This window comes from Triplophysa rosa, linkage group LG2, assembly GCF_024868665.1.
Source record: "Triplophysa rosa linkage group LG2, Trosa_1v2, whole genome shotgun sequence".
NCBI classification, from domain to species: Eukaryota; Metazoa; Chordata; class Actinopteri; order Cypriniformes; family Nemacheilidae; genus Triplophysa; species Triplophysa rosa.
In genome coordinates, this window is record NC_079891.1 from 23,573,504 (window position 1) to 23,628,770 (window position 55,267).

At 39.8% G+C, this 55,267-nt stretch overlaps 1 protein-coding gene across 1 annotated transcript; it reads left to right on the forward strand.

Moving 5' to 3' along the window:
- Positions 1-2,112: 2,112 nt before the first annotated feature.
- Positions 2,113-50,605, forward strand: LOC130550613 (sphingosine-1-phosphate transporter SPNS2-like). Its single transcript, XM_057328115.1, has 5 exons — positions 2,113-2,566; positions 21,150-21,215; positions 39,842-39,978; positions 45,160-45,311; positions 50,391-50,605. The coding sequence occupies exons 1-5, from the start codon at positions 2,335-2,337 to the stop codon at positions 50,584-50,586; spliced, it is 783 nt and encodes a 260-aa protein (XP_057184098.1). The 5' UTR covers positions 2,113-2,334; the 3' UTR covers positions 50,587-50,605.
- The last annotated feature ends 4,662 nt before the right edge of the window (positions 50,606-55,267 follow it).

The window sequence follows — 55,267 nt, forward strand, 5'->3', positions numbered from 1 at the left end:
GAGGGACAGGAGTTGCAGAGGCTTCCTTTAGTGATAATAAATGTTGCGAAGTACAAAAACAAAATTTAAATACACATTCCCAAAACACAACCTATGTTCTCCACTGTGTGTGTTCCTTTTATTTATCAGTCTAAGCATATGCATACTGATAGTCTATGAAGCACAAAACCAAGCCAAGAAGGAGCTCAGGATGTGACAAAGGCAAACTTAGGAATTCAGTTGAAAAATTGACCCATAAGACAAGGTTTTCTTGTCCAGGGTCACAATTTAGCAATAGGTAGCTGAATTTGTTTGAACTGTGACAAGGATGAGTCACAAACAATTAGGTCTATGGAATATGCGCAGCAATGAAAATGGAAAATAATTTATCATAAATAAAATGATTGAACAAATGAATTAATTTAATGTTTTTTTTCTAAACTTACTCTCCAGTTGTCTAATTTTGTTAAAGGATAAAGATTGACAATACAACTCAACAACAAACATTTTAGGAACTTTCATTAATAAGAATTTATGTTAAAACGCACTGTATAAAGAGGAATCATATGTGACCCTGCCTTTGAAAACCCAGTTATTTAAACAGTCATTTGACTGTTTTCTATATAAAATAATCATCAATTAACATAATGTAGAGATCATTCTGTGCAGATATATATATTTTTTATATTTTCAGTATTGACTGAATAAAGACATGTCAACGATTGAAATCATAGTGAAATTAATGGCTAAAATCAAACTCAGAATTAAATTTTGAGACTTCGTTTTCACAGACAGGGTCACACTGAAAATCTTTCAGCCTTCTCTCACAAGGCAGATTATGCACTTCCCTAAAATATTTTTCTGCGCTGGAGATAAATCTTAACTAAACCCCCTCCGTTTTGACATTTCCTGCTGCGCAAAAGGATCCTTGGGACCCTTGGGAAAACTGTTCATTTGAGAGATGGATAACTGTTGTAAGGGCGGTTTGATGTCCGTCTTCATTTGACAATGCGTTACGAATGGCGCGCTGTCAAATACAAGTGATTATCGCATTAACAAGGAAGAGGAAAGGAGGGGAAAACTAAGATAATGGCGTGATTTGATGTGATCTGCGCTAATTGATGGGTTTCGGTCTGAATCGAACCATAGGCGACGAATACAACCATAAAGAATTAAACCAGAATAGATTCAGGAAATAATTCAAGAATAAAACACTTAGAACCGCAAAAATAGGTCATTTAATCAAAGATGATCGAGCGTCATTTGTCAGGTCAATATAGGCTATCTCTTCTCACGCTGCGTCAGTGAATGCAGTGTAATATCACTACTGTCTTGTTGATGTGGAACTGTGTTTTATTATTAGAAATATATTCGCTGGGTAGGATTTTAGATTGTGATAATGAGCTGTCCAGAGTGCTGAAGACGACGTGTCGCTTTCAGATTGAATAAAATAGTTTCTATGACTTAAGTCTAATGTTAACTAATATTACCCATACAAAACATTTACCAATTTACAAACTTCTTAATTCGTATAATACAAATCTACAATCTGAACATTATAGCAATTAGGATTATTTTTGGGATTATGTCACTCACGTAATTTAAATTTCTTTAAACAACAGTGCAAGTATGAAAGTATGAGACCCTGGCTTCTGTAACGAACCGTATTTTGCATCTCAAATATTTTATGAATACATTTTCTAATAAGTATTTAGTACTTTTTTATTCACAAATGTCAATTTCCTTTCATTTTTATGCTTTCAGAATCACTGCTATATTTATTTTATATTTTTGACACCTGCTACACTTCATTTTTCCTCCTATGTACGCTACCTGAAAAAGGAACGATATTAAAGCCTATACGTTTCCCCTCTGGTCACGCGCTTTCTCTTTATTCACACATAAACAGAGCAGCGTGCTCGACAATTTACACTGCGTTCCTCCAGTACATTGAACTCTACCTTACAACAAAACCTAACACAGACAAAGCCGCCTTTCGCACAAGCGCCGTGGGTGCGTCCTGACTCCTGAATTTTGGTGACATTCCACTGTTTCACACAGATTACCGTTGCCCTTCTCCGCACTAGCCCGCGGGAGGCGGGGTTTAGCGTGCAGCGCCACGCCTCCTCCTCGTACACACTTCGGAGTGAGAGAAAAGCTCTTCCCGAGTCCTGTCACTGGACAGACATGTACCCAGCGCAAGAAGCAATAATTAAATCAATGATTTTTCTCTTCAGCGACTAGCACTTGTTTTTCAAGCCCGTTTAGAGGTGCTACGTTTTTTCGCCCGCAGCCGTTTTTTATCCGCGTTTAGAAATCGTTCAAACGTTTGCGCTGGATCTGTCGTGCCAGAAGATGTGCGTGGAGAGCGATGGATGTGAGATCGAGGGGTGCAGCAGTTCGGATGAGGTGCACACGCTGTCTGGAAGCATGAGCCCGACCCTTAAATCCAGCCCGGACCTGCATCCTTGCAGACCCGGACAGAAATTTCGTGCCGCATTACTTCGATGCCGGTCTCCGTTCGTTGCCGCCGGTATTCTGAGTTTTGGGAATGTGCTCAATTACATGGATAGATACACCGTAGCAGGTAAGATCAGTGTTTTGTTGGTCTAAAGAGGTTCGTTTTGACACAGAAGAATGGTGACACACTGTGTGTAATGCTTTGGGTTGTTTAATGTTTTACTTTCAGTTGGCCCGGAAAAAACACATTTTAATTATTAACAGAAGTCAAGTAATCATCTGAACATCTCTCTGCACACATGCTGAATTTGACTGAATTGGTTTAAAGATCGAGGTTTCGGGTCTTAGGCTATTTGATTTAATCAAACTATAAACGGTAAGGGTCCGTTGTTCCAACATGGTATTGATTTCAATTGTGACTGATCTTAGATCAATCCAAGCTGACCATGGTGTGACAATAAAAATAGCCTTTAACGAAAAGCGTCTATTTATGACATATGGCAGTGATTCAGTATCATTTCAGTAATGAGCCTTATTTCAAATGAATGAAAAAATGACCACCATCAATGCGCACACAATCTCCACAAAACAATGCATACTTATTTTACAATTCACAATGTAACTGACAATATTATCGCCTGCCATAACGTAGGCTACTTATGAACCTTTTTGATGAACGTAATAATGATGGACCGTGCATATAGCATAAGAGAAGACAGACCTAATTTCAAACACTTGCGTCTTCTTTGCTCTACCCGAGAATATCATAGTCCAAAGTAATTTAGAGCAAACATCTCGAGGGACACATTTTATATCCGAGATTTTATTATTAGTAACCTTACTAGCTGCTCTCTTACACTAGAAGCAAGATGCCCTTGGAAGTTATTCAGAAATAAAGGCAGAGCGCGGTTTCCATAGAAACTAGAAAGATTTAATCAGCTAGTTTTTATCGAGTTAAATTTAGCATCACGAATAAATGTGGATTAATTGGTTTATTAAATGGGTACTCGAAGTCAAATGAAGAATTAGCCAGTGGTGATCTGAAGTGACATGTCAGATGGCATAGTTGCAATTTTCATGAATAACTAATGATAAGCAATTAGAGATTTGGGACAAAGCACGAGCGCGCTGCTGGCTATGGATTTAGGAAATGCTAGCAGTACCACACTGTCTGTATGGTATACCACACAGCACACATCTATAGTCTTTAAATATATATTTCCACATACATCTTAAAGTGATTTCACAAATTGTGTCACTGTGTTGAGCCATGCTAACATCTGACTCTGCTCTGCTGTATCTGCATTTGACAGTCTGTTCAGCGCGTTCACCGTAGCGCGCACTTCACAGACAATTTGACAGCGCTCAAACTCGCCTCTACAGCATGTGCTTAATTGTGATTTGTGTAGCAATTACACTGTAAAGCCCTGGAAACCTCCATTCAGTGACTTTTTGGCAAAGTCTGCTCTGAAACTTAAACATTACGCACAGCGACAAAGCTGCGTTAGTTCGTGCGCACGTAACGCAGCCTACGTAAAACGTCAGTCAATAAAACGGAATAAAATTGCAAAGAAACACGTGAAAAAACAGGATGGTGGACTGTTACTGAAGAGTTTACATTTCATTCTGAAAAGGACGTGTTTACTTGGGCCATTGAATCTTATCAGGGCATCTCGTTCCACTCAAAAAAATATCCTGACAAGATGGATTTGCCATCCTCTTTCAGATATAAAATGTCAAGTACTGTTGAAAGCTTCCACCCGTTTGTACACTCAATTTTCTATATGGTAGAGAAAAAACGTCCTGTTACACAACCTCTCGTGCGCAGGCAGTGATAGCCTCTGAATCCATCTCGTTTAAACAGTTTTGTTGAAATAAATAGATATGATATAGCTAATATAAGCGAGTGTGATTAAGGACTGCAGGTAGATTGCAGCAAAAAGTGTTTTTGTCCGTTGCCAAATTAGATTGCATATTAGAGAGTGTAGAGGGGCTCTCCTCTGCGCCTCATGCATTATACATGAGAAGGGTGCGTGTGAGTATGAAGCCCCCTTCATGGTTAAGAAGGAAATAACAGAGCTGACGCAGCCGTCCTGCAGTGGTGGTGAGCAGCAGTCTTTAGTGAGAGAGAGAGAGAGAGAGAAAGACAGTTCAGACGTTTCTACTGCAGTCCGACACATGCATCATGGTAATGGAGTTCATCAGCGGTGTGGGTGAGGAAGAGACGGCCTGTGCGTGGTTTCTGAGCTAGCGTGTGTGAGGTTGTGTTATGGCTAAAATAGGGGTTAAGCTATAATTTAGAAGTAATTCTTGATGCCATGGTGTCTTATGGTTTGCAGTGATGCAGTGAAAAGGATGGGAAATTGGCTGGAAATTGATCAAATGTTGTCTAGCATGCCAAAATGAGGTCATCGTTTTGGATATTGTGATTTTATGTGGTACACATAACAAAATGAAAATGCACATCAAGGCACTGCATGTGAATAAAATGTTATTGTTTACATTACATCCGTTACATCTAGTAACAAAGACTAAAGGTCTGATACAGACAGCATGTGAAAACACTTTATTGGAGTTTGTTTTTTGCTATTTCAGTCAAATCCACAAACTGCCAATTTAACTTTTTACAAGCCGTTCCAGGCTGTGGTTGACTTAAAAACCCTTTGCATCAAATTCTCATAACTGCTCTCAAAAAGTGTATAAATTTAAAGTTTAGTCTCACAAAAACTGTTTTGTTTAGAGTGTGTCAGTCTTGTAAAATCAGTCAATATTTAACCAAAAGATATTTATAGCTGTAAAAGAGAACAGCTCTAATTTAGCTTTTTTCACTGCAACGCTGAACAAAACTGGTGAGTAAACAGTTTTTAGAATAAAGGGGAGACAATACTTCATGAGAAAGAAGGAAGCGTAAAATGAACGAGAACTAGACAGTAAACTTTATTAATATATACTGTATATGAGTTGGGGAAAAAGCTCTTGCTCATATTATAATTTGTGTCAAATATAGATCCTCTATACTAAGAATATGTGTGCAGTTGTGTGTGTGTAACATTGTCGCAGCTCAATTGTTGTGTACGTGGTGGCCTGACTGTCGCATAGTTGCTCAAAATACCTGCCTTTCCAGAGTCCCTTGTGCATTTTTCCTTCTTTATAATCATGGGCTGATTTACCTTCCCCTTGCCCTCCTATTTCCATTCCAGTTGGCCTATTTTAGCTTCCAACTATGTTTTTTTCTTTCTGTCTCCATCTCTGCCTCCAGTGGGACTGCGCGATCAGATTGATGGGACTGAGGTTGTGAACTATTTAGTTTGATTAAATTCGTGGTTTGGCTGTGATGGCACATAATCAGGGAGGCTGGCTGGCAACAGTCCCTCCACCAGACAGACTGAGCTCAACGCTAGATTATAGTTAAAACAGGGATTAGGAAATGCAGGGAACACCACAGGGATGGACAGACGGATGCCACTTAACATTATTTAATCTAAAGTCTTCTGTTTCCTCCTCGGTTGAGCCTGACGCCTGATGCAATGAAGGCAGTTTGATTTGTAATCTGGATTATGAGGTGCAGCAGACTCTAAAGGTTTATGTATTTTCTTTTGAAGGTATTTGAGGATGTTTAATCTCAGACAGGGGGTTAATTTAGTACGATGGGTAATCCACCATTTTGAGGAACTCCCTGAGGGAAGTAGGCATGTCTGCACCTTTAGATGCAGTTCATGAAGGGAATTACTTTGTTACAGTACTGTATACGTTGCTGCATTGCTCCACTACACTAGACGGCCCAGTCTAGCTGGCTCAGCTCTAGTTCTGCTTGGACACACTCTCCGGCAATCCCCTCTGTGAGAAACGCACGCAAGCATGCACGCACACACACACGCACGCACGCACGCACGCACGCACGCACGCACGCACGCGCACACGCACACACACACACACTTTCAGTTGTACCCCTTGTAGTGTGAGCTGAAGGTGTGATAAGGGCTATCAGCAGCACCACAGTGTGCCGTGCAGTGTGATGTCAGCACCAGTAGCACATGGGATGTACATAATTGTAATGACACTACACAAATGCATTAGCTACATTGTTTTTCTGCAAACAAACAGGGTAAATGATCATTTAGATCCAATATGATAAAATTGTTTTTACTCATATATTGTAATTATTAGTTATGTCTTCATGGTCTTTTATAAAGAGTAGATGTTTATTTATTAGTTAAGATCAGCAGATTCTGTAGCCATCTTTAAGAACCGTCTGAAAACACATCTCTTCTGTCAACACCTGACTGATCAGTTCTGACTTCTATCTCTTTTCTACTCTTTCAAAAAATAAAAACACCTTAGCTCTGTATATACTGTGATAGGCTACATGACACCAATTTTCTTTTATTGCACTTATGCTTTTTGTTGTCCTTATGTTGTTCCAATTGCTTCCATTGTTTCCCTCATCTGTAAGTCGCTTTGGATAAAAGCGTCTTCTAAATGTAAATGTAAATGTATTTGCCCGATTTAATTGTAAGCAGATAATGTTAATTAAAAATGCAACATAAAATCTAAATAAATATTATTCAACATGGCCGAATCAATCTGACTGTAAAGTCATTTGTAAAGGTTCTATCGTGTAGATGTGCATGCTGATACTATATATCACACCTACAAAAGATTGGCTGCCCGTATCGAACTGGAACTTTAAAGGCTCCCACAGTCACTTGAGGTTTGCCGTCTCTCTCTTCTACTTTCACTCATTTTACTACACTCGGTTAAAGCACTCTTGAAAACAAACATATGAAAGTAATGGAAAAACTCTCAGTAATTGAGTTTATGAGCTTGTCTCGCTCGTCTGAAGCCCTCATGCAGAACAAACGGCTCACATTTCTCCCTCAGTTATTCCCAAATGCAACTGTAATTGTTCCTTATAGCTACAGTATAGAGCGCCGCTGTATTTTACAACTGGTGTCTCTTGAAATGTAGATCCATAAAATTTGCATTAAAGGACAATTACAAGTTTGGCTCTGAACGCTGGAGGGTATTGATGTAGGCACAGATGATTTAATATTCCTCATAATTTTGCAGCAATATGCAATACTGGGCTGCTTTAAAGCAGCAATCCGCGATCATTTTGGGGTGAAAATAATCAGAAATCATTTTATTGAGTAAATACATACAGATCAGTGTTCAAAACGATTGTCTTATCTTACCCTGATTCACAACGTTAAGCTCATAATAATGATTTATAATTTGCGTTGTCGGGTCGCCCCATGCAGAAAATTTGAATTTGGGGGAGTACCTCTTTGCATCATTACATCACGTCCGAAAACACAAAGGAGAGGAACCGGCTAGTTTATCTCATGTGTGTGGATGGCGCTGCAGCAGCACCCTATGGGTGACAGAGTGTTGTTCATTCTTATAACAGTCGCTTGGAATTTAAATCATCAGCTAGATGGCTGTGTTTAAAAGCGATCGTCTGGGGAATGTCATGTAAACATCTTAATTTATTAAGTTCTGACGCTGATTACATCTGTTAATGACAAAGTAACCTTGCGCTCTGGAGAGCTAAAGTGACAGCTTCGTGCTAGAGCAAAAGCTAATATCGACGGGGATTTTGAAAGTTGGCTCCGACATCTGAAAGGATTGCATTAACAGGTAGGTAAGACGTCACTATCGTGATTTATTTTTTTAAAAGTCTTTGTTTCACGTATAGTCAAAACAAAAGCGGCAGATATGGTATGTGTTCAGATGACATGTTTCAGATATATTCCTTGCAGGACGTAAAGTAGGCGGTATTTTCCATGTCATTTACAGTTTTTGTCTACATCAGGCGCGGCGTGATATCAAACGCTACAATTGATTCTATATTAGTGATGGTTTTAAATAAAGTTTTATCAACAAAGTTCGAGAGGAACACGTCAGATAATCAGCCTAATCTACCACAGGTGATACTCATTCAGTAACCATCCAATGAGGGGTTTAAATGCACAATCTCTTAGGCTGCGTCCGAAATCGCCTACCTCTGTACTATATAGTAGGCGAAAATGAGTATGAGTCATGAATAGTATGTCCGAAACCTCAGTATGCAAAAAACAGTAGGCGAGAAATACCCGGATGGTCTACTACTTCCGCCGAGGTTCGTGAGTGTGGATCGGATGGACACTTCTCAATCCCATGATGCCATGGGAGCTGAGCAACGGTCAAATTTCAAAAGTAAATCAAATAAATATAGCGGAAAACTTTAATGCGGCCGTCCGTTTTTAACGTAAGTGACAATAAATCAATTTCTCCTGACTAAATTATGTTTTTATCAACTCTAACGTGTAGGTTGTTGTTAATACGTCATAAGTCAAAGAGCATACGGGTCACATGACCATAAACATGGCGGACGCAGTATGTCCGAAATGTATTCATACTACTCCCACTCATACTATATAGAACGTACTGTTTTGACGGCCGATAGGTAGGTACTTATTCAAATTCATTACGTACTGTCACAGTATGCGATTTCGGACGCAGCCTCAAACCGAGGGAAAACTCTGGGTTCGGGCCTAATCCCGGACTCGGAGCCCTCCCCTCGGTCAGCTCACAAAACACGCATATCTTTCTCTATCTATTATATGTATGAGTGTGAACTCGTGAAACGTGTATCTGGTATAGACACGGTCACGTTACTTTCACGTTGATGTACATATGTGCTCTGATGGGGTGTGAGCAGTCAGTCATTTAGCACCGAGCTCGAATTCATCTGCACAGTGCAGCAGTGCCAAAGCTTAACCCACGTAAAGAAAATAACTCTGCATATAACTGACATGTTTCAAACTGAGATGGCGACAAAGAGGCCAAAGTTAAGGACTGCAGCTTTACTGTTTATGGTGTTTGCTTTAACTGTGCAAAAATAATACATTTCTCATTTATAAATATATCTGTGTCTCAGTACATCCATTACTTTATGCTCGAAGAGCCATTTCCGTGACAGCCAGTGCTTCCCCAAACACAGCTTGACTTCTTAAGCCTGACCTAGCTCTAAACCTTGCGCAAGAACGTGAGAGAGGGAGTCCAAAATGCTTCTAACCTTCCCGAGTCATTTATTTTCATTCATCTGCCTCAGCTGTTTCCTCACGAAGAGCACGCAACCGTGATCACCTATCTGACCTCAACAATAAGGTCAGCATATTAATATATATTATATATAGGCACAAGTGGCGCTCAGAATGAGAAATCTTTGTCAGGAGAAACCGTTTACTCAATAGACCGGCGTCTTAAAATAAACTCTGACACGATAGCGTCCACTAACAGCCTTTGAGAACCAGGATGCGATTCGTCTGGTTTATTTAAACGGGCTTGTCTTTCTTTGGGTTGCTCTTTTGGCCCATCTGATGTTCATTTAACGTAGCGTGAGCGACGGCTGTCGCGCTTGTTTAAATTGCGTTGACCCTGCTAATTTAATTGGTGGCCCGCTTTTAGCTCATAGCATGTCCAAACAGATACACCGTATGTGTGTGTACAGTATACGGGGGTGTTTGTCTGTTTGGAAAAAGGATTTGCGGTGATTGTAAGCCTCAACATGTGTCTTTTTGATAGAGTGTAGCTCATCAGGGATTAAGGGCGGAGAGTTTGACAGGCTCCTGGAGAAGAAGGTATGGCGGGGGGTTGAGGGGGTGTGCCTGAGGGGCAGTGCACCTGTGAGATCTGAAGTCTCAGGTATGTTTTAGATCGAGTCCATTTTCACAACACTTACGAATATCAGTGTGGGAGATCTTCCAGGCTTGACCTCTGATCCCGTAATGCCTGCAAGTGGCCAAATAGAGCTCAGGTCTGTACAGAACGTCAACAGTTGTACATTTTTGCACTACTGATGTATGATGTTGTGGATGAAGGATGGAGTTTAGAACCGCAATGTTTCCTCTGATTTTTTTTGGAATAGGCGCATAACATATCTGCTGAGGTAGGTTTGGTTAACGAAATAAAAATAACATGGAGAAATACAATTAATTTGAGTAGCTTTTATATTATATTTATTGAGCTAAATATGTAAAGGGGAAAAAAGATTATCATCTAAATATCTACATAAGCCTTCTTGTTTCTCTTTAAATAGTCTCTGCAAACAAATCTACAAGAAAGGCCAATGAACCTAACTACTCTAAGCTCGCCTTTGTCTTTAAAGTAGCCTTGGAAGCGTTCCACATTGCCAGGGCAAATATTTAACCTGGACTTCACTGGCCGTCTGTGTTTACAGAGTCTTTATTAAGAAGAAAAATATGTAATTTTCCCTCAATTCAAAAGTGACTGTGTAAATAAATAGGTGCACAGACCTTTTTGTGTTTTGTGATATGTGTATTAATAAGGGGGTCAAAGGACCGATCTACTGAAATATCATGCCTGCAGTGAAACTGATCTGTATGTGTTATCATCACACCACTGCTTGCAATTAAACAGCGATGAAGCTGTATGTGAATTTCTATGTCATTTTGTCATTGTGTGTCTTTATATACTTGGCAACAAAATGGTTTCGTTAGGCAAACCAACCCATTACATGTCATTTTCAAATCCATGGGAAATTTAGCTGTGTCATTTTGGTTATTTTGCTACGATCAGATGCTATCTTAGAGCCTCTCTTACACCTTGGGATAAACAAGCACATATCAACTTCCTGATTTTTTCAATTCCAGTAAATCTCCTCACCTGCTGAAAGCCAAGCACAAAACAGGATGTACTGTACTGTACGTGTAATCACAAAACCATACTCAAATGCATTCAAGGCACCCAGTTAATTGAAAAGCGGAGAACATCAGAACTGGATTTAAATGCAGGTATCTATGCGAGTTTACATTGCATTATTATCTACATTCACGTTAATGCAATTGGCAGTCACTTTCATCCAAAGCGACTTGCAGAACACAATGCATTCAACATTCAACAGCCAACAACCTGCAAAGTCAACCAATAAATTACAGAAAAAGTCAATTACACAGTCTGTATTTCTGCTAACCACCTAAACAAAACATCGAAATTCAGTGAAAATAAATGTATACTGTATATAGCAATACAGCATGCGACAGTTCAGGCCGACATAAATCTAATGATGTTTCATGGGCCCGTCCATCCCTGGCTGTGTGAAAAATACTTTGTTTCCTTTGAGGATTAACTGTGCATACTTTGCAAGTTACCCACAATAGTTCTAGTTCTTAGGCCACACCAAAACATTATAATCGTCTCGAACTAACGCCTGAAATACCTGCGTGCGTCTCCACCTCACCGCTGTGGAATGTGGAGGTAGAACTGGAATTCCTGCCAGTGTTTTGTTTCCCACAGTTTACCTCACCGCCGATCTAAAGTTAGCAGTTATTCTCAGCCCACGCCACAAAAGCTTTAATCAATACAAAATCAATACTGGAACCCCCGCAAAGCATCTAAATACAAACGGGCCAAAATCCCCCCCCCACCCCCCATGTGCTCTTCTATGGCAGAGGTTGTTTTCAAATGCTTGGAGAAAAAAATGTGAATCCAAGACATCACTCCTGGACTGTTCCGCACTGCACTACAACACCAGCAAGAAATGAGATTAATCTCTAATTCATGAAGGTGAAAGTGAGATGGATTACCGCGCCGGAGGGTCTCAGATGTTCTCTATAGAAATTTTGTGTGAGTGGATGAAAACAGTGCTTTGCATAGAAAGAAAATAGATGTAATGAGATTGGAAAAAGCGATCAGGACATATGTGCGTGCTCGTGTGGGCGTGTCTGTGTATTGATTGGACGGAACAGAGGTTTATTCCACTGCAGTCAATTACACAGACTATAGGAGCCCCTAAATACAAGCCACATGTGGTTCTCCTATAGATATTCATTTCAAGTTGTGGTATTGAAATCCATGTGTTCATCAGCACCGCCTTCGCTACTGATTGCTGAGAATCATGTGGGATATGATGGTAGTTTTTATTTCAGTTTGTAGTACCGCACAAATAAACAGTGGGAATTAGGGTTGCACTGCAGTAGGCGGAAAACAGTGTCTCGCTACAGGAGTCCACTGAGAGATCAAACAGCAGAACTAAGCCATCCTGAGTAAAGAGAGATGGATGACATTTCCATCCATATAGCACTTTAGTGTCATTATTACTGTTCTCTGTAAGGTCCTGTGGGGTTATGAATGTCCTGTCTCTTCTGTAAGAGGACTCATCTGAAATAGAGAGCTCTATGCAGCTAAACTGGATGAAGAATTTTTAGCATGTGGCACAGGGTCATATCTTCTTTAGTATAGCTATAACAGGTTTGTATGTCATAAACGCTCTACCCAATTTAACTTGAGCATTTTTCTCTCTCTTCCCCAGCTCTTGGTTGTTGTTGCTTCTCAAGAACGTCTGAAATTGTGCTCAGACAATTGTGCCAGATATGAGAATCTGCCCTCAAAAATCTGATTTTATTACAACCTCAAATATTGTCCGTCTGATTTTTTCAAAACAAAATTATTGTAGTTATTCTATGGGCATGCAACTCTTACTAGAACTATTAAAATTTAAGAAATAACTTCACTGAGCAATGAAAGAGCAATAAAATGTTCTACTAGGAGAAATCCAAGAAGTCGTACAGTCTAAAAAAATCCGTAAAAATAGGGCACAATATACTGTATTAATATGAAGGAATTTTTTGTATTCATTTTTACAGTTGTTTTACCTGTATTTTACATTTTGCCCTGCATTAAATTGCATTTTATCATTAACGGAAATGTCCATAAAATAAAGGAAAATGTACTGGTAATTCTCTGCCAGTACTTTATCCATTTTGTACAGGATTTCTTTTTTACAGTGTAGATTTTTTATGTATTTTTGAAATATGGCCAAAAAAAACGTGAAAGGTCTGCAAATTGACTTCGTCATTTTTACAGTTTATTTTTGAAATACGGTCAATAACTGTAAAAGAAAAACAGGGTAAACTATTTATTATATATCCCAATAAAAACGATTATTTGAAAGTATATTTCTGTCTCTCCAGCTGACAGAAAATTTCTGTTTTACAGATTAGTTAATGCACACAAACTTAAAAACAAATGCAGACAATGATTTACAAAAGAAGTCAAATTATAAAAAATTGATATAAGGATATTGCCCAATTAATGTAGCTTTACTGTAGGTTGTCGAATATTAAAAGCAGTAATTAAAAGAGTTAATCAAGCACTTTCATTCAAGACTTAATTATTCTGTGAATCAGGCGCTGTTGACCCCCCTGGGTGAGACCCACCCCACTCCCGCACAGCTGTTAGAGAACAAAGACAAGACGAAGGAAATAAGAAAGAAGAGGTATACCGAATAAAAAAATGCTCAAAATCTCATTATCGTAATTGCAGTAATCCCTTTCTATGTTACATAAAAAAATCAAGGATAACAAATTCTCATCTGGTAGTGGTCTCTAGAATATAAACCAGTGAATATAAACCGGTTAATGTTTGTGAGTCATCATCAAATATGGTTGCTGTTGAGATTATCGCTAAGGAATCTTAAACGCTACCAAACAGATGTTAAGAAGGATAGTGGATAAGGGAGGGATGGTTGTTAACAGTAGCACTGAACCAGCAGGATGGATGTCAAGGTTAGCATCAGAACAGGCTGACCGGGCAGCTGTAATTGCACTTCGCTGTCTGTCAGTGGACCGCTGGACTGTTTTATATCTTCTGCTCCATGTGGTCAGCAGCTCACTTAATTGAAGCCTTTGTGAATGTGTGGGTGTCTTGGAAATGCCCACTATACAGTAAACTATATAACTGTATACTGCTATAAATATTTAGTGTTCTTGCACATATGTGACCCACACTGTATGCATGTGCCTCAATGGCATAGCCTTGCTTGCCATAGGAAAGGTTTAAATTAGAGCTCTACTGTCTTTTTGTATCACTAGATCTACAGTATATGTCTACTATACGACCATTAAAGCATGGAACTCACTCACCATATACATTTCAGCAGCACTGACCAAGACATTCAGTATCTGGGGGATCAGGGGGTCTGAAGATCTTTGCTGTGCACCAGTGCATTCCCATCACTCTACAGCTACTGTATACGTCCACACTGGCTCACAATTCTCTGATCATTTATTGATGATGTATACTACAGTGTGCTGTTCCTGCATAGTACCTCAGGAAAAGTAAAAAACCTCTCTCTCCTTTCATTTTATAATGGAATATTTGCAAGCAGGTGATGTGGTTTAGTCTAGCTGCCTTTTGGGGATAAAACCCTGCAGTGCACACGACACACAACTCCTTATTTACACAAATCCTTAAAGGGATAGTTCTCCCAAAAATGAAAATTGAGAAACCAAACAGTTCTGGGGCACTATTGACTACCATAGTAGATTTTTCCTACTATAGTAGTCAATAGTGCCCCAGAACTGTTTGGTTACAAATATTTTTCCAAATATCTTCTTTGTGTGTTCAGCAGAACAACAAAACTGATACATGCTTGGAACAACTTGAAGGTGAGTAAATCATGACAGAATTTTAATTTTTGGGTGAACTATCCCTTTAAGACAAGTATTTAGGCCCACTGGGATCAAATGTGTGTGGGGTTATTGAATTTTCCTCATCTGAACGCAGCATAAACACACTACACATATATGCGACCATTCTGACGGTGAACTAAAGGGATAGTTCACTCAAAAATTGTATTCTGTCATTATTTATTCACCCTTATGTGGTACAACACCTGTATATGACTCTTTCTTCTGTAAAAAAATAAGATATTTTGAGAAATGTCTGGTTTTGTGTCCATATAATGGAAGCCAATGGGGGCCAATGTTGTTCGGTTACCATCATTCTTCAAAATATCTTCGTTTGTGTTCTGCAAATGTAAGAAAGTCATACAGGTTCAAAATGACATGAGGATGAGTAAATGATGAAAGATTTTCATTTTTGTGTCAACTGTCCCTTTAAATCAGATTATACTCGCATGTTCTTCACATACCCCTCAAAACCAGTCTCAGGTCAGCAGAACAGTGAACCAAAAAATTGTTGGTGACAAGCTGCGCTGACAGGACGAGGCAGACATGAGGAAAAAGCTTAAAGGGAATTCCTCAACACCCACAAACGCCCGCACAAACACACCCCCGGTCCACTGACATCTGCATTGTATTTATACTGGCTGTGCGGTGGTTTTAAGCCCCAATAGAAAGGCGGCCCTTGCTTGTGGTCCAGGCCAGCGGGAGACCTACGGACCCGACGGTCGGGAGCCCGCCGAAAACAGACATGCATACTTGTGGTCAGCTCTTACCCTGCCTCTGCACTCCTGAAGGCTTCGCTCATTGTAAAAGAACAAGACGATTCAGATGTGGAGAGGGTTAACAGTGGAAACTCGCACGCTTTTTCCCACCTTCTGTGTGCGCACACATCATTTCTCCGAGCTGAGCTGTTGTTATATTGATCGCTGTGACACCTCATGAAGAATCACCCCTAGCTGTGAAGCACTGAAGAAAAAGAGAAGGGGATGGGAAAGGAGGAAAAGAAAACAGGAGGAAGGGCAGCAGTGGTTTAATGTAACCAGCGGTTTGGTAGAATCCAAAGAATGAGGGAGAAAACGGCATGACATGGAGCAGAAAGGAAACGTCCTCTTACCGCAGAGAGTAGCATTACACAGGATATGGAAATGAACGTTTGTACTGCAGTCTGACCTACCGCACACGCGGGACCGAATTTACAGTTACCCCAAAATCTGCATTTTATTAATTTCACGTAATCCAGTTTAACCAGGCGCTGAACCGTGTTGAAATAATGTTACGCGTTGAGTATTTACATTGTCACTGTCATTGTTTTGATGTAAACATGGCGCTTTATTCACAAAATGTGCAGAAAAAATTAACATTATGCAGTTAACTGGCAGAAAGTAGGCAGTAAATGGAATTCCATTTACAAGAAATTTTGTGTACATGGTTTATGGATCACAGCTGCGATAAATGATCAAAAGAGCATTATCATTTTATATAAAGCATGCTTTCAGCGTACAGTAGTGAACTACCATGTTAAAGGAATAGTTCACACAAAAATATATTTTTTGTCATTATTTATTCACCCTCATGTCATTCACAACGTGTATATAACTCTTTCTTCTGTGGAACACAAAAGAAGATATTTTGAGAAATGTATTAGTGATTTTGTGTCCATATGATGAAAATCCATGGTGTTCTGCAGAAGAAACAAAGTCATACAGGTTTGGAATGACACTAGGATATGAGTCAATGATGAACCAATTTTCATTTTGGGGTGAACTATCCCTCTCAAGAAATGACCCAGGTGAATTGCGTTCAGATCTGCATGTTTCCTTGTGAATCTGGTGTAAAGCGGACAGCTTGTGCAAACAAATTCACAAAATTGTGAATCCCCCTTGCAGTCACCATCATATTTTTCCTCCGTTCCCGCGCCTTTCCTCTCACCTCTCCCTCTCTTCTCAGTTACAGTATTTAGGGTGGCCAGCCTCTGTTGCTATGCCTTTATCCTAACCTACTTCTCCGGCCCTGAAATAGCACCGGGGGGTTGCTCAGGTCTGTCAGCCCTCTTTTGGGGATTGGAAAATGAGGTCTGTCCTACCACTCGATGATTCTCATTTTCATTCCGTCTCCCCAGACGACTAGACGGTCCTCTGGGTTTATAGCAACATATCTGCGTTCAAATATAATAACAGGGCGTGTGTGTGAGCGTGCACCGTGTGCTAGCGTTAATGCATTATTCCCACCTTAACACCCTTGCGTCTGGATGGTGAGAAAAATGTTGCCATTGTCTGAGCGTCTGAGAGATGAATATGTGATGTTTGCGTTTGAGAAACCATTTGACCTTATTGGAATCTTAGACTGACAACCCTTTCCTGTTTGAGAGAATGGATGGTTTACACATAGTATAGGTGCCTTGTCAGTTGTCGCACATGTAAAAACATGCAACAATGCATCTTCATTTTACCTCAACTAAAGCCAAACTCGAACCTATTTGGTCTCTCTTGGCAAAAATATCTCATTACAACACAAACTCAGAGCACTCTCGAACCGAACAAGCACTTAAACTGACAACATTGCTTCCACTTGTGCTCGCTTATCAGATCAGATCATAAACACGGGTCTAAACAATGTCAGTCTAAGATAGCATCACGCCTTGTGTAAATCAAATGCAGGAGGGCTGCTGCATTTAAGCTTCCAGGATCCATTAAACAGCTTCACTGAAACCTCAGCAGAATCCCTCTGAGAGTTTAAATAGCACTAGACACATTAACAGAACTGATTTGCTCATCTTGACCCTCCGAGCTTCCTTCAAACACGCTATACGCTCACCCCATCGGTCAATGTCCAATGGGACTCCTGGGAAAGGCATTATAGCGAAAGCATTATTGCATCCACATACCGAAAGGCATCATTCATATTCGCCGCGAGAGTCTCGATATTAGCATATCGCCAGTTCAGAGCACCAATCAGCTGATGAGATGGAGACCCACATGAACGGGTCAATGTTACATTAGCATTTAGGATAATGAAAGTAGTGTTCTTGAAAACAAAGGCCACTATCTCATCAGTTTGTGTTGCTGTTTTACTATTGTGATCTTTGAGCATGTGTATTTCTATTGCATTTACGTTTACATTTATGCATTTGGCAGACGCTTTTATCCAAAGCGACTTACATTGCATTATCCTATACATTTTTGTTTCTAAGTACCTGCAATCCCCTGGGATCGAACCCACGACCTTGGCATTGTTTGCGCCATGCTCTAACCACTGAGCTACAGGAAAGCTATTGCATTATTATATTATATTATACTATTGCCTTATATTAGCGCTAAGCCGTGACTTCATTAATGTTGTATGGAAATTGCAAAATGAACATTAATTAATTACATCAATGAACATTAATTTACTAAGCTAGGATTAAATAAAGCATAACTTCTCTATTATTATAAACATTATCAGAGTAATTAAGTATAGTCACAGATAAAAAAAAACAAATGCCGAGGTTACATTTAAAGCAAAAAGAAAACATCTGCTCCCATGAGGGCATTTATATATTATCAGGTCAAACATCAGATTAGCAAAGCAGATTTCTTAATCAAGAAAAATATTTCAAGAACATTTTCTCTGAAGTTCTGCTGTAACAGCATTTTAGACGGATTTAATAGAGATTGGCTCCTTTCTAGTGATGTTTTGCATGCAATGACTCCGTAACAGGCAGTCACAACAGGCAGGGCAACATTCCTCTACCTCCTGGTATCTGTTGCGGTTTCTACATTTCTGCAATGCCTTCACAGCAGAGCTCAATTGCAACAAAGTGAAATTGCATTAAAACTGACATGTATCTGTTCCCTGTAACTATAGAATCAGATAAAGTTTTAGATAAGTGCAGGTGCTTTGCCGCAGATTTTCTTTTTCCGCCCTCACCGATGTCATCTGGCCAATCGTCAGCAAACCTTTTCCTCCTCTGTGTGCCCATGCTATGTTACTATGGCAACATTTCAGGGTTGGCGGCAACAAGGCGGACACTGGAAGGTCGATGAATCTACTGGTGCCATTTGCATCACCTTGTGTGGAATCGCCCACATACTGAAGGGCTTACCGTATGATGCAACATGTAGTCAGAGCTGCTGCACCTCAAATGCTTCATGACAGCCTCTCTGAAAAGTTTCAAGTCAGGTGTTGCTATGCTGTCAGCCTGAGTATCTTTATCAGAGAAAGACCTAGAAAAAGAGCGAGAGAGAAAAAGAGAGTAAATCACACGTGAACGGCACTGTCTGCCAAAGAGAACACATTAATATGACAGTTGCTGTGCTTGTGCATACACTGACCGACTAGTACCAGCCTCTTCATAAAGTGAAGTAACATGCATTGGGTTGTTTCAAAAACAATTCTTGAGCAATGAAAACGTTTTATTTATACTTTTATTACTTTACAAAATGTAAAATAAAACTGGACAATTTTTAATATGACAATATAATATTTGACCTCACAATATTCACACGATACTGAATCAATCTAAAAATTTTCATACGAATAATTTAGGTTCAAAGCAGAAAAAAGAAAAACAATTACTGTACACATTTCCTAATAACTAGGCTCCACATTACACATAACAACAACAAAAAAAACATTAAGATAGTGTGGCACAAACATAATATTGCGTTGCCAGATCCCTGCAGATTCTCACCCCACACAGTTACACAGATACACAAACTCATACACACTGTTTTCATCGGTTGTGCCGGTGGGAGTTTTGGTGGGAAGAGCGCGGTGGTTGAGGTTGTGTGTTTGGCAGGCGTAAGGGTGGGCAGGTGCGGTCTCAGTTGACGGGGGAGAAACTCAGCACCATCTGGCACAGGGATCCCCGTCCCGGTGGAGGGATGGAGGGCAGTGGAGGAGTATGACCAAGGTAATTACGCTGCCTGAGATTAGAATGGAGGAAAGAGGGAGGGAACACCCTGTTAGTGAGCGCAGGGAAGGATGGAGATATCCAAAACCAATATATCTGCTTATCAAAAACAGCAGGATGAAAAATAATGTTTAACCACAAAGAAAAATATCAAGGTCCGAGCTGCTTCATTTATCAGAAGTCTTTTAAAATGTCAGATAGGAATTTTTCATTTCGAATTGAAAGATTGGAGATGTTAATAAATACCTAGATTTCTAATTTATCAAACGTTCTTTCTCATGGATACAGAGCAAAAAAAATAAAACCTAAGACACTTTCAATGTATTTGAGCAAGAGAATACAGTAAGAAAACCACATTCGCTGTGCTGGAATGCAAGCAGGTGCAGTGACTCGTGTGACAAGAATGTTGCATTTGTCGCCTCATGCGAACGGGCCCGCACCTGCCCGGACTTTTTTCTCAGCGTGTCGTTGCTTCACGACGTGCCAGTGACAAGTCAAAACGGGTGGCGATGGGAAACCGCACGCCGACCGAAACGAAACTCGAAGATGACTAAAGCCACTCCTGTCTTATGTGTGCGTCTCCTTATAAGACCTTCAAAGGCATGACATAATTAAACAGACAACACTGTGAAGGCAATTACAAGTGGTTTCAATAGCATGAGGTGTTCAGGTGAACTGCACTGAAGCCGATCTTGATTCATAAAGGGCCGCTGAGTGATTTACGGAGATTTAACATGATAGCGCGGTATCGCCGGGCACGTGTTGTCACACGTCGGGTCTCCTCGGCCTTGTCTAATTTCATTGGCTGTCAGTCACAGACCCAGTTTACAGCCTCTCCAGGCATTTAGACCATTCTTGAAGTGTCTGAAAGCACGTTTGATTTTGCGCAAATGGAAGATCAAAGCGTACGTCTGAAGGGTTCGACTGTTAAAAGACTCCAGAGTTCAGTTTCACACTTTTAAAGTCATCAGAAGGGAAGAATGTCAAGAAGAGAGGCTGCTGATTTGAAGGCAGCTATGCAACGAAAGCTGCAATTACAGAAAGTCGCGTCCTGATCAAAAGGTCTTCAAACTCGCACAAATCAATAGGACAACATGATATGTTGAGATGATTCAAATCACAGTCCTTCCTGCACATATCGAAATAATGATTGAGAATTAAACTTGAGTGTGTGTGTGTGTGTGTGTGTCTAAAGGATCACACACCGTTAACACTTCAAAAATGCACAAAAGACATCTCACAATGAAGTCATCAAATATGTGCTTATTAAAGTACCTCCCATTACACTTAAAGGCCTGTATCTGCATCACACAGCACTAATTCCTCTCTCTCTCTCTCTTTCTCAGGTGTACTGCTTGACATACAGAAACACTTCGAAGTTAATGACAGCGGAGCTGGCCTGTTGCAAACAGGTAAATCTGCCATAATCCCATAATTAAGTGGTTTTGCAATCACGGCACATACACAAACACAAACACACTCATACGCAAACCCACACAAACCCACAGGCTAATCACTGACACGCGTGGTGGAAGAAAGAACTAAAAGCCATCGAACTCTCTGTAGACGGAGTGACACGGCTAACAAAGAGAGAAAAAAGTCTGGATCAGGTGCTCCCCTCCACCCCCCTCATCCCCACAAAGCCGGTGTAATTGACTGTGCTTGATACACTTGTTTGGCTTCAACAAACCAGAGGACTGTCACAGTTGTTTGGGCTACAGGGAGACCCACCCTGCACGCTGATCCTACCATTTCAACACCACCTGGAAATGACACGCATTTTCCTATACTTCTGTTTGAAAAAGGTTTCAACGTGGCTAAACATTGTCCAGTAAAAGTCCAGGTACAGCGAAGCCGTTTTTTTAGTCTGGTTACAGGAAAGGGGAATGGTTCTGCATCACATGGGCGTCATAAAAAAGCAGACTTTTAATGGGAGGAAAAGACTAGTTTATTCTGGAACACACTGAGCTTTGTTAATTCAGTGATGCTTACTTCTTTATTGGCTTTGATTTGCATGTTTATAACGGTTAAAATAAAAAGCTAATAATGACACGCTAGTTATATGCAACGGACGGTGATGTGTAACATGTGCCGAGGCATTATGACATCATTACATGTTATTTGTGTTACTGGTTAGTGATGAATCAGTGGATGTATACAGACAGAGGGGGATGAATGAGAGGGTTCAGTGTTAAAACGGCAGGGTTTATACTGTTGGGGTATGTGGAAGCTGTTGGGTTGGGCTTCCTGAACTGGGCTGGGTCCACGTCAAATAGTTTTTGTGAAGGGGAGTCACTGTGTGGAGGTCATACAGGAGCGCTTAGTGACCCTCTGTGATTTAAACGCTGGCACACATAAACCATACCTGTCTGTGAGTTCACACACATATCAAAGCACATAGCATGCGTATGGGATTGCATGAACACACACACACAGTCTGTTATACACCGAATATATACAACAAGCACACATGCTCTCACACACACACACAACACTGAGCCTCATTGAGCTGTTGTATCTGGGATTCAGATTCAACGCTATGTTTATCTATTGCCCCCATTCATTTGGTTTGAAAATATTAAAATAGCTGGCCTGTGGAGGCCTGTAAAAACATTTACACGTAAATCATACTTTCAGCGCTTAAGAGGGGGATATGTTAAAAGGGTCAAATACATCTTCTTTATACTTTTTTAGTCTAGAGGTGACATCAAGCTTTATTTAAATCGATGATTTGATATAATTTACAGTAGAGATGAGCAAGAGGTACATTGGAAAGAAAAACAGTGGGAGAGAGAGACTTTCTTAGCTGTTTTTGCTGAGCTGAGCCATTTAAACTTCAGCATATATACTGCCACACGGTGTAGAAAATTATTCAGTGATTGGGAGAAAATAAACATTTAAAACCTATGAGAATAATAACAAATAGTTGGAAGCTTTCTATAGGATGATACTCAGAAGGAAATTGGTTCTTAGTATTGTAAGAGTGGTTGCCAGCTACCACAGGAGATGCATTATGTGTGCAGGTTAATCGTGTCTACATGGCAACCCTCAAGCAAAACTCTCACAAGAACCATCCTAACTCCCACCCTAACCTACGCTTTGGCAGCGGTGAATTTGCTTTGCTGAGAGTTTCTGCAGCATGAGGGTTAGACATTACCGGTGTAGTTAGTGGCCCACATCCTAAACCACTAAGCTGCCACCTAGAGAAATATGAGCCGGGTAAAGTCCCGTTGTTCAGCGCTGGATGTTTAGAGAGGGCAGAAAGTGCCTGTGCTGGCTTTGTTTGGCCTACGGTCCCGGTCTGACCCCAGTCTTCACACAATACGATGACATTTCAGATGCTCTGACTGATGACTATAAACCTTGTGTGAAAATTCATGGAGGGATGGCATGAGATCAGCTGGAGTGTGTCCTATTGCGAAATATTGTACTTTGATTTGTGTGGGTAGGGTCACTCATTAAAATTACACAGTCACCATTTTTTTTATTTCATTTTAAAGAGCCATGAAATAATGCATTTGTATTTTTGTACATAGTGTATTAGCTACTCCTCAACAGCCAGAAAACTGTCCAGCAGTTTCAAGGGGGTTTTAACATTTCCATCCTTGCTTCTCTTTCTTTTCGTCCACTGTAAACCAAAGACTCTCCCTCTTTGTCCCCTTGTCTGACTGTTGGTGCTTGGCTACCACACACCCAAATCCACACACATCTGTGGGTTTGTCTCTGGTGAGCTAGCCTTCCCAAAATCTACAGACTGTCTTGTGCACATGCCATGAAGAAATGTCGAGATTAACGTTTTAAAGAATGTTTTGTGGAATAGCTGACTGAGGTACTCTACCATAAAACAGGAGGTGAAATACAGTGACAGGTTGAGGGAGAAAGCTTAATGTAATATAATTCAACTTTGTAGGGCTTTTTGTGAATCGGTCCGTCATTATGATGTGCTATTCTCATAACAAAAGGCTGTAAATATACAGTAAAAAAACTGAATGATGGACTGTGGTTTGTCTGGAGTATCAGGTACCAAAGAGATGATGTCATACTGCACACAAAGAGACAGTCAGGCGTTACCTCAGCGGTGTGATTCAGGCCCCTTGTGTCATTGATTTACCAAAACATGCATATGTTAAAACAAAGGGGATTAGAGATCCTGTTCCTACCATATTCCTGGAATATGTAAAGTGAACTGTGAAATATTTCATGTGAATTGGCCTAAAAATGTATTTGGACAGTTGAATTGCATCAAATTTTTGTATATTTTTGCATTAATATAAACCTTGTGGCTTCTGCAAACAAATTTTCTCTAAACTAATGTCACTTTCTGAGGCACTTTTGTGTTAAATCAAAGTTAATAACAAAAATAACATATAACACTTTGCCTTCAAAACAATACATCTATGGTTTTATCCCTAAAAATACCTCAATGTCTTTTTATAAAATGTTTAGACTGAAAAGTGATATGTTTTTTAAATATGATCACTTTTGTTATATTTACACAAAATATTCATGTTGTTATATAGTGCATAAACAGTACTGATACATTCAGATACTTTACGATGCAATGCATGTAAATAATGCAACACATTATGTGATACATGTGTGGTCCATCATTTTCTTGAGTGATGGCCAGTGTTATTGTCCAGACAAATGTATGTCTATACTTGAGAATGACACACAGACAGCTCTCATGTAATCTTATCCGGACAATATTGACTTTACCAGGTTCTGCGCAATGTGCTTTTGTCTGTGGGTCTTATACCTGTCAATCACGAACTCAGAATGTTAACCTGTCACAAGATGCCCTTTTCCCACGATGCATTTCTTTGCCCTGGCTAAGTTTTATCCCAACCTTTAGGTAGGAAAAAGCAATTAATGACAGGTTTGAAATTAAACGTTTGCAAGCCACATAACCTTCTGGCTGTTCTGGATATCTGTGAGATGTGACAGAGGATAAAAAAATGGAACAAATAAGGACAGAATGAGGACAGAGAAGAGTGTTAACTTGGCTGTTATTACTATCCCGAGGGCTCCTTGTGTTCTTTTGTTTGGTAGGTGACATCAGCATTTGAGGGTTGGGTGTGGGGAATCTGCCTCTCTGCGTCTATTAGAGAAATGTTTGCTGAAGATGGATGGGGATGAGTTTTAGGCAGGTGAATGTTAAAATGTCCCATGGCCCGCTGGGAAGTTTAGTGTTGAAGCAGGGGGTGGTCTGCAGGCTGGGGTCCAACACTACTGAAAAACGTGGACTGGTGTTTTCATGTCAGGAAGTTCTGGAAATAGTTTGAAAAGCAAGAATAATATTTTCTGGAAAAAATGTGAGTGGTTGCCAAGCCTTGTTATACAGTTTATATGGTGTTCCGAGTAGTCACTACAACACGCTGTTCATAACAAATAAATATAAAAACATTAACAGTTCATACATTTTACATCTCAGACCTCACCACATCTCTAATTAGACATTCTGTTACTTCAAAGATCAAGAGGTCAGTGCCCTTTAGTCAAAGATGGCAGCTCTTGTCTGCATGTAAGGTTTACGTCTGGAGCCGCTGCCGGCCGTCCCATCTGTCGCTTCGGTAGCAAGTGCGGCTGCTGAACCCCGACACAACTCCGCTGTGTCCATGTCTCCGTCTAGCCTCTCAGTCTGGAGCATGTGTCCTATATAGCAGCCGTCTGTGGCCAGGCAGGATGACTGAATGGCTGTAGCCCAGGTGCATGACTATATCCACCCAGACAAAGAATGTGCTATTCAGGAGTTTGAACGTGGAAGAAATTTCTAAGTGTGAGGATATTGGCTTTCATAGCCACGAGCCACCGAAAGCCATTATTTAAACAGCGAGTTGTCTTACCACACGTTCACACAGGCTTCCTATTCTACTGTCCTTCCACTGTATGTTTATACAGGCACAATTGTTCTCTTCTCAGATTTCGTTTTAATGGTGGATCGTAAGTGTTCTGATGTCTTTGCCCTGGATGGAAGGGAGCTACTGTATCTGTGTATGATCAGCTGTTCACACTTAGAGCACGACTGTACCCCAAATTACTCCCACCCACTCTCTCTCTCTCTCACTCTCTCACTGTCTCAGTATTATTAAGTGCCTGACAGAACACATTGCTTTGTGTCTGTTTCTGCCGCAATGTCAAATTGATAGACATCTAGTAAAAAAGAAAAGAATAAATAGATTACACAGCAGGACAGACACAGCATGAGATGTGCCTGAGAGAGAGAGAGACAGAGATTATGCAATAGAGATAAATGGAACCGGAGAGGTGTAGATTGAAGAAGAGGAGGAAAGAATGGCACCTGCTTGTCAGTCACAATGCCAATGGCATACAGACGTCAATGCAAAAATGCGAGAAAGTAAACGAAACAAATTTCTCTCTCCCTCACCCAAGTCTGAAGAGGGTAATAAGCAATCAGTACACCAAATCCACATCTCTGCATATGCTATGAATAGATATGTAGGTTCTGCTTCAGATAGACATGTTTGGTGGATCTCGTGGAGAAATATGTGGGTCAGTTATCACCCCACAATCGAAAGACAAAATATTAAATTATAGTCCAAAAATCGTAATGGTCCTTTTTTGCACACCAATAAAACATCAGAGAGAGAGAGTGGGAGTTTTTAGGCCACGTCTCACAACCCCACCCTGATGCTCATCACTCTCTGCTACCAGTACATGTCCATTAAAAAACCTGCCGCTAATCAAAACAAGCTTTTGTTTAAAGTCTTGGACATTGTCCATCTAAAAATGGAACACGGGAAAAGTCCTTCATTCATTAAAAACAGATCAGACGTTGCACGAAACCCGAAGTCCCTTGTTTAGTATTTTCTTGCCTGAGAAAGACATCAACAAATCAATACAAGCCGAGGGTCTATTTTCTGTCTCCTGTGGACAGATCCACCCATCCACACACAATACAGCTCTGTTTCAAGGTCAGACAGTTTATAGCTCTCATAGAGGGGGAACATAGGCGTGTGACCCTTTAATACATCACATGTGATGTATACAAAAGGGATGCGAGTAAATTTGTCACATTGGTTCAAACAGATTTGGTAAAGACCTTAATGTAAACACACACACGCATTTACACGCTCTGTCATTTGAACGATGGCCTATCATTAGATGCACAGCTCTGGGCTGGAGAGGAAAACTCCACACCCACTTTAAAAAACACCAGCTACCAGCTATCACGCAGAGCACAACCGGCCGTGAGCAAGCAAATTACAGGATATTATCTTTTCTTGTCTCAATTCTGGTTTCTAACCAAGGCGAATAATGTAAAAATACAGTCAAAGTTACAAGTATTTCCCACGAATGCCCGGTTTAATTATATCTTTAGTATCAGTGCTGAAGGATTCTCAGACTTAATGTTTGCTATGAACGAAATGATGAAAACGCAAAACGTGCATTTTCATATGGATTTAATTTAAGGAATCTAGTAAAGGTTGTGGTGGTGTTTGTCTATTTTTAGTTAGCTAACTTTAGTTCAAAAGAAAACCCTCTTGAGAAGACCACCGTAGCTCTTTGAATGCCCATGTACTCATGAAGTTTTTAACTAGCGCAACCAACAACCAACTAGTTGACAAACATGACATGCATATCATTGCCGGTCAACCTGGCTTGGTATACAAATCAACAGCTTTTTGGTCTAAGCTTTTTTTTTTTACCACCAAAGTGTTAAGTGTTGAGTTAGTCTTCCTTTTTATGAGAGCCGCTTTTCTCCTCCTCAGATCTGTTGAAAGGTATGAGTGCAGCTAAAAGCTAATAGTGAGAACAGAGATAAAGCGATGAAAAGCAAAATGAACCAAGACAATTTACGGCCACTTCCAAACGCGAACCATAAAATCACCCCAGAACCCTGGCAGCACCGACACCTGTCAATGCTACATTCTGGTTAGCGCCATACAGCGCGGCTCAATTCGGGGTATTTCTACCCAGCTCATATATAACAAGCCAAAAAACATATGCGTTCCCACACGCACATCATACATACCCTCTCGGGCAAGCCAGGACTGCTGAAGCCTAAAATAGTTTGTTTTGAAATGGCTCCCAATGAAGTAATTGAAAGGAATGCCGGTGATGTTCACCGCACAGGCAGTCCTGTGTGTTTTTGTGGTGGTGAGAACGTCAGTTGAGGGGGAATTCTGACTGAGGTATGCGTGAGATTGAAGGTTAGGTGAGAAAAATGTTGAAGGTGGAGTCTAGCTCTGTGCGGATACAGAGATTCATCCGTCAGAAGTATGACAGCGGCCTCTGTCAAACATTTTATTTAGACTGTACCTCAGGACCGGTTTCTGTCAGAATCCAATCAGGAACTATGAGGTCTTACTAAAAATTGTTAATCATTTTGAGGTACATTTTCTCTGTAATAATTCCACACCTAGAGGAGAGTGTATCACACATTTACTGTAAAGAGGAGAATTCCGGAAGAAACGCACATGAAAAGAAATATCTTTCATTCATTCATTGGCATGCGTGTGAGAATGACCATTCATGGGCGTCACGATTAATCACTAACAATTTTAAGTTTCAATTTATTAGCATGACACGTTTAACAATACGCATTGTTCTAATGTGACAAATAATAGTGTCATACATATTTTTTACGACATCATTCTATGACACCATTTATGTGTGTACATTCTGCTTTATAAATACGTTTTGTCTGCATTGTCTTATGTTACTATGGAGACGGGAAACATTTTCTGTGCATTCCTTTGAATCAACAATCCTCATTAGTTTACTATAGAGGACCTGTGTAGTGTGTGTAAGTAGCACACTTAATAATATCTCTAATTGGTTTAGCATCCAATTTTAGCTCCCAAGAGGGATTTTTGCTCATTTTTAATCTGCCATTTTTAATTTATAAAAACAACCTGGGATAAGACGGCCTCATTTACCAGCACAAAACCACATAACTGCCCCCCCCCACACACCACGAAAGCAAAGGGAACAACATGAGATTTGTACAGCACATTAAACAACACAATCCACATAAAAGTGTCTATTCCTATAAAGAAAACAACATGACCTCATTTTTTCCTCTTGTTCCATATGTTTTATGAACATTAATGTGAAAAAAATCTGAATTTGTGGCCTTTGAACATCTAACTGAAATCAATAATTGTTGCCACCCAGGCCCTATAATGATATAACTGCCGCAGCTGTTTGAAATGAACCCATTCAGTCATGTTTTAAGGATGCCCATATCAAAGCCTGCACATTTACAATAGGATGGGGGGAAATCATTATGGAGCCTTCTTTCAACGGGACGTGGGGGTGGGTTATTTGTGACGTTTTGCCCCTGAGTGTACGGCAAAGGATTGTCATCGGCTATTAAGTTTTCTGTTTTGAGCAGAACGGAGTAATAGTCACTTACAAGCTTTCCGTCTTGGCAGCTGTGACACATCCATTTTCCTTGCTGCTAGCGCTAAAACACTGATAGGAGTATTTGAGAAGCCATTGTGCATGTGTCTCTCCAGTGGCTAAAGAGTTAGTGACTTCAGCTGGAACTAATGACAGAATGTATGATATGTCTGATGGAAATCACCCCGTCTTTGAGCTTATTGCCTTGATGTTATGTTTAAAATACATTTTATGTTTTGTTAAACATATTTAAAAAAAGAGTATATGAGAGAAATGTCTGTTAAATGTATGTCATTCTGTTGTTCCTGAAAGTAGCCGAGCTTTGAATCTCATTGTTCCCTGCTTCCTCTATACTTTCATCTGTTTATTTTGGCTTTCCCCCTCTTTTTTAGTCAGGTAACTACACATCCCCTTTCTATTGAGACCTTTATAGATTGTAAACACACATTGATGAGAAAAGGCACATGCATTCAAGCATGCACACAGAAAAATACACAGAAGCGTCAGAGAATATCCTGTCTAGTGTCATTTCCTCAGCATCTGTTGCTCTGCACCTGCGACGTCCATTGACTGTCATTTGTCGGAACACGCGGAGGCATGAATGGATCTGATGTGCACAATTCACTGTGTCTGTTCTGCGGTTTTATAGCAAACAGAGTACTGTAAATAATACAATCCTAATATTTCTCATTACAGTGAGTGTTAAGAGCCCAAATGTTTCAGACATAAAAGGTATCAATCTTGTTTCCTGGTGTGGCTGTGACAGGTTAATAAAATTAAATGGTGACTGTACCACACCTTTCTACCAAACTGCATGTTCCTGAATGCGTGTGACAAACTGAAAACATCTGACTTAAGAGTGGCCAACCTTTTTCTTAAGAAATGCAGTGTATGCATATTTGTATTTCTTTTGCTACGGAAATTACATTCAGATGTGTTACTCTAAACCCATGAGAACTCTACTTCAATTGGAGACCACAACCCACTCCTTGTCTTTATTCTAAGAATGATTTCTTAAAGCTGCAATCCGTAACAGTTACCGAGCAAGTACATGAAAAATCAGTATTCCCAACGGTAAGTTTATATTAATAAGCTATCAGGTACAGTTTTACGGGTGATGTCAGTTTGACGTCATTTGACTTCAACCCATGCAAAAACAAGTACGTAAAGTAACATGCAATTGTGTTTCAAACAGAGATGACAATATAGAGGCAAAAGTTACAGATTGCAGCATTACCATCTAAGGACTTGTTTTCATTTCAAACACATTACTTTGATGTTCACACGATCATTCCGTGGTGTCGGTTAACACATCAGCAATTCCATCAATTCAAGAGAACGAAATAGAAAACATGGCAACGGTGTTTCTTGCCTGCCAGGTAGAATAACCTTTCAAGGAACAGCATCATTTCTGCACTTGTCATCATGCTGCAAATATTCCATTCATTTAGGTTGAAATCTGAATGGGAGGTAAAAATGCAGTGACATTCCAAGAGTATTAAACTATTATTTACTGGAGCGTTGTCTGATCGGTTACTGGGCGCGTCTTTTCATTTGGTATGTGTATCTTAATCCGTTAATGCTGTCTGACTCTGAAGACAAAAGTTATGCACCTTTACATAAAATCTAGATGTACTGTGTATTATAAATAACTCGACCAACAGCATCATTAAATACCTGTGTAAAGGAGTGGTCACACTAGACTTTGCGCTCCATTTACACCCATTAATATGTATGCCAATGTCCCAAATTTGAAATAGGGTGAGCTCCCCTGCCAATTTGTAACACAACGTATGACATCTAGATAATCTACACACTACAGAGTACAGACTGGCCTCATTTTGTCTCCGTCGGACTGAAACCTCGTTTCACCAAAATGTACACTTTATAGGAAATGAAAAAAGACAGCATTTTTTCAATAATTAATCACTGTGTAGGCAAAGTCTTTTTAATACTTTTTAATTGATCATATTTGCAAAACCCACAGACAAACATGAAAGGTGACCAAAAAAATCTTCATCCTTTGTGTTTCTTTTTTTGTGATTTTCGGATTATTAAAGACAGAAGCGTAATAGCATGAATACATACTTTTTAATTGTGTGTGCTTGATGCCTATAGACCACACCTATTCTCACTCATCTGTTTTATTGCTTTAACATCACATTCCAAACAGATGACATGGTTCATCTATTAAACTATTCTAAAAGTTTATCTGTAAAATCACAACGTTAAGAACATATTTGCGGATTATCCGACGATTAGCTGAGATAACTTGAAGGATTTAAGGGACAGTAACCTAGTTAGACACTAAACAAACGCTCATATACAGACATGCTAATGTAGCATACTTGAAAAAGATGCAGTGCATTTTACATGGATACAACACACACTCTTTCAGGAAAAAGGCACAAAAGCTTTTACTGAAACTTAAGTACATACCTACACAAAAGTACAAGGTAACAAGGTCCAGAACATTACTGACATATTTTTCTCTATCTTTCGGTTTCTCTCTCTTACTACATACTGCATACTGGCTGTCTCTCAGAACACATAAAATATCTGAAGTTTAACACATACTGTATATACATGTATAATCTTAATTATTGAATATTCTTTAGAAGCTTTCATATACAAAAACCTTTTTAGCTAAATAGAATTATGCTATTATTATGCTTATAATGTCCTTTACAACACTGTGACAAACAGTCATAAATACTTCAGATGTACACTTTTATTTTATTTTAAGGGATAGCTCACCCAAAATGAAGATTCTGTCATCCTTTACTCACCCTCAGGTGGTTCCAAACCTGTATACATTTATTTGTTCTGCTAAACACAAAGGAAGATATTTGTAAGAATCTCAGTAACCAAACAGATCTAATCCCCCATTGACTCCCATAGTATTTAATTTTACTCACATTCTTAAAAATATCTTCCTTTGTGTTTAGCAGAACAAAGAAATTTACACAGGTTTGGAACAATCTGACGGTGAGTAAAAGATGACAAAATCTTCATTTTTGGGTGAACTTTACCTTTTACAACACAAACAGAGATAAAACTACACAGATAAATGACTAAGATAAGATGTTTATAGACAGGCATGTGACAATTTTCTAACCTCTCCAACATTACGTGGCAATCATTGATTTATCTATTGGCTTTTAACCTTAAAGGTCCACTGTATGGAATTTAGCTGCATCTAGCGGTGAGGTTGCGAATTGCAACCAATGGCTCACTCCACCGCTCCCTTTTGAAGCACTTCGGAGGCTGACACGGAACAAAGATGTCATCACGTTTTCGCCTCCATAGGTTTTGTAATAGAGCATCAAGCTGACAGCGCAACACTATGGCAAATGTTGTATTTATGTAAGTCACCAACGTTTAATCAACACTTTCTCTGTAGACCAGGGGTGTCCCTGACACGTTCAATCTGAATTTCTCCACCAAACTCTGCTCTTATCCTTTGCTTTCTGTCTGAATAGCAGCAATTTGCATGCAAGAGGCTTCAGAAAGTTTTACAGAATATGTTGATGGCCTTCAAAAATCTTTTTGTGCATGCAGCAGTGGCGTCAGAGTTGCTTTGACTGGCCTCCCAAGGTAATGCGTTTTTGTCCGTGCCCTCTCTACAATCTGCTTAGCCAGGCTAGTCACGATCTTTCTGTGCCCACACACCCATTCACCTGCCACCTGAACTTTTTACTGGAGAACTTAAGTCACACTTCAGTCACATTGAAGTGAATTATTGTAGCACAGGTGAAGGCTTCATGGCCGAGCGTGTTTCTCCTTGACAGCAGGACAAAGCCATGTTCATTTGTGAAGATTGAGTCACAAACTAGATAGATGCACGCGTGCACAGGTACGGCACCATGTTGCCATAGTAACGCGTTTCTAATAAAGCTTTGGTATTTGATCAAAGAAGGGCATCTGCTTGGAGTCTGCCTACACAACCACGTGAAAACACAAAACGCCTCTCACACCATTTCTAAGACAAGATTTAACCTCACCTGTTACATGAAGAACCTAAAATAAAAGATGCTCAATAGTGATGTCAAACAAACTCAAGGTACAGAAGGCACTGTCCCTAACAATTCTATGCATCTAATTGGTTTTGGTCTCCTCTTTGCTCACAATTACAGTGAGGGAAATAAGTATTTGATCCCCTGCTGATTTTGTAAGTTTGCCTACTTACAAACAAATGAAGGGTCTATAATTTTTATGGTGGGTTTATTTTAACTGATAGACACAGAATATTAAAAAAAATCAGGGGAAAAAAATGTTATATAAAGGTTATAAATTGATTTGCATTTCAGTCAGTGAAATAAGTATTTGATCACCTACCAACTAGCAAGAATTCTGGCTCCACAGATTGGTTATGTGCCTATATGGACCACAGATTAGTCCTGTCACTTTAAGAAAGTACTCCTAAATCAGCTTGTTATGTATATAAAAGATGCCTGCCAACAGAATCTGTATCTTCCAGTTCAACCTCTCCACCACCATGGTCCAGACCAAATAGGTTTTAAAGGATGTCAGCGACAAGATTGGAGACCTGCACAAACCTTGACTAGGCTACAGACAGAAGCTTGGTGAGAAGGAGACAACTGTTGGTGTGATTATTTGGAAATAGAAGATATACAAAATAACTATCAAATGCCCTTGTTCTGGAGCTCCCTGCAATATTTCCCCAATGGGGTAAAGATGATCATGAGAAATGTTAAAGATCAGCCCAGAACTACACGGAAGAAGCCTGTTAATGATTTCAAGACAGTTGGGAACACAGTTAGCAAGCAAAACATTGGTAACACATTGGTAACACGCTATGCCACAGTAGACTGAAATCCTGAAGCACCCGCAAGGTCCTCCTGCCCAAGAAGGCCCGCCTGGCTCGTCTTAAGTTTGACAATGAACATAAAAATGATTCAGAAAAGGCTTTGGCGAAAGTGCTGGCACTGCTGTGAGACCAAAATGGACTCCTGTGTTTGGAGGGAGAGAAATGCTGACTATGAGCCCAAGAACATCATGTCTACAGAGAAGCACAGTGTTGGAAACATTCTGCTTTAGGGCTTTTTCTCTGCTACAGGTATACAGGATGACTTCACCGCATTGAGGGGCTGAGGGACGGGCCCATGTACCGTAAAATCTTGGACGAGAACCTCCTCCCCTTAACTAGGTCACTGAAGATGGGTCATGGATGAGCCTTTAACATGACAAAGACGCAAAACATATTGCCAAGACAACCAAATTGTGGCTTAAGGAGAAGCACATTAAATGTCCTAGCCAGTCTCTAGACCCTAGTCCTATAGAACCTCTGTGAAGGAGGCTAAAACTCCAATTTGCTGAGCGACAGCCAAGAAACCTTAAAGATTGACAGAGGAGTGGACTAAATGTATCCGGACACATGTGCAAACCTGGTGACCAACTATCAGAAATGTCTGACCTCTGTGCTTGCCAACAAGGGTTTCTCCACAAAGTACAAAGTTATGTTTTGCTTGGGGATCAAATACTTATTTCACTGACTGAAATGCAAATCAATTTATAACCTTTATATAACATTTTTTCCCCCTGATTTTTTTTAATATTCTGTGTCTATCAGTTAAAATAAACCCACCATAAAAATTATAGACCCTTCATTTGTTTGTAAGTAGGCAAACTTACAAAATCAGCAGGGGATCAAATACTTATTTCCTTCACTGTATGTCATTTCTCTAAGGCTACTCCTACACTTATGAAATGGCTCACTCCTACTTATCTCACTGTGATTGAAGGCTGACTCACTTAAGTTAAGGCGTTATATGAACCCCAAGTATAAAATATATCCAGCAAGCAAATAAATACAGCATGATGTAAGTCTTCAACTTAGTCATCCACAGCTTGCCCACAACCCACTTCTGCCTATTAAATCGCACTCACCCACACTGCCGCGAAGCACCATTGGCTGTAGGAAGGCCGTCTATGAGCTGAATTAAAGGGCTAGTTTAGCCTTAATCTAAAGATTCAGTCATTTATTCACCCTTGTGTGATTCAAAATCTATATTATGAGAAATGTTTTGTGTCCATACAATAGAAATCAATGGGGTTCAATGTCTTCATAAGAAAGTAAAGCCCTATTCGGACAGCATTAGTTTTACATGGGGAGGTGGGGTGAAATAATTTTACCACAGGACATATGTAATCTTCATGGCCAATTTGCACGGGATTAAAAATCAAAGGAAAACTACTAGAAGTGGGAGGGGTAACTCGATTTACGCACCGCCGCCATCCTGTCGTCATGTGCGTATGACGTTGCTTTATGATATCACTTGTGCAAACATATACAGTACATGATCTCTTACTTATATATATACTGTATATATAAGTCAAGCAGCTGGTTGTGAGAATGAACCCCGATGCTGTACATTACCCCGTTTATTACCTCATAAGCAAGTTATTAAATGAAATATTAATTTGAAACATTTTATTACCTCATTTGTAACAAATGCAAATGAGCAAAAAATGCAAATTTTTCCCTACGAATTGATTGGATGTGTAAAAACAGCCATTGCATTTTGAAATGAAACTGGCAGCAGACTGACAGTTGAAGGGGAGGAGTTAACGGATGCTCTGAAATAATTATATTCTAGTGTAAAATAGCTCAATGAGTCTATTAAGTACCTAAAAGGGATAGTTCACCCCAAAATTTTAATTCTGTAATCATTTACTCACCCTCTTGTCATTTCAAACCTGTATGAAGTTCCTTTTTCTGCAGAACATAAAAGATGATATTTTGAAGAATGTTGGCAACCAAACAACAGCGGTACCCATTGACTTGTATTTGTTTTGTGGCCTTGTTCTGTTTCCAACATTCTTCAAAATATCTTCTTTTGTGTTCTGCGGAAGAAGGAAAGTCATATAGGTTTGAAATGACAAGAGGGTGGATAAATAATGACAGAATTTTCGTTTTTGGGTGAACTGTCACTTTTAACAAAAACCTGTAGATGAATGCTGCCCAAACTCACAGATGTGGAAAAGCTCAATAGTCGGTGGATAATTACAGTTACTAATGTATTGTACATCAGGCCATAATTTGCATTAACAGCAGGTTGGGTTTCCTCAATTTATAATGATTTACAGGTAATGGAATGCAAACTGGCATCTCTGCTATCTCATTATGGGGTTTTGTTGTCAAGTGTCAGCTGTCAATTCAAAACAGAGACGTTTTAGGCATGTGGTGTCTCAGATGTTGTGGGAAAAACCTGGTCGATCCTCTTTTATGACTATTATAAGTCAATGAACATTTGAAGAAAATGTTTGTTTGGGTCAAAGGTTTGGTATGTTGCAGGCAATTAGACTAAGTAAGGCGGATGCTAGAACACAAACTATTTAGAAAGTACTATGAGAGTCACAGGTGCAGATACATGTCCATTTCATTTTTCTATTTTTTCCTTTATGTGCATGTCATGTCAGTGCTTGTCATGCCTGTCACAGAGAAGAACATTCAACCATTTGAGTGAATCATTGTACCACAGCCACTGGAAGTGGTTTCTTCCACTCGTAAAAATACAGCGCCATCATGTGAAGTTTATGTAAAACCTAGAGAAATGTTCCTAAAGCCAGCAAAGGGTCGCTGTTAAATTTGCAGAATTTAAATCTGAATGGAATTCAGAAAAGTGTGAGGGTGCTGTGTCTGTCATTATCTGTCCAAGCACTGACGGGGTGTAATCTATCTTTATATCATCTTTCATTCCAAAATGAAGAAAAAACGTGATGGAGGAGGCATGTGTGTACATATCCGGGTGCTCTTCTGACAGTTTCAAGACATGAATTTTAAACAGAAGGCAAGCGGAAGAGTGACAGAGGAACACTGCGTTCTAAATGAGGGGAATCTGCCGTGACATTACAGGCTGTGAATCGGCCATTTAAATTATATCTTAGAAAAAAAACTTTGGGGCTCATATACAGTAAAGTAGCGTGCTTATTTTAAATAATGAACATTTCCACGGTAATTACCTGGAAGGACAGGTGTGTATGTGACATCTCAAAAATGCAGGCATGAATAAGTGAATGAGAAAGTATGTTCGTTCATAAATGTCATTGCAACCTGCTGAAGATACTCTAGTGCTTGAATGAGTTACATTCTGTAAATTGTTTTCCTCATTAAAAAAGATATACATATACAGAAAATGTGTGACAGTATATATATAATATGATGGTGAATGATCATTCTGTCTCATTTAGGCTTGGCAGGATGAACAGTTCATGAAGAAAACATGAATGAGGCATGAATATTTCAGGAGCTTTTTACTGCACATGTGTGCAGTCCATATGTTCTTTTCCCCCCGGATACTGTGTATTTCTGTCTCACAGTCACATGCGGATACACAGGTTTATTGCTGGGCAGAGTGGCGTAATGTGATGGAGGTGGGCGATTCACAGAGGACACAGCTCAGACACAAAATAGGGAAATGAGAGGGGAGGCCGGGGGTGCAAAATCACCATCGCTCTACTTGAATGAGAGATTGAGGTGTTGATTGCCTCGGTTGACATTTAAAGGATCATGAGATCTCAGATATGAGAAATGCACCCATTGTGATTAAATTCACACTATATCTATGCATTTCAACCAAAAATGAAAATTCTGTCCTAATATCCTTATGTTGTTCCAGACCTGTGACTTTCTTTGTTAGGCATGACGTAAAAAGTGGTTAATTGTGACAGAATTTATATGTTTGAATAACGTGGTTCTTTAAAGTTTACCACTAGTTACTGTAGAAACAATAGAAATTACATTTTGGGATAAAACCCTTTGGAGAAATGAAATTCAAAGAGTTCCATTATGGGACTTTCTGTCTGTCAACAAGCAACAGAGGATTTTTGATTCTGCGTCTTCAGTTTTAAGACACTGTAAGTTGCTCAACAGTGCAGGTTGCGCAACCCAGTAGCACTTGGATCATTTCACAGATTCTTCGAAGTCCCAGTTTCATCACCTGACAGAAATAGGAGGCATGTGTCTCTATGAACAGACATCAGAGGAAGTCTAGACTTTTTTTCATCTTTACCCGTCCCCATCTACTTCCTAAACATGTCCAGATCTGCCTCATTTAAACCACTAAAGCACATTTTACTCACTTTTGCTTTTTATTTACTCGAAATTTAGAGCACGTAAATATTTTAATCGTTGGAACCGACCTCAAAGGCCATCTAATTACGGTCACTAAATGAGAGAATTCAGGGATGAAATAGCAGATCATTTAGCAAAGTGCTACTGTAATTCGTACAGATTTGAGTGTGTGGAGGGAGCGTTGATTTCCCAGCAGGCTCGCTGTGGGCTCTCTGCCTGTTTCTAGACTGGATATACTCAATCGGGTCAGGCTTTGGCTTTAACAAGCTGCCAACGACAACACAGGGCTTCGGCAAATTCAAGCTTCCGCAAAACGGGTTATTAAATATCCAAACATGACCATTAATTGAAGGTGGGGAAAATTCAACCCTGACTGTATGGCTTTAAACTCCTTTCTGAGGAACTAAGCACATAAGAGCATGCATTGTGCAAGTGTGTGTGTTTGTTTCTCTTATTGTACACACTGTAAACCCGGATAAGTTCTACTAACTCAAAAAATTTGAGGCAACTGATTGCCTCTATTTTTTTAAGTTTGCAAACTTAAATATCATCAGTGAGCATATAGCTAGTTATTTGAGTAACCTGTAAATTTTAAATAAACATTAATTTAAATCAAAATATATATTTAGTGTTTGGTTCATCTTAATTTAATGCAACTCAAAGTTTTGAGTACTGACAACTTTACTTAGTCTGCAACATTATTTTAAACAGCTGAAAAGTGAAGTGACGTGTGGCCAAGTATGGTATTCCATACTCGATACTGATGTCGAATCCAACTCTGGGTATCTGAGTGAAAGCGTCTGAGTGGTGCACGTTCAGCGATTACGTCACATTTAGGTAAAAACCGGCACTAGAGGGCATATGTTTGAAATTAAAATATTAGAGTATGGTTGCATCTATTTTTTCAAGTCCCCTAAGCTCTAAACTTTAGCGTAGTTGTAAAAACTCAAAAAAATATTTACTGTTAACTTAAATCTCTGATAGAGGTTGAATGAACTCAAAAATATTAGTTAGTTCAACTTTTTGGCACATTTTGAGTACCAGGTACTTTCCATTATAAGTTAGTTATACTGTTTGGGTTTACAGTGCAGCCACTGGACTGCATTGCATTTATTTCTGTCAACTTCATGTCACATAATACAGATACACACAAACACTGCAATGTTTGTGCAGATGACACAGTTCCTCAAAATCTAGAGCGTTGTAGTTTTCAGATGAGTGTTAGTACCCCAGGCCATCTTTCCTCATTATGAATTTCAAATGTAACTTTCTGTCAGGAACTGCAAGATTAGGAAGTCTTACATAACGATTATAGTATCTGGGCACTTTTTCAAAAATGATTTAGACTGTGTGCTCTTGTAGTTTCGTCCCGTGACAATAAATCCTGTGAAAAAATATAAAAGAATAGATAAATATAGTGTAAATGAGTAAAAAAAGTGCCATATGTCTGTTATAGCGTTGCCATCTCTAAATATCCTATTACTATATTAACTAATGTTTTAAAGTATAGAATCAATGTTATAAATCAAAGTTGACTAAATGTGTCTGCTTCTCTTTCTTTTTTCTCCCTAGTCTTCATCTGCAGTTTCATGGTGGCCGCACCCATTTTCGGTTACCTGGGGGACCGTTTTAACAGAAAGGTCATTCTGAGCTGTGGCATCTTCTTCTGGTCTTTTGTGACGCTGCTCAGCTCATTCATCACCAAAGATGTAAGTCACACTTTCTTTAGCCTCCGCACAAGATATTTGAATTATCATATCATCGCTGTCCTTCTGAAACCTTGTATGTCTAAATTTGCTGTTTTTCAGGAAATGATAAAAACACTGTAATTGTAAAATGATGAAATACTGTGTTGTCAAAGCTGTCAAAGCAATTTTTTTTATTGGTTAGATATTTGCAAAACCCAGAGACAAACAAAGCGTAGCAAATAATGATTTATGTGAAGAACCCCCCCACAAAGAGATACACGGTTTCAGAAAGAGAGTGATTTCAAACATTTTCACATATCAATTGAATTTTTTGCACATAAAGGGCTATGACAGTTCTCGCAGTGTTAGCTGGGTATTTATAGAAGCAAAAAAATCACCCCAGCCCGCCGGTAGCATCTCTACAGCGGTTTCTGGCTCATTTGAGAGAGCTTTGAAAGAACACTCGAGTCATTAAGCATAGCACGACTCATTGTACATAGAGCTGCTGTGCTCTCTTAAAAAATCTTTTGCCACTAACAAGTTCACTATACTCAATGTACTGCAGTTATCATTTAGATGTCTCACTCTCTTACACCCTTTATTCTGCTTCCCTTTATGAAATGATTAAATAACATGCAACAATATAAATCATTTTTGTGCATCGCAGTCACATGTTCCTCTGAGAAAACGCACGCACGCACGCACGCACGCACGCACGCACGCACGCACGCACGCACGCACACACACACACAGGCTTTGGTTGACTATCCCCGTGGGGACAGTCCATAGGCGTAATGTTTTTATACTGTACAAACTGTATATTCTATCCCCTATCCCTAACCCTATCCCTAAACCTAAAGATCATAGAACACTTTTTGCATTTTTAGATTTGTAAAAAAAAATATTGTTCTGTACAATTTATTAGCTTTTTTGCCCCTGGGGACCTCAATTTTGGTCCCCACGGTGACACGAGTCCCCATGTGTTGGTGTGTATTCAGGTTTAGGTCCCCACCGGGATATACAAACATGAACACACACACACACACACACACACAGACTTTGGTTGACTATCCCCGTGGGGACAGTCCATAGGCGTAATGTTTTTTATACTGTACAAACTGTATATTCTATCCCCTATCCCTAACCCTAAACCTAAAGATCATAGAACACTTTTTGCATTTTTGTTCTGTACAATTTATTAGCTTTTTTGCCCGTGGGGACCTCAATTTTGGTCCCGACGGTGACACGAGTCCCCGTGTGTTGGTGTGTATTCAGGTTTAGGTCCCCACCGGGATATACACACACACACGCACGCACACACACACACACACACACACACACACACACACACACACACACACACACACACACACACACACACACACACACACACACATATGGATATATGAGCACAGAGACTGCAGATATCCCTTTATCTGTCAATCATTCTAAACTTGACTGTATTCTGTTATGTAACGTTCTCCACCAACAGCAGGCTGACGCTACAGATAAACACATATTTACATAAAAGCTCATCTGTCACCATCATAACCATCAATTAACATTACTGCAATGCTGCTGCATTACATTTTTAAAGCAATGCTTTACTCGCAAGGATTCAATCTAATGATAAAAATATAAAGAAATATATAGATTGATGATGCATTTGGCTTTACTATTATTGTGTTGAAAATATTATACTGCCCAACACACTCATACACTTACAAGATTATATCTCCTACATCTCTGTATTGGTTTTATTAACCTCTTGACCTCCAGCTGATTTGTTCTTTATCAAAAATGGATGTTCTGCTTCGCATAATGAGATTTCTTATAGCTTTGGAAATAGAGTTCACTACATTGTGAACTACATACATGAGTGGAAGTTATTTTGTTTGCAATTAAAGGGACTGTTCACCCAAAATTTAAATTCTGTCCACTTGCCTAGTTTAAGTCATTCAAGTAACTGGTAGCACATGAAAAAAGATTCTTTCCTCTAGAGAACCCAAAAAGAAATAATTATCAGGCCAAATTTCCAAGCTTAATTGGTGCGAAGTACTGATAACGGGACTAGGACCAGGAAGTGTGGAGGTCACTATTTGCTTCATTGTATGGCGAAGTGCAGCTTTTGTTAGATAACCCTGCAGGTTTGGAATAATAAGGAATATTTTGGAAACAATTCATTTAAAACCAAAGGAAGGAATATATGTTGTACATGAAACTAAGAAAAATCACAGATAGATATTTCCTTTGGGTTGGGTACGTATATACAAACTTAGCCAGTAAATTAGTAATCAAGCTCCTTGCTTTTGACAAATGACAAGAAAAGAAAATGTCAGGGCCCAACTTCAGTGGAGGTGTTTATATATGCACATATTCATCATGAATTTTATGCAGAATGTATTTGAATGCTCATGTTTATGTATATGAATTTGAGGGACGAGGAAACAGACGTGTACAGTCAGTCCTGCAACGTTGGAACCTCACGAATTGTTATTTTTCCAGACCACAGCCAAAGAGACAGATGTGTCAACATGGTCGTTCAATTCTGTAGGTTTGAATCACTCAGCCAACAAGCTCAAATAAAAACTGATGTGTTTGTAAAAATAAGGCTAGTATTTCTGCCAATAATTTGATTTTATTATAAAATATTGTGAGAAAGTTTTAGGTTATGGCTTCTTAAACACTTAAGCATATCTATGAAATCATTAAATTCATACTTCTCAAATTTACATATAAGCCGATACAAAGAACTTGAATGGTGACCCAAAAAGAGTGTTTGTGTTATACTGCAGAGCTGTGACGTCATTCCGTGTAATGTCTTATATACATTACACTCTACGTTTGTGACAAGAACAAGGCACACAAAAAAAGAAATGTGTGTTTGTGTGCATGTCTGTCCCCAGCTAACCAGCCTCCAGATGTGTGCAGTAAGTGACAATAAGCATTAATATTTCATGCGTGTCTGTGTGTGCTGGGTCGATGAAAGGAGAGGTTGTGTAACAAACAAACAAGCATTCGTCTGCTCTCCCTCTCTGTACCATCCCCATTCTTTTATTCCCTCACAGCACTTCTGTTGACAAACACACAGTATATAGCTTTTGTCACTTTCGAGCAGAGTCATGGAAAGAAAAACGGAGAAAGAGAGAGGCAGAAGATAACCCAGTCTGTTGCTGATTCCTGTCATGTAGGCTAAAGAAATTACCCTGCTGAGAATTATGTAACACTCTACAACAAGTAAAGTTGTTTATCTTTTGGCTGTATGTCAAGAGGCTGCCGTAACACCAAAGAGTGTCAGGTGGAAGAGAATAAGTGACGAAATTGAGGAAAGTGATAGTTCACCCAAAAAGGAAAATGCTGTCATCCTGTATTCACCCTCTTGCAATTATTTTCTGCAGAACACAAAAGAAGATATTTTTGTGAATGTTGGTAACCGAACAACGGTGGTACCCATTGACTTGCATTGGTTTTGTGTCCATACAATAAAGAAGTGAAGGGGTACGGCGTTGTTCTGTTACGGTTTGTGTGTATTTCTCTTTCTCCTTTCTATGTGCATCATAGACGGTGTTTATACTAGTGCGTTTTCCTTTAAAAACGCTCTTGCTATGGTTACGCCTGGCATTTACACTACTCCAGAGTTTTCGACTTTTGGAAACAATGCAGACCCCGTTTTGTTTGAAAACTCCGGGGTTGCGTTTCTGTGTAAACGGACGAAAATGGAGACTTTAGAATACGTACAATTGGTTGCCCACAATCGATTACTGATCGGGTCGTCTGTATCATTGCGTTTGCTTCCCTGATTCGTTAAGCCTTTGTCAAATGAGCCATTACGCTACCTGAAGGCGACCATGACCAGCCTCGCAACGACCATGTAAACAACAGGCTTGTTTGACTTCAAGCTGCGCTGCGTACACGGATCGACACGGTGACATTACAGCAACGCGAGAGAGAATCGAGAGCCGTATGCTTTTAAATCGTGCTCTCAGTACTGCGATGTCATTCGTCGATTTGTCTGCGTGGCGCCGGATGAAATCAAACAAGCCTAATAACATGGATACCTCATCTATCCACACGAAGACGTCCATGATTTTCCTTGCCATCATGTTCATTTTGTACTGACTAGTAACCAACTGTCATCAACAACCAACTTACGTATGCCTATTTACATTTGTGTGCGCATGCCCAGCGTGTCTGAATGGTCATGTGACATGCGTTTTCGGTAGTGTAGTGTAAACGCAGATTGAAACGGCAGTATTAACGAGGATCGTTTTCATTTTAAAACGCCGTTTTCGTACGACAACGGGGTAATGTAAACACCATAATGTAACAGGATGACGCGGTGTCTCTAGAGATGGTCTGTATTCACTGCTTAAGTTGTCTCTCACTCCATCAGTGCTGGGTGCTGCTGCTCATGTGTGTGCGCGCATATAAAGTCCCCATCTAGATATTGAGAGATAATAAAAGAGACAAATACAGTGGGATCCAAAAGACCACTAGTCAAAATTCGTATAATTTAGAATTAAATGCAAAACAGATATTCATTTTCTAAGCCGTATTTGACCCTTTAATTGTTGAATACAGTACATAAAGCAAGATTTGGGACAATCAGGTGAAAATAAACAGAAAAGCGATACATTACGAGTGGGTGGGATATTACGAAGAAGTGAGAAGTGACTTGAGAAAGAGAGCATGATGTAAAGAGAAACGGACCGTGAGCACAAACCAGAGAGAAATCCATAACTAGTTTCCTCATTTGGGAGATTGACTCAAATTCTCCACAGCAGTATAGACATCCATTACACCCCCTCATCTTCTTCACATGAACGACTACATATACAACGGGTCTAGGCCATTGGGGAAGGGCGGTTTCTTAGTCTGGCTTCCTTCCCTTATAGCACATAAAAGAGGTCAGAGGACAACATTCACATTTGACTAGAAACCGAAATGTATCTGAAATGTAGGACACTTGCTGCTTTTTCTGCAGACTTTTCATCTGTATTGGTTTCATGGTGGTTCATAAGAGGTTCAACATGCTGAATATTGGAACTTGATCTATTGTGTTTAAATGTCAAGGAAATTGAGCTATATTTGCACACTTTATTAAAACAATGGCTCAGATTGTGTAGTCACAGTTCAGACATCCCTATTATTTGCAGCATTGCTGTTTTATCCTTTTTAATGACACAATCTCTTTCTTTGCAGTATTATTGGCTGCTGGTGCTGTCCAGATGTCTGGTGGGTATCGGAGAATCAAGCTACTCCTCTATCTCTCCAACCATCATTGGAGACCTGTTCACCAACAACAAAAGGACCGTGATGCTCTCTCTCTTCTATCTGGCCATACCACTAGGAAGGTGAGTTTCAACAGTCTCTATGCTTGGTTTATCAGAATCAGACATCAGGATCGTTCATGCTGACAGCCAAGTAACCAACATGTCTTCCATTTTTACAATAGGCAATTCCAAGCTTTAGCAAGTACGCCAGAACTCACACTAACCTAAATAAACAGGCAGACTGTACTAAGCAAGGCCAGAGCTTCAATGAAAGCTTTTAATTTGGTGAGGCAATTTAATTTAGGTTGTTCGTTAGAGATGATTTTACAATTACTAGTAACATTATTCCCCATGACTTTAACATTTTATAGTGTTTTATGCGGGCAAGATGAAAATTCTATTATATATTAAAAACGCTGTGGGTGAATGAAGTGAGATTAGGTGATCTGAAGGAAATAGTTTCTGACAGCCAGATAATCTCAGGTACCATCACGACACAGTAAAGGTCAGTCCTGTAGAACGGAAGGCGGAAAACTAAAAGATCAGCCTGGGTCAAAGAGATGCTGATATTTTAAAACCACTGCTGCCGTGAAAAGACTTTACGCTTGTCTATACTGTCACTTAAAGGGATACTTCACCCAAAAATGAAAATTCTGTCATCATTTACTCACCTTCGAGTTGTTCCAAATCTGCATAAATGTCTTTGTTCTGATGAACACAGAGAAAGATATTTGGAAGAATGCTTATAACCAAACAGATATTGCCCCACCAATTGACTCCCATAGTAGGAAAAATTACTTTATCTTTTTTTTTGTTCTGTTGAACACAAAAGAAGACATTTTGAAGAATGTAAGACAGCAAACAGTTCTGGGGCACTTTTGACTTCCATTATATGTGATGCGATCTGGGAAAACCCGTCGGATGTCGCGCTGGGACATTTTCAGGAATATCAAAAAATAGATTGAAAGTCAGTTTTTTGTCAAAATTGGGTTTTCATTAAATTATTATTCTATAACCTCTTGTCTATCATCTCTGGTGTATATACTTGTTTATTGCTGAAAAATAGTGATTTATAGTGGCTAGCAAGGACATGCGGCGGAGCTGCAAAAAATCATTCATAACTTTCCCTCTCTTAACAAACACAGTTCATCTATCAAAGTAAACCACATAACATGAAGAATGAAGGAGTATCAATGCACATTTCCAGTACACTACGGCATGCAAAGTTCTTTTTATACAACGTTATCGTGAAATGGTGGCGCTCACCGTCTCGAGCACCGGGAGTTATCCCCGGTCCGCTGCTCATGCGAGCCGCCTCTGAAACACGATCGCAAAACATACTAAGGATGATCAAAAGTTTAGACACTATGCTATTGTTAAACAATGTAAAACTTGCTTCACTACTTACTAGTTGTTGTCTGTAATGTTTGCTAGTGTCCTTGTGTAGTGATGCAGTGCTCTTAGCAATCCTGACAGAGCTCTCGTTCTTTAAGTGTGCCCAGCACCGTTTTCCTTACTTTCATCTTATTCAAACGGTTTTATACAGTATTTTTATAGACTTCAACACCAGGAAATGTTTTTTTTTATTAAATTGTTAATAGAGTAAGTCTTTTACCACTGTAAAGTGACTTTTACTTGTGATACTTGACTTTTATTTTCATCACCTAACTTTAAACCCGGTTTTCTCCAAATTCCGTTCCTGAAAATGATTGCGCTCAGCCAACTTCAGATAGCAATTACTTTTGTTACATACAAGGTATGAGTGAAATAAAAACAGCTTTGGAAATGGCTTGAACTTCCATATGGTATCAAAACCTGTAATATGTACATTTTCACCACGTGTTGGGTTCCCAGATCGCATCACATATTTTGTCCTACTATGGTAGTCAATGGGGGGGAAAAATCTCTGTCTGGTTATAAGCATTCTTCCAAATATCTTTCTCTGTGTTCATCAGAACAAAGAAATTTATACAGATTTGGAACAACTCGAAGGTGAGCAATTGATGACAGAATTTTCACTTTTGCACAAGCCTTGGCATTTTCTTTTGTTCACTGAAGTGGAAAAAGACCAGAGGAGAAAAAGGAGGAGAAAATAAACAGAAGGAAGGTGATAAAAAATGTATGCGCGCTGTGTAGCATTTTGAGCGGCGTTCGCATCATCCGCGTGGGGCAGACAAACAATAACACAAAATGTTTGATACCATGAAGTGGTCTAAGCTTGGACCTATTAAATTACTTGCACATACTGTAACTACAACAAAGTTGCAGTCGGACAACACATTGTACAGTAAATGCAACCGTGGCTTTTTTCTGTTGAAGTGAGAAAGAGAAATATCCGAGCGCAGCAGCTGTTGCTATCAGGCATGTTCTGAGGGCTAGTAATAGTATCGACGAGAGATTGAGAGCAGTTTGAGGAAAGGACAGGATGGAAAAATAGTCGGCCCGGGAGAGTTGTGGTATGTGCGGGCTAATAGGGTTCAGCCCTAACAAAGCGATCGACAGTAGAAACAATAAGAGGTGAAAGACTCGAGCCCTGCCGTGTGCCGCCTTTCTTCCTGTCTAGAGGCCTGTTTGTCTGCAGTCAGGTTGTTACTGTTACCAGGAAGTCACTTCAGTGAAAGGTTTGGCAGAAAAAGCGTTCTCATGGACATGGAACAAACATGAAAACGTGATTAACTTTGTGGTGCTAGAAAAACTTATAAACATATGGAGGTGACATCACACTCAGAATTAACATTAAAATACTCTGATCCAATCAGAAACATTGACACAGTCACCTTGCATAGAATAACAAAAACAACATATCTACAGTTACTGTATGTGTAAGGAAAACCAAACGATTTTTCATGGGCTTGTGTTGGAACCCTTGTGTTCCCTCCTATTGTTTAATGGGTTAGGTCAGACCGGTCATCAGTTAGACATGCCAGGGGCAGCTGAAGGTAAACAATGCAGTTTACCTGCTGAGTGACAGCCTGGCGCGGGTATCTAGGAACACAGGAAGTGTGTGGGGAGGGACGGTCCAAATTTAAACAGGATGATTAAAACACGGCAGTTATGCCAGAAACACTGAACTACCAAAACCACTGTACCAATATAATAAAATCCTTAAATAGTTCGATTTAATTTCAAATTACGCAACAAACACCCTCAACACAACAAGAACGCCTGGATCTTCATTTGTCTTCACTGAAATTTGTTCTGTCAAAAAAAAATCATGTTCTCCTTTAATCAGTGAATTGAAACCTATTGAAAGATCTTCAGTCTGGGTTTGTTCATCCAAAATTCTCCTTGTTTCGTTAGTATCCACACGCCTTTGCTGTTGTACATAAAGTACCAGAAGTATGAAACACACTTTCTCCTTTTACAAACCCATGACGTGGGAAAGTTCATAACAGGTGTACCAACATGGGAGGGTTCAGTGTCCAAGGACACGATGGGACCCAGCCTAGGATCATCAGCGAGAATGACATTAAATTATTTAATGGAACACTAAAATGGATGGTAGGAAACCACAGAAAGAAAAACATTAGCCGGGTTTCCATCCAAAGTTGCGAATTTAGCTTATGCGCAAAATTGGAATATCGCATAAAACATTTTCGAATAAGCACCGTTTCCATCCAAATAGTCAACCGTCACTTCCTAATAAACTGCCACTAAATATCAGTAAGAAAAGTAAGAGAAGCCACTGAATATAATGATTTTCATATAGAATAACACTTGCGCAAGCAGACGATTACGAAACAAAATAAATGCGGTGCTTTTGTGGAGGCCTGCTGTTTGGGAAACACAGTCGTGACAGTTCTAAGAGGCAATTACAGAAATACTTGACGACTTTGCTCAGGCAATATTTCTGATGCTGTGTAACAAGATCAGTACTCTGGTTAGTCAGGTTACGCCGTCTCATAGTGCAATTACGTGACTTTTTGGAGGAATTTTTTCGGCAAATGTGTTTCCATCTCCCATTATTCGCATTAACCCTTTTTCACAAAAATGAAAAACCACCTCAAGCGAGCGTAAAAACGTTTTGCGAATTAAGGGTTTTTAATTCGAAATTTGGCGTTTCCATCACTCGTTTCTGATGCGAAACTTCAAAATGCGAATAAAACCAGAGTGAAGGAAACCCACTTAGTGATACACCGATCAACATTTCTTAACATGATGACAAAACTATTTATACACCAGCTGGTTACAGACAACTCAATCAAAAAACATCCAGCGACCTTCTCGAACCACATAATCAGCCAACAAACAGAATAGTTCTTCTTGTGTTTTTCATCCTCACTGAGATCATAACAACATAATTATGAACTCTATCAGACTGCAAACAGGATGCAGAGCTGAGAGAGTTTGGTCTGCGTCTGAAGACGTAGAGAAGTGTATGTTCCACCCACATCTTCTAACTGCTGACAGGGATTGAGAAAGCGGTCTATGAATATTAGGAATTAGGTCAACTGACCGTTTGATGTTGGTGTTTCACCACACTTGCCAAAACCGTCCAAACCAAGAGAATCAGTTCGGGAAGCTGGCGTCTATCCTAAATGATCCGCTCTCTTTTTCTTTTTCTCTTGCTCTCTCTCTAAGCCTATCTATCATTCTAAGCCCCGGAGTAGAGCTAAGTGGTTGACTCTCTTACATAGCCAGAGGTGATGCTAAGTGTAAAGCCATTATCAGCGGCATTAGTATGCATGCCGAGTTCAGCTAGCCTACCCGGCACATGAAAGTTTTAGGGTGCATGACACAGCTTTGGGTGGGGAAGACTGTCAGGAATAAAACGCAGACAGACGAAACAAAAGAGACTGACTGACTGACTGAATTAGCGAGCCAGCCACGCATATGTCTGGACGTGTATGACTAAAATATGATGTTTGCTTGGCGGGAGGGGGGTATAGCTAAAAATATACATTTAGGATTTTTCTACATTTATGTATTTGCTTATTATTTGTTTATCTTAGAACTAAAACACTATAGATGATCTTGTTGTTTGTAAAAAAATTCACTTATTTTCACACTTTTTCAGCAAATGACCATATGGAAGAATTAATTCCATAATTATATATATATATATATATATAATTAATTTATTATTAACATGACAATATATATTGTTTATATTTTAAAACAATTCTACGCAGTTTATTTGATTTACTCTCTCCTCCACAGTGGTCTGGGATACATCTTGGGATCCATTGCCAAAGATGCTGGAGGACACTGGTACTGGGCACTGAGGGTAAGAAAAATGTGCAAATCTCTCTCTCTCTGTAACAATATTTTAGAAGCATGCGTAGCTTGCACAAACCCACATCATTTCCTTTTCGCCAGTTCAAAAATATCCCTAAAACCCATGGCAGACAGGTGAATCCCAAACTACTTTCTCTCATCTCTACATTCCTACCCCCTTGAAGCTGCTGTCCACTGACAACCTTGCTAGCTAAAGCGCATTAATTTAGCATTACCGCTAACTCCCTAGGGGTCCCTCTCATACATGCTTTCTTTAAGTCTTTCCTCTAATGCAATAACAAGGTCTTCACAGTTCTCACTGCCGTCTTTGTAAACCAGCTCCCTCTTCGCCTTGGTTTCTGCGGCACAAAGACCCTTTTGTTGTAGAATATTCCTCAGTAGCCCTGAGGTATCACAGCCCTTAACCAAACAGCCAAAGCAAGCACCTTTTAATGTAGCTGAAACAGTATTAACTAATGTATGAAATGAAACGAAGGCATGTGGTCTGCAACATTATTGAATGAGGAAGGTGGAAAAGGAATGCCTCTCTAGAAGTGCTTTAGATTCCTGTCATCTCCTTCATCAGATCAGTGCTGTTTTAAAGCCAGGCCCTTCACTTTCTCGGTTTAAACTTTAACAGGTGAATGCTTAAGTTAACAGGTGGACTTCATTAGTCATTTCTATTGTGAGGTCATAAAGAATGTGCAGGGTCTTATCGTGAACCTGAATTAGGCTCAGTGTGTGGCTGCCTCTTAAAACACCCTTGCCATTCAGTTGTCAAGCTCTTAGGGCTAAAAGGAGACTTTAAGGGGAGCGTTAAACCCTCTCAAGCTTACAAAAACACCTCTTTACATGACAGTTATATGGCCCTCTGGAAGGCTTTATTTGGAGTTACTTTTTCGGAACGCTTTTGCAAACAGTAGCAGAGCCCCATTGTTTAACATGGACCGAGTAAAACATTCCTTGCGAGGACAAAGCTCGGGGTCGAGGGGAACAATTAATCATCACTGGCACTTTAAATGAGTGTGAAAACAACAGACAGATGAAAAAGGACTCCACATCAGTCATATCCTGCTCAGAGAGTGGAAAACACACTCCGTGCCACCTTCCGCTTGTTTTGCAGGCTTCTAAAAGCACACAATGGCCTTCCTTTCTTGAAGAGGGAGCAAGACTAAAAGCGGGGTGCGTTTTTTTTTTTTTTTTGAGCGAAGGGTATGGTGTTTCATGTGGGGGATTATGTCATAATTATGGCAACCCATATCAATCTTCTGCAGATCAGAGAGGAAATTACACATTGATCTCTCTTTCTTTGATAACACGCGCCGGTGTCCACCTTTCCAACTCTGACCTTAACAAGCGGGAAAGAATCCACCAAGCACGCTTCAGATTAGCAGGAAATATCGAAGCTGAGCGCAAAACAGTCAGAGTTCAAGATGACTTATCACGTAGGCTTTGATATGACAGTAAATCCCACAGGGATCTGAGGGATCCCCACAGTATGACCCTAAAAAAATAGGTTCACCGCAAATACCTCTTTGAAGGCTGCTGGGTTTTCTAGTTATGAAGTGATAATAAGACCAAATCCAGGGTTTAGAGACTCTGCAGTTCTGTATCAAAAGCACTGCAGTGCACATAGAGACATATTTAGTAGGGGTGGGGGAAAAGTCGATATGGCGATTTATCGCGACATTTCAGCCCGCCAGACGTTATCGATACTCTGGCACAAAGTATCGATTTTTTTTTCAAATACAAAAGATCTAAATTCATACCTACACTGTGCTTACCAGAACGGCAGTACCCACATATTTCTTGTGGTGACGCTCCCAGATTACGGATGGTCAGATGAACGGAAATTGTAATTCACAGCGGAGAAGAAATACGAGCATAATGGCGGACCAACAACAAATTCAAGTACATCTCGCTGCGACCTGCGGTGGACGTCCAACCCATCCCACATCCAAGTGTGATGTCATAAGACGCGCCCATGTCCAATACGTCACAACAAGTGTTCCGCCTCAGAAACCCGGTTAAACGTACGCGTGTGCAAAAAAGTCTCTCACTAAATCCTTGGTGTTTCGAGTCTGACGTCATCACCCAAACGTGTTTTTTCGTCGATTTTAACAATCATAGGTAGTTTCGATGGTTAGAGTAAGGTTAGGGTTAGGGTAACGGTTTCGTGTTTCAGGTAACACAAACAATTATATCTATTATCGCCACCTACTGTTGGCGTCTTACTGCTTCAATGTTAATGAGAATGTGACGTATTTTGACATGGGCGTGGCTTATGACATCACACTTGGATGTGGGACGGGTTGGACATCCACCGCAGCCCGCAGCGAGAGGCTACTCAACAAATTAGAGATGCGCCAGCGTCTTTTAAATCAAAAGTTTGGGCGCACTTTGGATTTCGTAGTGAATGTAAATAAGTGGGCGTGGTTAACTCGGCGCTCTGCAAATTGGGAATACTCTTTTCACCTTCTAGTCTGTAGTTTCGTGATTCGCTCCAGTCCGGCGTTTCTCTCTCACCCGCAGTGCTTGTGCAGGGGTACAGGTATCTGCGCGTGCATATTAAAAAAGATCGTTCTCACGTATTTCAGAAGTTAGATTGTTTTGTAAAGCTTTAATAGTTTTTATAAAGTTCAACTTTAGGCGAGCCGAGGCGAAACTTGCGTTGAAATGCGCGATGATCCTCATAGCGCGAGCGCTTTGACGTGACGCGCCGCAAACCCCCGCTTTGGGAGACGCGTGTGGAGTCACCAGAGACTCACAGTTCAAAGTCAAGCGCAAGAATAAACAAACCTAGAGACAGAGAGTCGCAACACACTAAAAATTCTCATCTAATAGATCCTTTTTTCCCTTCATTTACAGATGTCGTGATGTATTTTTATAGAATTGCCAAGCGATATATCGATTATCGCAGAATCGGCGCATTGTGATATATTGTCGGTATCGTGATCCCTGTATAGCGTATCGGGAGGTACCCTGCGATTCCCATCCCTAATATTTAGTCTAGCTATTGAATCAGCAGCATTTCAAGGTCATCCGGTTTCTATTCTATTTCACTTTTTCTATATCTCTCTGCAGGTTTATCTTAAAATTACACACTGCAGATCCGATTTTTTACATACATACATACATATATACACAGTTGCTCGCATACACAGGCAAATAAGGCACAGTGTTTAAAGCAAAGCGTTGCATTAATGTGCAATAAATTATCTCCAAGAGGATTGCACCTGACAGACAGAATTGCTTTCACGAGAGACGCAGGGCCTTCTATGTGGGCGAGCAAACCGACTAACACACACTCACATTCACACACATACACAAAACTGCTGTAGCCATCAGGAAGGATGATAAAAGAGATAATAACTCATGGCCTGGTGGACCACAGCTGCTCCCACACAAGGGGGAAACCGAGAAAGAGAGGATGAAGTAAAAGAAACATCACCTAATGGAGTCCACTTTACTCAGAAGTGTAGTAGGCTACACTGCCAACAATATACACACTGATTTATTATTAAAAAATTCTGTAACCGCAGGATAATCACAGAATAGCATCATATTATGGACCAAACTAATTGTTAGACTAAACAGGATGTGAGGCTATTTCTTATCATTACTCAACAGACAAAATTGTTGTTTGAATGATGGCACTGACTCTTGGTAATAGAAGAAAATGTTTCGCATAGTTAGTAAGAAAGTGTGCGAGTCTTTTAACATATCTAAATCTTGAAAATATGTGGTGAACATTATTTCATCAAGTTTTTGTATGAGTTGTACCTCTTTAAATATTTGAGACGTTTGTTTTTGCCAAAGAGTCTATTTTATGTATTTATTTATAATATTACATGGCAACATAACATGTATTGTTTTGTTTAAGGTTGATAAAGCACGGTTGCTTTTGCAGCATCTTTGTTAATAAATTATGTTTTAAACTGTAATCAAGAAGCCCTTCAGTCAAGTCATCAAGATAATATTCAAGCTGCCTGACAGTATTATCGATCAATACGGAAAAATTGGACCAGCTCTGTGTAAATATCCCGAATTTTTCAATGCAGCTTCTGTTCCTACGGTTTTGAACGAAAGTGCTAAACAAACAAGTTTACTGTCTGCACACACTAGTGTCTCGAGACTGGAGTGCGTGTTGTGTAATTTCATAAGGGTTTCCAGTAACTCACAGACACGAAGATATGGAATGTGTGTCATCAGGGGGCTCCAGATCAGACCCAGTATCCATCTGCAGAGCTCTAGAGCCGTGCAGTCACTGTTATTTCGGGCCGGTGGCACAAACTTGCGGACATTAGCTCAGCCGTTACAGGTGAGCGCGACTTTATGCAAAGCTGAGCAGACCAATCGGTGTAACATCAAAGTACCGCGAGAGCGATTCGAGAATTGGAGAACAACATCGCTCCACATTTACGTGGATAAATGACCGACCGATCAATTTACGCTGCGCCGCATGAAGTCGTGGGATCAGCAATTTTAGTGATTACAGGTGTTATTATGATTTTAAACATACGTAGACGCCGCATTACGTGCGCTGGCCCATGGATGCGGTCTTTTAACGAGACCGTCATATTAGACTGTGCAAGACCGACCTGTAAACACAAACAAACGGGGGAGCTGCGAGTTTTCTGGATTGAAAGAACAATAACATTTGAATTATCGAGTCAATTTCAATTAATGTCGTATGTCGAGTAACACATATAAACGTGCTGTCTGTGCCTATTAAAGCAAGGATATTTTAACATTAAGGTATGCCATTTGGTCAATCTAATGTCTCCAAGCTGAAACAGGATCAGTTGTAATGTAATACA

Coding starts and splice junctions, on each gene's coding strand:
- LOC130550613 (XM_057328115.1), top strand. CDS start 2,335: ATGTGCGTGGAGAGCGATGGATGTGAGATCGAGGGGTGCAGCAGTTCG. Junction 39,979..45,159: donor GCTCATTCATCACCAAAGAT/GTAAGTCACACT, acceptor CTTTCTTTGCAG/TATTATTGGCTGCTGGTGCT. Junction 45,312..50,390: donor CTGGCCATACCACTAGGAAG/GTGAGTTTCAAC, acceptor TCTCCTCCACAG/TGGTCTGGGATACATCTTGG.